The sequence below is a fragment of the Carcharodon carcharias genome, chromosome 14 (genome assembly GCF_017639515.1).
Source record: "Carcharodon carcharias isolate sCarCar2 chromosome 14, sCarCar2.pri, whole genome shotgun sequence".
NCBI lineage: Eukaryota > Metazoa > Chordata > Chondrichthyes > Lamniformes > Lamnidae > Carcharodon > Carcharodon carcharias.
In genome coordinates, this window is record NC_054480.1 from 89,128,620 (window position 1) to 89,200,708 (window position 72,089).

Consider the following 72,089-nt stretch of genomic DNA (forward strand, 5'->3'; position numbering starts at 1 on the left):
GAGACTGGAGCAAACAGCACAGATAGCCAGTCCCAAGCTAAGGAAAACCCCAAAAGCCGGGGAGTGAAACAGGGGAAAGTCCAAAGACGACCTTCTAGTCAGTGGAAGGACAGGAACCTGGAAAAGGTCCTGTTAAGTGAAATTAAGAGTGAGGGGCAGAGAGAAAGGCTCCAAGCTTCAGATTTAAAGAGACAAAAGCTGCATAAAGCAGATTTAAAGCGAGAACAGCTTGCAAGAAGCAAAAAGGACCATAGAGGCAGCTGAAGGTCTGCAACTTTTTGCTATGGGCATGTGAAGCAGTGGTGTATTGTTGATGGCTGAGTTTGTGAGAGAGAGTATGTGGAAGATAGCTTGAATGCGTGTGATGACCCAGGGAAGAGGAACATCAGAAGGAGGGTTTGAAACTCTAGAGGTGAACCCTTGCAGGAGGCGGCTGAGAGAAAGCATCGGTTTGGGAGAAGACTTCAAGGTGAGGCCCTGGAGAGTGGCGATTGGAATCTCTCATGTGAAAGACAGAATTCAGTGAGACAGGTTGGTTCATGGTGTGACAAGCGTCTGGAGGTGGGTAGGGGAGCTGAGGAGAGATCTATAGCATCTCTTTGAGTTGGCATCTGTCACTTCGTTTCAAAGTGTGGTGTGTCTGACCACAGGTCACCATAGGTTTATATGGACTGTGTACTTACTGCGAGCATTAAAGTAAATGATAGCTCTTGTAGCTTGTGTTACCTTACAAATTTGTGAAGGTATGGTTGTGGGTGAAGGAGTATTGTAATATACTTCATCTTTTCTTGTTGGATAAATAGTTATTCTTTTGTTAAAAGTTCAGTAGCTGACCCCTGTGCCTCTGTTCAGTAGCTACTCTCCCGTATATAAACAGACAAATAAAAATTAGGATCTATCAAGCTGGGTCCAACTCTGGGATCAGGCTTATCCAGTGGTAAGCTCAGCTGGGATCGTAACAATATGGCTAGTCCAGTTCAGTTTCTGGACAATGGTAACCCGCAGGATATTGATAGTGGGGGATTCAGTGATGGCAATACCATTGAACAGAGAGAGGCGATGGTTTGATTCTCTCTTGTTGGAGATGGCCATTGCCTGACACTTGTGTAGCATGAATGCTACTTGCCACTTGTCAGCCCAAGCCTGGATATTGTCCAGATCTTCCTGCATTTGGACATGGACTGCTTCAGTATCTGAGGAGTCGCAAATGGTGCTGAACATTGTGCAATCATCAGCGAACATCCCCACTTCTGACCTTATGATGTAAGGAAGGTCATTGATGAAGCAGCTGAAGATAGTTGGGTCGTGGGCACAACCCTGAGGAACTCCTGCAGTGATGTCCTGGAGCTGAGATGACTGACCTCCAACAACCACAACCATCTTCCTTTGTGCTAGGTATGACTCCAACCAGTGGAGAGCTTTCCCCCTGATTCCCATTGAATCCAGCTTCGCTAGGGCTCCTTGATGCCACACTTGGTCAAATGCTGCCTTGATGTCAAGGACAGTCACTTTCACCTCACCTTGGGAGTTCAGCTCTTTTGTCCATGTTTGAACTAAGGCTGTAATAAGGTCATGAGCTGAGTGGCCCTGGCAGAACCCAAACTGGGCATCAGTGAACAGGTTATTGCTGAGCAATTCCCACTTGATAGCACAGTTGATGACCCTTTACATCACTTTACTGATGATCAAGTAATTGGCCGGGTTGCATTTATCCTATTTTTTGTGTACAGGACGTACCTGGGCAATTTTCCGCATTGCCAGATAGATGTCAGTGTTGTAGCTACACTGGAACAGCTGGGCTAGGAGCATGGCAAGTTCTGGAGCACATATCTTCAGTACTATTGCCAGGATGTTGTCAGGGCCCATAGCCTTTGCAGTATTCAGTGTCTTCAGTCCCGTTTCTTGATATCACATGGAGTGAATCGAATTGGCTGAAGACTGACATCTGTGATGTTGGGGGCCTCCGGAGGAGGCTGAGATGGATCATCCACTTGGCACTTCTGGCTGAAGATTGTTGCAAATGCTTCAGCCCTATCTTTTGCACTGCTGTGCCGGGCTCTCCCGTCATTGGGATATTTGTGGAGCCGTCTCCTCCAATGAGTTGTTTAATTTTCCCTACCATTCATGACTGGATGTGACAGGAATGCAGAGATCTGATCCATTGGTTGTCGGATGACTTAGCTCTATCACTTGCTGCTTATGCTGATTGGCACGCAAGTAGTCCTGTGTTATGGCTTCATTAGGTTGACACCTCACTTTTAGGTATGCCTGGTGCTGCTCCTAGCATGCCCTCCTCACTCTTCATTGAACCAGGGTTGATCCCCTGGCTGCATGGTAATGGTAGGGTGGGGGGTATGCCGGGCCATGAGGTTGTGTTTGAGATTGTGAGATTGTGGTTGAGTACAATTCTGCTGCTGCTGATGGCCCACAGCACCTCATGGATACCCAGTCTTGAGTTGCTAGACAAAAACAGAATTACCTGGAAAAACTCAGCAGGTCTAGCAGCATCGGCGGGGAAGAAAAGAGTTGGTGTTTCGAGTCCTCATGACCCTTCAACAGAACTGGGTGAATCCAAGGAGACGGGTGAAATATAAGCTGGTTTAAGTGGGGGGGGTTGGGTGGGGGGAGAGAAGTGGAAGGGGGTCGTGTGGTTGTAGGGACAAGCAAGCAGTGATAGGAGCAGATAATCAAAAGATGTCATGGACAAAAGAACAAAAGAACACAGAGGTATTGAAGTTGGTGATATTATCTAAACGAATGTGCTAATTAAGAATGGATGGTAGGGCACTCAAGGTACAGCTCTAGTGGGGGTGGGAGGCATAAAAGATTTAAAAATAATGGAAATAGGTGGGAAAAGAAAAATCTATATAAATCATTGGAAAAAACAAAAGGAAGGGGGAAGAAACAGAAAAGGGGTGGGGATGGAGGAGGGTAAGATCTAAAGTTGTTGAATTCAATATTCAGTCCGGAAGGCTGTAAGTGCCTAGTCGGAAGATGAGGTGCTGTTCCTCCAGTTTGTGTTGGGCTTCACTGGAACAATGCAGCAAGCCAAGGACAGACATATGGGCAAGAGAGCAGGGTGGAGTGTTAAAATGGCAAGCGACAGGGAGGTTTGGGTCATTCTTGCAGGCAGACTGCAGGTGTTCTGCAAAGCGGTTGCCCAGTTTACATTTGGTCTCTCCAATGTAGAGGAGACTGCATTGGGAGCAACGAATGCAATAGACTAAGTTGGGGGAAATGCAAGTGAAATGCTGCTTCACTTGAAAGGAGTGTTTGGGCCGTTAGACGGTGAGGAGAGAGGAAGTGAAGGGGCAGGTGTTGCATCTTTTGCGTGGGCATGGGGAGGTGCCATAGGTGGGGGTTGAGGAGAAGGGGGTGATGGAGGAGTGGACCAGGGTGTCCCGGAGGGAACGATCCCTACGGAATGCCACCGGGGGGGTGAAGGGAAGATGTGTTTGGTGGTGGCATCATGCTGGAGTTGGCGGAAATGGCGGAGGATGATCCTTTGAATGCGGAGGCTGGTGGGGTGATAAGTGAGGACAATGGGGACCCTATCATGTTTCTGGGAGGGAGGAGAAGGCGTGAGGGCGGATGCGCGGGAGATGGGCCGGACACGGTTGAGGGCCCTGTCAACGACCGTGGGTGGAAAACCTCGGTTAAGGAAGAAGGAGGACATGTCAGAGGAACTGTTTTTGAAGGTAGCATCATCAGAACAGATGCGACCCAGGTGAAGGAACTGAGAGAATGGGATGGAGTCCTTACAGGAAGCGGGGTGTGAGGAGCTGTAGTCGAAGTAGCTGTGGGAGTCGGTAGGCTTGTATTGGATATTGGTGGACAGTCCATCACCAGAGATTGAGACAGAGAGGTCAAGGAAGGGAAGTGTCAGAGATGGACCCCATGAAAATGATGGAGGGGTGGAGATTGGAAGCAAAATTAATAAATTTTTCCAAGTCCCGATGAGAGCATGAAGCAGCACCGAAGTAATTGTCGATGTACCAGAGAAAGAGTTGTGGAAGGGGGCCGGAGTAGGACTGCAACAAGGAATGTTCCACATACCCCATAAAGAGACAGGCATAGCTGGGGCCCGTGTGGGTACCTATAGCCACACCTTTTATTTGGAGGAAGTGAGAGGAGTTGAAGGAGAAATTGTTCAGTGTGAGAACAAGTTCAGCCAGACGGAGGAGAGTAGTGGTGGATGGGGATTGTTCGGGCCTCTGTTCAAGGAAGAAGCTAAGGGCCCTCAGATCATCCTGGTGGAGGATGGAGGGCTAGAGGGATTGGACATCCATGGTGAAGGGGAAGCAGTTGGGGCCAGGGAACTGGAAATTGTTGATGTGACATAAGGTGTTAGAGGAATCACGGATGTAGGTGGGAAGGGACTGGACAAGGGGAGAGAGAAGGGAGTCATGATAATGAGAAATGATTTCCATGGGGCAGTAGCAAGCTGACACGATCGGTCTACTGGAATAGTTCTGTTTGTGGATTTTGTCGATGTTGCCAGACCTGCTGAGTTTTTCCAGGTAATTCTGTTTTTGTTTTGGATTTCTAGCATCCGCAGTTTTTTGTTTCTATCTCTTTGTTTAATTGACTGCCGCTCCTCTTCAAGAAATGCTTACCTTGAAGAAGTTTTGTTCCTCTCTGCAACAAGATTTCCATATCTCTCTTTTGCCTTGTTCACCTTCATTGCTTTCCATTTCTCTCCTGGTGTTTGACAAGTTGTTTACTAAAACCCGCTTTCACAGCCATATCTCCTTTCTCAGTGACAGTCTCCGTCTCCGACTTACCCCACGTGGATTTCAACTGAAATTCCATCCCTCTTGTTTCGAACCCACCCAGGATTACAGGTATCTCCGGGACATAAAACATCTCTCGGACTGCTGTTCCTGTCACATTCTGAGATCCACACTCAGTGCCATGCGCCACCATATGAACACACTCGACCTCTTCCTCCAGTAACACCGCTTTCTTGTTGAAGTGTCAGATGAAACGAAGAATAAAATGAAACTGGGGGCACGCGCAGCTTTGAAAAAGGGTATGGTGGTGTTACTGGAGGAAGAGGTCGAGTGTGTTCATATGGTGGCGCATGGCACTGAGTGTGGATCTCTGAATGTGACAGAAACAGCTGTCCGAGAGATGTTTTATGTCCCGGAGATACCTGTAATCCTGGGTGGGTTCGAAACAAGAGGGATGGAATTTCAGTTGAAATCCACGTGGGGTAAGTCGGAGACGGAGACTGTCACTGAGAAAGGAGATATGGCTGTGAAAGCGGGTTTTAGTAAACAACTTGTCAAACACCAGGAGAGAAATGGAAAGCAATGAAGGTGAACAAGGCAAAAGAGAGATATGGAAATCTTGTTGCAGAGAGGAACAAAACTTCTTCAAGGTAAGCATTTCTTGAAGAGGAGTGGCAGTCAATTAAACAAAGAGATAGAAACAAAAAACTGCGGATGCTAGAAATCCAAAACAAAAACAGAATTACCTGGAAAAACTCAGCAGGTCTGGCAACATCGACAAAATCCACAAACAGAACTATTCCAGTAGACCGATCGTGTCAGCTTGCTACTGCCCCATGGAAATCATTTCTCATTATCATGACTCCCTTCTCTCTCCCCTTGTCCAGTCCCTTCCCACCTACGTCCGTGATTCCTCTGACACCTTATGTCACATCAACAATTTCCAGTTCCCTGGCCCCAACCGCTTCCTCTTCACCATGGATGTCCAATCCCTCTAGCTCTCCATCCTCCACCAGGATGATCTGAGGGCCCTTAGCTTCTTCCTTGAACAGAGGCCCGAACAATCCCCATCCACCACTACTCTCCTCCGTCTGGCTGAACTTGTTCTCACACTGAACAATTTCTCCTTCAACTCCTCTCACTTCCTCCAAATAAAAGGTGTGGCTATAGGTACCCGCACGGGCCCCAGCTATGCCTGTCTCTTTATGGGGTATGTGGAACATTCCTTGTTGCAGTCCTACTCCGGCCCCCTTCCACAACTCTTTCTCCATTACATCGATGATTACTTCAGTGCTGCTTCATGCTCTCATTGGGACTTGGAAAAATTTATTAATTTTGCTTCCAATCTCCAACCCTCCATCATTTTCATGGGGTCCATTTCTGACACTTCCCTTCCTTGACCTCTCTGTCTCAATCTCTGGTGATAGACTGTCCACCAATATCCATTACAAGCCTACCGACTCCCACAGCTACTTCGACTACAGCTCCTCACACCCCGTTTCCTGTAAGGACTCCATCCCATTCTCTCAGTTCCTTCGCCTGGGTCGCATCTGTTCTGATGATGCTACCTTCAAAAACAGTTCCTCTGATATGTCCTCCTTCTTCCTTTACCAAGGTTTTCCACCCATGGTCGTTGACAGGGCCCTCAACCGTGTCCGGCCCATCTCCCGCGCATCCGCCCTCACGCCTTCTCCTCCCTCCCAGAAACATGATAGGGTCCCTCTTGTCTTCACTTATCACCCCACCAGCCTCCGCATTCAAAGGATCATCCTCCGCCATTTCCGCCAACTCCAGCATGATGCCACCACCAAACACATCTTCCCTTCACTCCCCCGGCGGCATTCCGTAGGGATCGTTCCCTCCGGGACACCCTGGTCCACTCCTCCATCACCCCCTACTCCTCAACCCCCACTAATGGCACCTCCCCATGCCCACGCAAAAGATGCAACACCTGCCCCTTCACTTCCTCTCTCCTCACCGTCCAAAGGCCCAAACACTCCTTTCAAGTGAAGCAGCATTTCACTTGCATTTCCCCCAACTTAGTCTACTGCATTCGTTGCTCCCAATGCAGTCTCCTCTACATTGGAGAGACCAAATGTAAACTGGGCAACTGCTATGCAGAACACCTGCGGTCTGTCCGCGAGAATGACCCAAAGCTACCCGTCGCTTGCCATTTTAACCCTCCACCCTGCTCTCTTGCCCACATGTCTGTACTTGGCTTGCTGCATTGTTCCAGTGAAGCCCAACGCAAACTGGAGGAACAGCACCTCATCTTCCAACTAGGCACTTACAGCCTTCCGGACTGAATATTGAATTCAACAACTTTAGATCTCGAACTCCCTCCTCCATCCCCACCCCTTTCTGTTTCTTCCCCCTTCCTTTTGTTTTTTCCAATAATTTACATAGATTTTTCTTTTCCCACCTATTTCCATTATTTTTAAATCTTTTGTGCCCCCCCCACCCCCACTAGAGCTGTACCTTGAGTGCCCTACCATCCATTCTTAATTAGCACATTCGTTTAGATAATATCACCAACTTCAACACCTCTCTGTTCTTTTGTCTGTGACATCATTATCTGCTCCCATCACTGCTTGCTTGTCTCTACAAGCACACCACCCCCCTCCACTTCTCTCCCCCCCTACCCCCCCCACCACCCCCCCACCCCCCCCCACGCCCCCGCTTCCCCACTTAAACCAGCTTATATTTCACCCCTCTCTTTGGATTCACCCAGTTCTGTTGAAGGGTCATGAGGACTCGAAACGTCAACTCTTTTCTTCTCCGCCGATGCTGCCAGACTTGCTGAGTTTTTCCAGGTAATTCTGTTTTTGTTTTGGATTTCCAGCATCCGCAGTTTTTTGTTTCTCTTTATTGAGTTGCTAGATCTGTTTGAAATCTATCCCATTTAGCACAGTGATAGTGCCACACAACACAATGGAGGTTTTCCTGAATGTGAAGATGGGACTTTGTCTCCACAAGGACTGTGCGGTGGTCACTCCTACCGATACTGTCATGGACAGATGCATCTGCGGCAGGCAGGTTGGTGAGGATGAAGTCAAGTATGTTTTTCCCTCTTGGTTCCCTCACCACCTACTGCAGACCCCAGTCTAGCAGCTATGTCCTTTAGCACTCGGCCAGCTCGGTCTGTAGTGGCGTTACTGAGCCCTTGGTTATGGACATTGAAGTCCTCCACCCAGAGTACATTCTGCGCTCTTGCCACCCTCAGTGCTTCCTTCAAAATGGAGGACCACTGATTCATCAGCTTAGGGAGGGCAGTACTTGGTAATCATCAAGGGGTTCCCTTGCCCATGTTTGACCTGATGCCATGAGACTTCATGGGGCTGAGAGAAGATGTTGACACAACTCCAGGGCAACTCTCTCCCGACTATATACCACTGTGCCACTGCATCTGCTGGTGGGAAAGGGCGTACCCAGGGATAGTGATGGTGATGTCGTGCTGTCTGGGACATTATCTGTCAGATATGATTCTGTGAGGATGACAACGTCAGGCTGTTGCTTGACTAGTCTGTGAGACAGCTCTCCCAATTTGTGCACTAGCCCACAGTCGTTAGTAAGAAGGGCTTTGCACAGTCAACAGGGCTGAGTTTGCAGCTGTCATTTCCAGTTGCTAGGTCAATGCCAGGTGGTTCGTCCAGTTTCAAGACCTTTTTAGTGGTTTGATACAACTGAGTGGCTTGCTATGCCACTTCAGTGAGTATTTCAGAGGGTAATTTACATGCTTTAGGGCTGGAGTCACATGTAGGCCAGACCAGGTAAGGGCGGCAGATTTCCTTCCCTAAAGCCATTCGTGAACCAGCTGGGTTTTTACAACAACCAGTAATGGTTTCATGGTCATTATTAGGCTTTTAATTCTAGATTTTTATTGAATTCAAATTCCCATTATTTTTAAATCTTTTATGCCCCCTCCACCCCCACTAGAGCTGTACCTTGAGTGCCCTACCTTCCATTCTTAATTAGCACATTCGTTTAGATAATATCACCAACTTCAACACCTCTTTTGCCACGGTGGGATTTGAACCCGGGTCCCAGGAGTATTACCCTGGGTTTCTGGATTACTAGTCCAGTGACAATACCATTACGCCATCACCTCTCCAGAGGGGCCATTATCCTTATCAGCTTTCAGAAATGAATACTGCTTTGAGAGTGAGATGCACTCAGGTGATTCTTGCCCTACCTGCTCGTTCCCTCTCTGCCTGCAGATCCTTAAGCTGTGGGGTGACCACATCTATAAGTTTGCTGTCCATGAAGCTCTCAGCCTCGCAGATGCGCTGTAGTGACTTCAGCTGCTGCTCAGCTCCAAAACTCAGAGCTTGAGCTGCATTAGCTGACATTTTCTGTAAACTGATAGGCTGGTAGACTAGGCAGACAAATGACAGATGGAATTTAATACAGAGAAGTGTGAGGTGATACATTATGGCAGAAGGTATAGGAAGAAGCAATATAGATGTAATGGCCCAGTTCGAAAGAGTATGCAGGGACAGAGGAACCTGGGGGTTTATGTGCATCGACCTTTGAAGGTGGCAGGATATATAGTTAGTAAAGGACGTGAGATCTTCAACTTCATAAACTGAGTACAAAAGCAGGGATGTCACCCTGAACTTGAAAAAGCTCTAATTATTCGACAACTAGAGTATTGTTTCCAGTTCTGGTCACCACACTTTAGGAAGGATATGAAGGTTTGAGAAAGGGTGTAGGGGGGAGATTCACCAGGATGGTTCCTGGGATGAGGGATTTTAGTGACAAGATTAGTTTGGAGATGCTCAGATTGTTCTCCTTGGAGCAAAGGAGATTGAGGGAAGATTTGATAGGGGTGTGCAAGATCATGACAGGTTTGGATAAAGTAGAGAAGGAAAAACTGTTCCCATTGGCTGATGATACAAGGATGAGAGGGACACAGATTTAAGGCTTTGGGCAACAGATGCAGGGGGATAAGACCATAAGACATAGGAGCAGAAATTAGGCCATTCGACCCATCGAGTCTGCTCCGCCATTCAATCATGGCTGCTAAGTTTCTCAACCCCATTCTCCCGCCTTCACCCCGTAACCTTTGATCCCCTTACCAATCAAGAACTTATCTATCTCTGTCCTAAATACTTTCAATGACCTGGCCTCCACAGCCTTCTGTGGCAATAAATTCCATAGATTCACCACTCTCTGGCTAAAGAAGTTTCTCCTCATCTCTGTTCTAAAAGGTCTTCCCTTTACTCTGAGGCTGTGCCCTCAGGTCCTAGTCTCTCCTACTAATGGAAGCATCTTCCCCACATTCACTCTATCCAGGCCTTTCAGTATTCTGTAAGTTTCAATCAGATCCCCCCTCATCCTTCTAAACTCCATTGAGTATAGACCCAGAGTCCTCAAACGTTCCTCATATGTTAAGCCTTTCATTCCTGGGATCATTCTCGTGTACCTCCTCTGGACCCTCTCCAGGGCTAGCATATCCTTCCTGAGATACAGGGCCCAAAATTGCTCACAATATTCTAAATGTGGTCTGACCAGAGCCTTATAAAGCCTCAGCAGCACATCCCTGCATTTATATTCTAGTCCTCTCGAAATAAGTGCCAACATTGCATTTGCCTTCCTAACTACCGACTCAACCTGAAAATTAACCTTAAGAGAATCCTGCACTAGGACTCCCAAGTCCCTTTGCACTCCAGATTTCTGAATTCTCTCCCCATTTAGAAAATAGTCTATGCCTCTATTCTTCCTACCAAAGTGCATGACCTTACACTTGCCCACGTTGTATTCCATCTGCCACTTCTTTGCCCATTTTCCTAACCTGTCCAAATCCTTCTGCAGCGTCCCCGCCTCCTCAATACTACCTGTCCCTCCACCTATCTTTGTATCATCTGCAAACTTAGCCAGGATGCCCTCAGTTCCTTCATCTAGATCATTAATGTATAAAGTGAAAAGTTGTGGTCCCAACACTGACCCCTGCGGAACTCCACTAGTCACTGGCCGCCATTCTAAGAAGGACCCCCTTATCCCAACTCTCTGCCTCCTGCCAGACAGCCAATCTTCTATCCATGCTAGTACCTTGCCTCTAACACCATGGGCTCTTATCTTACTGAGCAGCCTCCTGTGCGGCACCTTGTCAAAGGCCTTCTGGAAGTCCAAGTAGATAACATCCATTGGCCCTCCTTTGTCTAACCTACTCGTTACCTCCTCAAAGAATTCTAACAGATTTGTCAGGCATGGCCTTCCCTTGATGAAACCATGCTGACTTGCCCGATTTTACCATGCACTTCCAAGTATTCTGAAATCTCATCCTTAATAATGGACTCTAAAATCTTACCAACCACCGTCAGGCTAATCAGCCTGTAATTTCCCATCTTTTGCCTCTCTCTTCTTAAACAGGGGGGTTACATTAGCGATTTTCCAGTCCTCTGGGACCTTCCCTAACTCCAGTGATTCCTGAAAGATCACCACTATCGCCTCCACTATCTCTTCAGCTATCTCCTTCAGAACTCTGGGGTGTAATCCATCTGGTCCAGGTGATTTATCCACCTTCAGACCTTTTAGTTTTCTTAGCACCTTCTCCTTGGTAATGGCCACCATACTGACCTCTGCCCCCCGACTCTCTTGAACTTTGGGGATGTCACTCGTGTCTTCCACTGTGAAGACTGACGCAAAGTACCTATTCAAGGTACTTTGGCTAAAGGAGTGGTGCGGGAAAGAGGGGTTCCATTTCATGGGGCACTGGCATCAGTATTGGAACAGGAGAGATCTGTACCGTTGGGACGGTCTCCACCTGAACCGATCTGGGACCAATGTTCTCGCGAAAAGGGTGGTCAACAGGACTTTAATCTAGAAAGTTGTGGGGTGGGGGGGGTGGTTGTTGGGGAGGGAAGGGTAAAACTCCAACAAGTATGACTAATGGGAAACAAAGCAGCAGGTTAACGTGTGGGGGATTGTGGCAAAGAACATTTTTACGCTGCGAGCGGTAACGTCCTGGAACTTATCCTTGCCCATAAGGGTGGTGGAAGCAGAGATGATGAATAATTTCAAAAGGAAATTGGATGGGAGCTTGAAGGAAGTAAACCTTGAGGGCTTTGAGGACCAAGTGGGTGAGTTCTCTATGGAGAACTGACTCAATGGCATCCTTCTGGGCCATAATGACGCTATAACTCAGGTCTTGTCAGTTGTGAGACTGAAGTGCTAGATTGTGATTTTGATTAAAATTGTGGCTTTAACTTGGGCTGATGCTTTAGAGACATTGTGCTCCAGTTATTGGAGAGAGCTTGAGGAATACTGACAAAGTTCTGAGGCTCTGCCACCTTTAATGCCAACAATGGCAGGGATGTCCCTCAAGGGCCAACTCCTGATGAGTGTGTATTTATTTTAAAGTTCTATGTAATATATTTTAGATCAAAACATTTATTTGTTTTTATAAGTTTGTATATAATTAAGTTTCAATTAAATATAAAGCAATGGGGAAAACTCTTGAAATGAATTTTAAGAGAACTTGAAATGATGAAATAAGAATTGACCCTAACTTCTGTCAATCCTGACAGCAGGTCGGGGGGGGTGGGGGTGGGGTTGTGGTGGGGGGGGTCATGGGGCAGGGCGAGGTCAGATAGGGGGATCAGGAAGCGGGGTCAGAGGGGTCAGGGACCAGAGTCTACCCCCCATTGGTCAGTTTGAATTTGGCAGGTCAGCAGCGAATTTCTGGGTCATGGAGATAAAAACAAAAAACTGCAGATGCTGGAAATCCAAAACAAAAACAGAATTACCTGGAAAAACTCAGCAAGTCTGGCAGCATCGGCGGAGAAGAAAAGAGTTGATGTTTCAAGTCCTCATGACCCTTCAACAGAACTGAGTAGAAATAGGAGAGGGGTGAAATATAAGCTGGTTTAATGTGTGTGTGTGTGTGTGTGGGGGGTGGTGTGTGTGTGTGTGGAGGCGGGGGGTGGTGGTGTGTGTGTGTGTGTGGGGGGCGGTGTGTGGGGGGGGGAGGGAGTGAAGTGGAGGGGGGGGTGTGGTTGTAGGGACAAGCAAGCAGTGATAGGAGCAGATCATCAAAAGATGTCACAGACAACAACCTTTTGACATCCTGTGATATCTTTTGATGATCTGCTTCTATCACTGCTTGTTTGTCCCTACAACCACACCCTCTCCTCCACTTCTCTGCCCCCCCACCCCCCCACCACTTCTCTGCACCCCCCCCACCACTTCTCTGCACCCCCCCACCACTTCTCTGCACCCCCCCCACCCCCCCACCACTTCTCTGCACCCCCCCCACCACTTCTCTGCACCCCCCCACCCCCCCCACTTCTCTGCACCCCCCACCACCACCCCACCACTTCTCTGCACCCCCCACCACCACCCCACCACTTCTCTGCACCCCCCACCACCCCCCCACCACTTCTCTGCAGCCCCCACCACCCCCCCACCACTTCTCTGCAGCCCCCACCACCCCCCCCACCACTTCTCTGCAGCCCCCACCACACCCCCCACCACTTCTCTGCACCCCCCACCACCCCCCCACCACTTCTCTGCACCCCCCACCACCCCCCCACCACTTCTCTGCACCCCCCACCACCCCCCCACCACTTCTCTGCACCCCCCACCACCCCCCCACCCCCCCAACCACTTCTCTGCACCCCCACCACCCCCCCACCACTTCTCTGCACCCACCACTTCTCTGCACCCCCCCACCTCCCCACCACTTCTCTGCACCCCCCCCACCACTTCTCTGCACCCCCCCCCACCCTCCCACCACTTCTCTGCACCCCCCACCACTTCTCTGCACCCCCCACCAACCCCCCACCCCCCCACCACTTCTCTGCACCCCCACCACACCCCACCACTTCTCTGCACCCCCCACCCCCCACCACTTCTCTGCAACCCCCACCACCCCCCCACCACTTCTCTGCACCCCCCACCACCCCCCCCACCACTTCTCTGCACCCCCCACCACCCCCCCACCACTTCTCTGCACCCCCACCACCCCCCCACCACTTCTCTGCACCCCCCACCACTTCTCTGCACCCCCCCACCACTTCTCTGCACCCCCCCACCACTTCTCTGCACCCCCCCACCACTTCTCTGCACCCCGCACCACCCCCCCACCACTTCTCTGCACCCCCCCACCACTTCTCTGCACCCCCCCACCCCTTCTCTGCACCCCGCACCACCCCCCCACCACTTCTCTGCACCCCCCACCACCACCCCACCATTTCTCTGCACCACCCCCCACCACTTCTCTGCACCCCCCACCACTTCTCTGCACCCCCCACCACCCCCCCACCACTTCTCTGCACCCCCCACCACCCCCCCACCACTTCACTGCACCCCCCACCACCCCCCCACCACTTCTCTGCACCCCCCACCACCCCCCCACCACTTCTCTGCACCCCCCCACCACTTCTCTGAACCCCCAACACCCCCCCACCACTTCTCTGCACCCCCCACCACCCCCCCACCACTTCTCTGCACCCCCCAGCACCCCCCCACCACTTCTGTGCACCCCCCACCACCCCCCCACCCCTTCTCTGCACCCCCACCACCCCCCCACCACTTCTCTGCACCCACCACTTCTCTGCACCCCCCCCACCACTTCTCTGCACCCCACCCCACCCCCCCCACCACTTCTCTGCACCCCCCACCACCCCCCCACCACTTCTCTGCACCCCCCACCAACCCCCCACCCCCCCACCACTTCTCTGCACCCCCACCACCCCCCCACCACTTCTCTGCACCCCCCACCCCACCACTTCTCTGCACCCCCCACCCCACCACTTCTCTGCACCCCCCACCACCCCCCCATCACTTCTCTGCACCCCCCACCACCCCCCCATCACTTCTCTGCACCCCCCACCACCCCCCCATCACTTCTCTGCACCCCCCACCACCCCCCCACCACTTCTCTGCACCCCCCACCACCCCCCCACCACTTCTCTGCACCCCCCACCACCCCCCCACCCCTTCTCTGCACCCCCCCACCCCTTCTCTGCACCCCCCCACCCCTTCTCTGCACCCCCCCACCCCTTCTCTGCACCCCCCACCACCACCCCACCACTTCTCTGCACCACCCCCACCACTTCTCTGCACCACCCCCACCACTTCTCTGCACCCCCCACCACTTCTCTGCACCCCCCACCACCCCCCCACCACTTCTCTGCACCCCCCACCACTTCTCTGCACCCCCCACCACCACCCCACCACTTCTCTGCACCACCCCCACCACTTCTCTGCACCCCCCACCACCCCCCCACCACTTCTCTGCACCCCCCACCACCCCCCCACCACTTCTCTGCACCCCTCACCACCCCCCCACCACTTCTCTGCACCCCTCACCACCCCCCCACCACTTCTCTGCACCCCTCACCACCCCCCCACCACTTCTCTGCACCCCCACCACCCCCCCACCACTTCTCTGCACCCCCACCACCCCCCCACCACTTCTCTGCACCCACCACTTCTCTGCAACCCCCCCCACCCCCACCACTTCTCTGCACCCACCACTTCTCTGCACCCCCCCACCCCCCCACCACTTCTCTGCACCCCCCCCACCACTTCTCTGCACCCCCCCCAACCCCCCCACCACTTCTCTGCACCCCCCACCACCCCCCCCACCACTTCTCTGCACCCCCCACCAACCCCCCACCCCCCCACCACTTCTCTGCACCCCCACCACCCCCCCACCACTTCTCTGCACCCACCACTTCTCTGCACCCCCCACCCCCCCCACCACTTCTCTGCACCCCCCAACCCCCCCCCACCACTTCTCTGCACCCCCCAACCCACCCCACCACTTCTCTGCACCCCCCAACCCCCCCCACCACTTCTCTGCACCCCCCACCCCCCCCCACCACTTCTCTGCACCCCCCACTTCTCTGCACCCCCCACCCACCCCCACCACTTCTCTGCACCCCCCACCCCCCCCCACCACTTCTCTGCACCCCCCACCCCCCCACCACCACTTCTCTGCACCCCCCACCACCCCCCCACCACTTCTCTGCACCCCCCACCACCCCCCCACCACTTCTCTGCACCCCCCACCACTTCTCTGCACCCCCCACCACCCCCCCACTTCTCTGCACCCCCCACCACCCCCCCACCACTTCTCTGCACCCCCCACCACCCCCCCACCACTTCTCTGCACCCCCCACCACCCCCCCACCACTTCTCTGCACCCCCCACCACTTCTCTGCACCCCCCACCACCCCCCCACCACTTCTCTGCACCCCCCACCACCCCCCCACCACTTCTCTGCACCCCCCACCACTTCTCTGCACCCCCCACCACCCCCCCCGCCACTTCTCTGCACCCCCCACCACCCCCCCGCCACTTCTCTGCACCCCCCACCACCCCCCCGCCACTTCTCTGCACCCCCCACCACCCCCCCCGCCACTTCTCTGCACCCCCCACCACCCCCCCGCCACTTCTCTGCACCCCCCACCACCCCCCGCCACTTCTCTGCACCCCCCACCACCCCCCCGCCACTTCTCTGCACCCCCCACCACCCCCCCGCCACTTCTCTGCACCCCCCACCACTTCTCTGCACCCCCCACCACCCCCCCACCACTTCTCTGCACCCCCCACCACTTCTCTGCACCCCCCACCACCCCCCCACCACTTCTCTGCACCCCCCACCACTTCTCTGCACCCCCCACCACCCCCCCACCCCTTCTCTGCACCCCCCCCACCCCTTCTCTGCACCCCCCCACCCCCCCACCCCTTCTCTGCACCCCCCACCACTTCTCTGCACCCCCCACCACCACCCCACCACTTCTCTGCACCACCCACCACCCCCCCACCACTTCTCTGCACCCCCCACCACCCCCCCACCACTTCTCTGCACCCCCCACCACCCCCCCACCACTTCTCTGCACCCCCACCACCCCCCCACCACCCCCCCACCACTTCTCTGCACCCCCCACCACTTCTCTGCACCCCCCACCACTTCTCTGCACCCCCCACCACTTCTCTGCACCCCCCACCACTTCTCTGCACCCCCCACCACTTCTCTGCACCCCCCCACCACTTCTCTGCACCCCCCCACCACTTCTCTGCACCCCCCCACCACTTCTCTGCACCCCCCCACCACTTCTCTGCACCCCCCACCACTTCTCTGCACCCCCCACCACTTGTCTGCACCCCCCACCACTTCTCTGCACCCCCCACCACTTCTCTGCACCCCCCACCACTTCTCTGCACCCCCCACCACCACCCCACCACTTCTCTGCACCACCCCCACCACTTCTCTGCACACCCCACCACTTCTCTGCACACCCCACCACTTCTCTGCACACCCCACCACCACCCCACCACTTCTCTGCACCACCCCCACCACTTCTCTGCACCAACCCCCCACCCCCCCACCACTTCTCTGCACCCCCACCACCCCCCCACCCCTTCTCTGCACCCCCCCACCCATTCTCTGCACCTCCCCCACCCCCCCCACCCCTTCTCTGCACCCCCCACCACCCCCCCACCACTTCTCTGCACCCCCCACCACTTCTCTGCACCCCCCCCACCCCCCCACCACTTCTCTGCACCCCCCCCACCACTTCTCTGCACCCCCCCCACCACTTCTCTGCACCCCCCCCACCACTTCTCTGCACCCCCCCACCACTTCTCTGCACCCCCCCACCACCCCCCCACCACTTCTCTGCACCCCCCACCACCCCCCCACCACTTCTCTGCACCCCCACCACTTCTCTGCACCCCCCCACCACTTCTCTGCACACCCCCCACCCCCCACCACTTCTCTGCACCCCCCACCACCCCCCCACCACTTCTCTGCACCCCTCCCCCACCCCCCCACCACTTCTCTGCACCCCTCCCCCACCCCCCCACCACTTCTCTGCACCCCCCCACCACTTCTCTGCACCCCCCCACCACTTCTCTGCACACCCCCCACCCCCCACCACTTCTCTGCAGCCCTCCCCCACCCCCCCCCACCACTTCTCTGCACCCCTCCCCCACCCCCCCACCACTTCTCTGCACCCCTCCCCCACCCCCCCACCACTTCTCTGCACCCCTCCCCCACCCCCCCCACCACTTCTCTGCACCCCTCCCCCACCCCCCCACCACTTCTCTGCACCCCTCCCCCACCCCCCCACCACTTCTCTGCACCCCTCCCCCACCCCCCCACCACTTCTCTGCACCCCTCCCCCACCCCCCCACCACTTCTCTGCACCCCTCCCCCACCCCCCCACCACTTCTCTGCACCCCTCCCCCACCCCCCCCACCACTTCTCTGCACCCCTCCCCCACCTCCCCACCACTTCTCTGCACCCCTCCCCCACCTCCCCACCACTTCTCTGCACCCCTCCCCCACCCCCCCACCACTTCTCTGCACCCCTCCCCCACCCCCCCCACCACTTCTCTGCGCTCCCCTACCCCCACAACTTCTCTGCCCCACCCACACCCACCTTACCCCAGCTTATATTTTACCCTTCTCCTATTTCTACTTAGTTCTGTCGAAGGGTCATGAGGACTCGAAACGTCAACTCTTTTCTTCTCCGCCGATGCAGCCAGACCTGCTGAGTTTTTCCAGGTAATTCTGTTTTTGTTCCGGGTCATGGAGTCGTCTGGATCCGGGTCGGGTTGGACTGTGCCACTGCTGGAGAGGGGGTTGTCTGATGGTTTAAATCCCTGGGAGGAGGTGTCGGGTACTGAACCCCACTCCGCTCCCGGGCTCTGGGATACCAACGACGATCAGGATGAGGAGTCTGGAAGCTACAGCCTCCCGGTGAGGCGCTGGGGGAGAGAATGATTAACAACCAGCACCGCCCCTCCGGCCCAGTGGGCGCGGGGCGGGGCGGGGCGGGGCTAGGAAACCCCGGAATAGAGTCTGCACCCTCCCACCGGAAAACCTACTCCCGGAATCATGCCTCTTCCCAGGGCTATCCTCTTCCACCTCCCTGTTTTCCTCTGGTATCTCTTTGCACTTTACCAGGATTTGCTGCTGACATCAGGAGGGCGGCTGCTCGGAGCCTCGACATACGGAGGGCGCTGGAAATATCTGACCTTCATCAACATGGTAAAGGCCCAGAGCCTGGGGCTCCTGTTAGAGCCGGGAGGGAGGGGGAACATTCACTCACTCATATTCTGTATCTAACCCCGTGCTGTACCTGTCCTGGGGGTTTTTGATGAGGACAGTGAAGAGGGATCATAACCCCACATCTAACACCATGTTGTACCTGTCCTGGGAGTGTTTGATGAAGACAGTGTAGACGAAGCTTTACCCCATATCTAATCCTCTGCTGTCCCCTTCCTGACAGTGTTTAATGGATACAGTGTTGAGCAAGCTTTACCCCATATCTAACCCCGCGCCGTACCTGGCCTGGGAGTGTTTGATGGGGGTAGTGTGGAACGAAGTTTACTCTGTATCTAACCCTGTGCTGTACATGCCCTGGGAGTGTTTGATGGAAACAGTATAGTGGGAGCTTTACTCTGTATATAACCACTTGCTACACCTGTCCTGGGAGTGTTTGATTGGGACAGTGTCGGGGGAGCTTTACTCTGTATATAACCACTTGCTACACCTGTCCTGGGAGTGTTTGATGGAAACAGTGTAGTGGGAGCTTTACTCTGTATATAACCACTTGCTACACCTATCCTGGGAGTATTTGATTGGGACAGTGTCGGGGGAGCTTTGCTCTGTATCTAACCCCATGTTGTACCTATCATGGGAATGTTTGATGGGAGCAGTGAGGAGGGAGCTTTACTCTCTATCGAACCCCATGCTGTACATGCCCTGGGAGTGTTTGATGGAGACAGTGTAGTGGGAGCTTTACTCTTTATCGAACACCATGCTGTACCTGTCCTGTTTGATGGGCCTAGTGTGGAATGAAGTTTACGCTGTATTTAACCCCGTGTTTTACCTGTCCCCGGGATGTTTGATGAAAACAGTGGAGAGGGATCTTTACCCCATATCTAAAAGGGAGCTGTACCTGTCCTGGGAGTGTTTGATGGGGGCAGTGTGGAATGAAGTTTACTCTGTATCTAATCCCGTGCTGTACGTGCCCTGGGAGTGTTTGATGGGGGCAGTTTCGAGGGAACTTTACTCTGTATTTAACCCAGTGCAGTTTGATGGAGACAGTGTAGTGGGAGCTTTACTCTGTATATAACCACGTGCTGCCTCCTTCCTGACAGTGTTTAATGGAGACAGTGTTGAGCAAGCTTTACCCCATATCTAACTCTGTGCTGTACCTGTCCTGGGAGTGTTTGGTAGGGGTAGTGTGGAACGAAGTTTACTCTGTACCTAATCCCTTGCTGTACATGCCCTGGGAGTGTTTGATGGGGGCAGTTTCGAGGGAACTTTATTCTGTATTTAACCCAGTGCTGCACATGTCCTGGGAGTGTTTGATGGAGACAGTTTATTTAAAAGCTTTACCCCATATCTAACCCCGTGCTGTACCTGTCCTGGGAGCGTTTGATGAGGACAGTGTAGAGTCAGCTTTAGTCTGTATCTAACCCTGTGCTGTACCTGTCCTGGGGGTGTTTGATGAGGACAGTGTAGAGTCAGCTTTAGTCTGTATGTAACCCCGTGCTGTACCTGTCCTGGGGTGTTTGATGAGGACAGTGTAGAGGGATCTTAACCCCATATCTAACACCATGCTTTATCTGTCCTGGGAGTGTTTGATGAAGACAGTGTAGATGAAGCTTTACCCCATATCTAATCCCCTGCTGTCCCCTTCCTGACAGTGTTTGATGGAGACAGTGTTGAGCAAGCTTTAGCCCATATCTAACCCTGTGCTGTACCTGTCCTGGGAGTGTTTGATGGGGGTAGTGTGGAACAAAGTTTACTTTGTATCGAACCCAGTGCTGTACCTGTCCTGGGAGTGTTTGATAGGGACAGTGTAGAGGAAGTTTTAATCTGTATCTATCCCCGTGTTGTACATGTCCTTGGAATGCCTAATGGAGACAGTGTGGAGGAAGCTTTACCCCATATCTAACCCCGTGCACCTGTCCTGGGTGTGTTTTATAGTGACAATGTGGAGTCAGCTTGACTCTGTACCTAACCCTGTGCTGTACCTGTCCTGGGAGTGCTTGATGGGGACAGTGTAGAGGGAGCTTTACTCTCTATTGAACCTCATGCTGTGCCTGTCCTGGGAGTGTTTAATGGGCGTAGTGTGGAACAAAGTTTACTCTGTATCTAACCCCGTGTTTTACCTGTCCCCGGAATGTTTGATGGGGACAGTGTAGAGCACGCTTTATTCTGTATCTAACCCCTGCGCTATTCCTCTCCTGTGAGTGTTTGGTGGGAAGCGTGTAGAGGGAGCTTAATTTGTATCTAACCGTTTTCTGTACCTGTCCTGGGAATGTTTGATGGGGGCACTGAGGAGGGAGCTTTACTCTCTATCGAACCCCGTGCTGTACCTGCCGTGGTGGTGTTTGATGGGGGCAGTGTGGAATGAAGTTTACTCTGTATCTAATCCCGTGCTGTAAATTTCCTGGGAGTGTCTGATGGAGATAGTATATTTATAAGCTTTAACCCATATCTAACCCCGTGCTGTACATGCCCTGGGAGTGTTTGATGGGGGCAGTTTCGAGGGAACTTTACTCTGTATCTAACCCCGTGCTGTACCTGTCCTGGCAGTGTTTGATGAGGACAGTGTAGAGTCAGCTTTAGTCTGTATCTAACCCCATGCTGTACCTGTCCTGCGGGTGTTTGATGAGGACAATGGAGAGGGATCTTAACCCCATATCTAACACCATGCTGTACCTAGCGTGGGAGTGTTTGATAAAGACAGTGTAAGCAAAGCTTTAGCCCATATCTAATCCCCTGCTGTCCCCTTCCTGACAGTGTTTGATGGAGACAGTGTTGAGCAAGCTTTAGCCCATATCTAACCCCGTGCTGTACCTGTCCTGGGAGTGTTTGGTGGGGGTAGTGTGGAACAAAGTTTACTCTGTATGTAACCCCGTGCTGTACCTGTCCTGGGGGTGTTTGATGAGGTCAGTGGAGATGGATCTTAACCCCATTTCTATCACCATGCTATACCTGTCCTGGGAGTGTTTGATGAAGACAGTGTAGACGAAGCTTTACCCCATATCTAATCCCCTGCTGCCCCCTTCCTGACAGTGTTTGATGAAGACAGTGTTGAGAAAGCTTTACCCCATATCTAAACCCATGCTGTACCTGTCCTGGGAGTGTTTGATAGGGACAGTGTAGAAGAAGCTTTACTCTATCTAACCCAGTGCTGTACCTGTCCTGAGAGTGTTTGATGGGGACATTGTAAAGGAAGCTTTACTGTGCATCTAACCCCGTGCTGTACCTGTCCTGGGATTGTTTGTTGCTGATGGTGCAGAGGAAGCTTTACTCTGTATCTAACTCTGTGCTGTACCTGTCCTGGGAGTGTTTGATATGGACGGTGTAGAGGAAGCTTTACTCTATATCTAACCCCGGGAAGGACATGTTTGATGGGGACAGAGTAGAGCAAGCTTTATTCTGTATCACCATGCTGTTCCTGCCCTGGGAGTATTTGATGGGGAGGGTATTGACGGAGATTTACTTTCTATCTAACCCTTTGCTGTACCTGTCCTGGGAGTGTTTGATGGAGACAGTGTATTGGAAGCTTTACCCCATATCTAATCCCCTGCTGTACCTGCCCTGGGAGTGTTTGATGGAGACAGTGTATTGGAAGCTTTACCCCTTATCTAATCCCCTGCTGTACCTGTCCTGGGAGTGTTTGATGGTGACTGTGTATTGGAAGCTTGACTCTGTATCTAACTTAGTGCTGTACCTGTCCTGGTAACGCTTGATGGGGACAGTGTAGGGGGAAGCTTTGCTCTGTATCTAACCCCATGCTGTACCTGTCCTGGGAGTGTTTGATGGGGACAGTGTAGAGGGAGCTTTACTCTCTATCGAACCCCATGCTGTACCTGTCCTGGGAGTGTTTGATGGGCCTAGTGTGGAACGAAGTTTACTTCGGGGCAGTGTGGAGGGAACTTTACTCTGTATCTAAACCAGTGTTTTACCTGTCCCCGGAATGTTTGACGGGGACAGTGTATAGCAAGCTTTATTCTGTATCTAACCCCGCGCTATTCCTCCCCTGGGAGTGTTTTAGAAGGAACTTTACTTTGTATCTAACCGTTTGCTGTACCTGTCATGAAATTTTGATGGGGGCAGTGAGGAGGGAGCTTTGCTCTGTATCTAATCCTGTGCTATACATGTCCTTGGAGTATTTGATGGGGGCAGTTTCGAGGGAACTTTACTCTGTATCTATCCCCTTGCTATACCTCTCTTGGGAGTGTTTGATGAGCACAGTGGAGAGGGATCTTTACCCCACATCTAACCCCGTGCTGCACCTGTGCTGGGAGTGTTTGATGGAGACAGTGTAGAGCAAGCTTTACCCCATATCTAACCCTGTGCTGCACCTGTCCTGGGAGTGTTTGATGGGGACAGTGTATTGGAAGCTTTACCCCATATCTAATCCCCTGCTGTACCTGCCCTGGGAGTGTTTGATGGGGACAGTGTATTGGAAGCTTTACCCCTTATCTAATCCCCTGCTGTACCTGTCCTGGGAGTGTTTGATATGGACGGTGTAGAGGAAGCTTTACTCTATATCTAACCCCGGGAAGGACCTGTCCTTGGAATGTTTGATGGGGACAGTGTAGAGCAAGCTTTATTCTGTATCTAACACCATGTTGTACCTGTCCTGGGATTGTTTGATGAAGACAGTGTAGACGAGCTTTACCCCGTATCTAATCCCCTGCTGTCCCCTTCCTGACAGTGTTTGATGGAGACAGTGTTGAGCAAGCTTTAGCCCATATCTAACCCAGTGCTGTACATGCCCTGTGAGTGTTTGATGGGGGCAGTTTCGAGGGAACTTTACTCTGTATCTATCCCCTTGCTATACCTCTCCTGGGAGTGTTTGATGAGCACAGTGGAGAGGGATCTTTACCCCACATCTAACCCCGTGCTGCACCTGTGCTGGGAGCGTTTGATGGAGACAGTGTAGAGCAAGCTTTACCCCATATCTAACCCCGTGCTGCACCTGTCCTGGGAGTGTTTGATGGGGACAGTGTATTGGAAGCTTTACCCCATATCTAATCCCCTGCTGTACCTGCCCTGGGAGTATTTGATGGGGACAGTGTATTGGAAGCTTTACCCCTTATCTAATCCCCTGCTGTACCTGTCCTGGGAGTGTTTGATATGGACGGTGTAGAGGAAGCTTTACTCTATATCTAACCCCGGGAAGGACCTGTCCTTGGAATGTTTGATGGGGACAGTGTAGAGCAAGCTTTATTCTGTATCTAACACCATGCTGTTCCTGCCCTGGGAGTGTTTGATGGGGAGCGTATTGACGGAGATTTATTTTGTATCTAACCCTTTCTGTACCTGTCCTGGGAGTGTTTGGTGGAGACAGTGTAGACGAAGCTTTGCCGTATATCTAACCCCGTGCTGCACCTGTCCTGGGAGTGTTTGATGGAGACAGTGTAGAGCAAGCTTTACACTGTATCTAACCCCATGCGGTACATGCCCTGCGAGTGTTTGATGGGGGCAGTTTTGAGAGAAATTTACTCTGTGTTTAACCCTGTGCTGTACCTGTCCTGGGAGTGTTTGATGGAGACAGTGTAGTGGGAGCTTTATTCTGTATCGAACCCAGCGCTGTACTTGTCCTGGGAGTGTTTGATAGGGATGGTGTAGAGGAAGCTTTACTCTGAATCTATCCCTGTGGTGTACTTGTCCTGGGACTGTTTGATGGGGACAGTGTAGAGGAAGCTTTCCCCATATCTAATCCCCTGCTGTACCTGTCCTGGGAGTGCTTGACGGGCACAGTGTAGAGTCAGCTTTAGTCTGTATCTATCCCCGTGCAGTACCTGTCCTGGGAGTTTTTGATGGAGACGGTGCAGAGGAAGCTCTGCTCTATCTAATCCCGTTCTGTAACTGTCCTTGGATTGTTTGATGGAGACTGTGTAGACGAAGCTTTACCTCATATCTAATCCCGTGCTGTACCTGTCTTGGGAGTGTTTGATGGGGACAGTGTCTAGGAAGCTTGACTCCATGTATCACCCAGTGCTGTACCTGTCCTGGGAGTGTTTGATAGGGACGGTGTAGATGAAGCTTTCCTCTGTATCTAACCCCATGTTATACCTGTCCTGGGATCGTTTGATGGGGGCAGTGTCGAGTCAGCTTTATTCTGTGTCTAACCCTTTGCTGTACTTGTCCTGGGCGTGTTTGATGGGCACCATGCAGAGGGAGCTTTACCCCATATATAACCCCGTGCTGTACCTGTCCTGAGATTGTTTGATCGGGACTGTTTAGAGGAAACTTTACTGTGTTTCTACCTGCGTGCTGGACCTGTTCTGCGGGTGTTTGATGGAGACAGTGTAGAGCAAGCTTTACCCCATATCTAACCCTGTATTGTACCTGTCCTGTGAGTGTTTGATGGGGACAGTGTAGAGTCAGCTTTACTCTGTATCTAACCCTGTGCTGTACCTGTCCTGGGAGTGTTTGGTGGAGACGGAACATTGCCCCATATCTAATCCCCCGTTGTATCCTTCCTGAGAGTGTTTGATGGAGACAGTGTAGAGCAAGCTTTACTCTGTTTCAAACCGGGTGTTGTACCTGTCCTGGGAGTGTTTGATGGGGACAGTGTAGAGGGAGCTTTACTGTGTATCTAACACCATGCTGGACGTGTTCTTTGAGTGTGCCGGTGCCCTCCCTGGTCCCCGCACTTGTCTGGTCTTTTATCTCTCTGGCAGCACTGTCTGCCTCTGCCTAAGCAGACTATTGTTAGTTCAACCAGTACAGTACAGGAAGCTGGTGAAGCTGATTGATGTTATTCTCTCTTTAGGTTCTGCAGACCAGCTTTTTTGGAGTGTCTGTCCTCACAGACCTGGTGTGCCTCCTCCCTCAGCCTGGTAAACGTGTGCAGCGACGCTCCCTGAGGATCAGTGCTCTGCAAGACTGGCTTTTTGCAGGCCTTGCCTTTCCCATAGGCTTTGTAAGTGTTCACTGTCAACAAGAATAACACGGTCTGAGGTCGTGGCTCCCAAGGTCAGGTTGGGCTGGGCCCCGCCCCCGGGGTCGAGGTTCAGTCAAATCCTGGTCCCTGGTTGGAGTTGATGAGCTGACCCTTTGTCTTTCTTTTCCAGTTTGTTGTTGTGAGTTTCTGGCTTCTTTATGCCTTTGACCGAGAGCTTGTTTACCCAAAGATTCTCGACCAGATCATCCCTACGTGGATGAATCACGCGATGGTGAGTAGTGTGTGTGTCTGGAGCCTTCTATGTTGGCCTCAGTGCCGCTTCCCCTCCTGGTTTCTTGAAGTCTTTCTATAATTGTTGAAAGTGTTGGGAATTTCTGTGCCTGACCCAACCTATGCCTGGCCTACCTGCCCCCCACCTGGTCAGTCCGCACCCTGCGTTACCCCCAGCCCACACTTCAGAACTGCGCTCCGGCGCCCTGCCCCCCGCCCCGCTCCGGCCCCCCGGCCCTGGCCCCCCGCCCCGGCACCCCATCGTGACCCATTCACACTCTGGTTTTACCCTTCTTTACAGCACTCAGTGGTTTTGGTGCTGCTCACGTTGGAACTGATCCTGGTCCCACATCACTGCCCTAGTCGCAAGGGAGGCATGGCGCTACTCATCACCTTCTGCAGCTCCTATTTACTCTGGTGAGTTACCCTTAGTTGCCAAGTTCAAGCAGGTGCCAACAGGAAAAGGGCAAGGTCCACACTGTCAGTGTTGATCCAGCCAATGGTTATGGGGCAGTGGCTTGGGGGCAGTGAGATACTGTACAATTGACCGCAGTGGCTCAGGTACGGGGACTGGATTCAGGAGGTGTGTTCTGAGGAAATGGTTGTTTTCTCTGTCTCTGCCATGTCTTTATCCCATACCGCTTCCACTGCTCGCTCTGCCCTTTCCCATTATGGTCAAGGGAGAGATGTGGGAACAGAAACAGGTCACGTCTTTATAGTCCTTAAGGTGTTTGAAAATGTTGCAGGTCTGAAGGATTTTTGCTGGTTTCTTGATAATGGTTGGATGTTTCTGGCTTTTACTCTAACTCAGGCTTGCCCAGCCTTTTCACATTGGGGGACACATTTCAATTTTTTTCTCGCTCAAGGGGCTGGTGACCGATTTTGGAAGATAAGATTTGGCAAACATTAAACATGAATTTCAAATAAAAACTGGTATGAAAAAATCAAACTTGCTGAGCAAAAAGTAGCGTCAAATCAGTGGGCAGCCATTGCCGGCCTTAATGGTGTCTTTTAACACCGTATCACCCGCCACATTATTTATGCATTCCCAAGAAACATGCTGTTTCAATGGCGGACAGGTTCTCATTTGCTCGCCACACCATCATCACGCTGGACACCATACTTAAAGTGCAGCTGCGCGCACACCTCTGTGTTTCCAGACCAAGACTGCTGCAAAGAAGACATGGTCCTGAAAGGCAAAAAGACTGCAGCCCCTCAATTTAATGACGTGACCCTTGAGCACCTTTTGGACACAATGGAAGTCCATCGCGATATGCCCTCTCCCGCTGCTCTGGCCACAGGATGGGCAGTAACATCACTAATCCAGCATGGGAGGCAGTGGCAGCAGTGGTCAGCGCCAACGACCCAGTACAGCCGACAGCCACCCAGTGCCAAAAGAATATGATCTCCGTTCTGCTAGGATAAGTCACGCTTCTCATTACCCTTAACTCTTATACTGACAAACCCATCACACATCCACAGGGCCCTCACTCACTGCCTATTCAAGAGACATCACCATTCACTCTCTCACACTTACTGTCATTGTCCTCATCCTGTTCATGGGGCCACTCACCACCCATGCAGGCCAGGCACATTTATCATCTGGTCTAGCAGGTGCATCCTTACATTTTCTCCACCTCTATCCATGCAGGACAAGCTGGCACACAACAAGAGGGAGAGGTCGCAGACTGGTGGAGGAACGCCTGAACTCAAGGCCCTCACAGACTTTGAAAACAGAGCCATCCAGCTGGCTGGCGATGACTGGGACCATTCCTGTGCTGACGGTGGGGTTGGCGCTGCTCTACTAAGTGAAAATCCAACAGTGCAACAACCATCAGACAACCATGCTGTGAGTGATGTGTCCTGTTTCACAGGCCAATGTCATGCACTAATTATCTCTCCTTGCTTCCGCAGGCACATCTGGGAAACAGCTGATGGAGCCCACAACCCAGGGCCTCCAATCAAGCCCCGAAGAAACCTCTGAAGAGGAATCTGAAGGCACCTTCATTGAAGCCCTGTCACAGCGCTCACCCACACCCTCCACCAGCACAGAGACACACACCTCGGTGGGACTTAGCTTTAGAGTAGCCTCGGGGTCGCAATCTGGTGAGTACCTCGCACTGTCCGATCCACAACAGGCGGAGGCAGGGACCTCCCAGTCCCCAGCACTCGGAGGACTGCTGGAGGCCAGAACATTGCTGAGTCCGAGTCAGATGACGAGTCTCTGGACTCGGTCATGTCACAGTTGCTGGAGCTGCAAAGACAAGCTCGGGAACATCAGGAAGGGATGTCCGCTGCACTCCTCAGATTGCAAGGCAATATGGAGGAGTCTGTCCGTCTTCAGGCTGAGGTGATAGCGCCGGCATTGCAATGCACCGAGGTCAACACTGGCAGGATGACTGCCGCCATGGAGACCTTGGTCCAGGACTTCAATCCTGCACTGCTGCATGGGCTGAACTCCATCGCTGACGCTGTGGTTGGCCTCCAACAGTATCTTTGTGAGAGGGGTGCTAGGCAGCTTGATCTCACTCCAGCTACCCCTTCTCCTCAAGGAGTCAGCCAGAGGCCCTCAGGCACCCATAGGGAGGAGGATCAGCAGGTGCACGCTCCGGGGCCATCCATCCAGGTGACTCTGAGTGTGTCTGGACCACCCAACTCCCCTCTTCCTGTGACCTCAGCAGCTCCAGCTCCACAGGCCGAGGAGGGTGCCACTGCCACACAGCAGGACCCCGAATGCAGGCCGGGGCCCTCCAAGTCTTGGCCCTCCAGAGGACGCCCACCAAAGTCACCACAGACAGGGTGTCACAGTCAGCAGGCTGCTTCCACCTCCACTGTGGATGTCCGGGAAGCACCAAGACGCAGCGGCAGGGTTAGGAAGGTTAAAAAGATGCAGTTGCATGGCCTGGGCACGGAATTTAATCATTTGTACAATACTGCTCACTATTGTCAATAAACTCCCTGCCTATGGCTCCTTGTTCTGATGAGCAGTGTTTGTGTCACTCAGATGTGAAACCTTTCTGCACAAGATAAAGGCAGATGTCTCAGTCCAGGGCCTCTTCCCTGTGCTCTCTACAGCCTTCAGACCACAGTGATGGTCCAGCCTTACACTCCCTGGAAACATTACTCATGCCTGCACCTCGGCGGTGCTGGTCATTGCTGCCAGAATGTAGTGGGCAGGTGCCACAGAATTCTCTCATTCTCTCTGTGTGCTCTCAGCACCTTTAAGATGGGGCTGGCCCCCATCACACCAGCATCTGGGACCAGTGCTCCTAAAGGAGTCAGGTGCTAAAGGCTGAAAAAGGATCAGATGCATTTAAAGTTTCACAGCTGCGTTCGTATGATATGACCCTGATCACAGAGCTGGGCCTCCAAAAGGCATTCTAGTGACAAGTCACTGAACTCTTCCTGGCTTTCAGGGCCGTGTCTTTCCTGGAGCAGTCCTGGGCTGCAAGCATGGAGAACTGTGTGGAAAGCTGCAGTTTAAATATGGCAGCTGGAGCAAGGAAATGGTGTGGTAATGGTGTGGTGGGCAATTCAGAGGCTGCCCGCCAGTGAGACGATTGCCCTCGGCCAGACAGGAATCAGATATTCTCAGAGGCTGTGAGGATCTATGGAGTGTCCTCTCTGCATGCAGCATCATCCTCCACAAATCTAGCAATTATGAGGGCCTCCCAAGTGTGCCTGACTTGTCTGGCCAGTACGATGGGCTGATCACCATCATTGTTGCCTTCGGCCTCCTCAGTCTCATTCCTGTGTACGTCCTCATCGGAGGAGACGTGCAGCTCCTCCATCTACTCCTCAGCCAGTTCCTCCACCCATTGCAGCGCCAGGTTGTGAAGGGCGCAGCAGGTGATGATGATGCATGACATCATCTGCGGACTGTATTGCAGGGCTCCACCAGACTGGTCAAGACACCAGAACCTCATTTTCAGCATCCTGATGGTCTGCTCCGCCACGGTGCGAGTTGCAGCGTGAGCCTGGTTATACCTTCGCTCTGCTGCAGTCTGAGGCCCTGCACAGGTGTCATCAGCCACATCCTCTGTGGGGAGCCCTTGTCCCCGAGGAACCATCCCTGCAGCCCTTGTGGACCCTGAAAAACGTTAGGGATCTGTGACTGACTGAGAATGGAGGAGTCGTGTACACTCATTGGGAACTGAGCGCAGAGCTGCAGGTTGCGTTTGTGGTGGTTGCACACCAGTTGCACATTTAGTGAGCGGAAGCCCTTGCGGCTGACATAATTGACCGCTTGTTGCGACAGAGACCTGAGCGCCGTGTGAGATGGCCATGTGCAAATCCAATTGCTCTTGCATCCTGGCTCTCCTGGTTCTGGGTGAAATGCACAAAGTTGTGTGCCCTCATGAAGATGGCTGACCTCATGCATTTGTGGTGGAGGCTTGTGAAATCTCACAGAGGTCACCTGTGGAGCCCTGAAAGGAGTCACTGGCGTAAAAAAAAAATGATCACCACGGTCACTTTCACAGCTACGGGCAGTGGATGCCCTCCACGTCCCCACTGCATCAAATCCTGCAACAGTTGGCAGATGTGACCGACCAGTTCCCTTGACATGCGCAGTGTTCGGTGACCATGGTTCTCGGTCATCTGTGGCCCCTCTCCCTCCGCGCCCGTGCTCTCTGCCCGCGTCCCTGCCTCCCTCCCGCCCCCTTCCTTAGATGAGGCTGTCCCTGGTCAGGATCAATGGAGACTGTTGGAGTCAAGCCTGAACACGACAAGCTTACCACATGGCTTTATGTAGTGTGCTGAGAGATTGTTCTATCATGTAATTGTCCATTACTGATGATGTATTTGATATTAATGCTTTTAGACTACATATCCCCCACATCTCTAACTCTGTTCAATATGATATATACGTGATCCTGCATCTCCCCACCAAAGTCTTTGCCTCCATCTCTGGCCCACTGTGGTGGTTTCACCAGTTTTACTGGCTTTGTTTTCAGCTCTCAGAGTATGTTTCATCAGAATATCTAGTTCTCCATGTTCTCTCTTGAACTCAGATTAGTATGTGAATCATCAGAGATTGCCAACTCTCTGGTCAGGTCGTCTTCCTGTTCCTCTGGGCAACTGGTCTGTTCCATTGGTCTTTTTCTTGTAGATGCAGGTCTGCTTCTGTTTCTTTTCACTGTTCCATTTTCAGTCTCTACAAGATAAGATTATAGATGTAGTGTTTTTTCTAAAACCTGGCCTTCGCGATCCTGGTCACAAATCTATACTGATTCCCCTGATAAGGCATGTATTCTACAGTGCTGAGTATAGTTGCTGGTTTGATTTGCACGATACTCATCCTCCTTCACCCTTACACTCTCCATATCTGTTGCTTTGAGGCATGGCATAATTGTGTGTGGAAGAACAGGAAGTTGAGTCCACAATTGCCTACCCATTAAAAGTTTGGATGGAGTCAGATCATTCTGGAGCGGTTTAGAATGGTGGCTCAACAGTACCAAGTTAATATTGTAATTTTTCTTCAACAAAGTCTTTACTGTCCTTGCTCCTCTTTTGGCCTCCCCATTAGCTTGCAGGTATCTGTGTGAACTAGTCGTGTGGTCAAATCCATAGCCTTCTGTGAGCTGCTTAAAACATTTGTTGGCAAATGGCGGCTATGGAAATCAGGAATGCCGTGTATGGCAAAACTGCTTTCAAGATGGAACCATGACGATGTTTAACCTCAATCCATCTGGAATAATAGTCAACAACAATGAGTAATGTTTTTCCTTTGATCTTGAAAAGACCCCTTCCAAGACGTTCCTACAGTCTGGATGGGAATGAGGATACCATCACTTATTCCCTTTGTTCCTGGTGACAGAATGCACAAGTGATAAAGGTTGAAATCATTTCCTCCTAATGATTTTGACATCCCTGGCCCACCATACAGAATTTCACGCTCTGGCATGACGCCTTGTAATATCTAGGTACCCTGGTGTAACCTCTGAAGGATCTCGCATCTGAGGACACTAAGCATGACCAATCTCTCATCATAAATCAGCAAGTCATCCCCAACACTGAAGTATTGCTTCAGGATGAGATTATCTGGAACATAGACTGGCCATCCTTAGATGCAGCATTCCCAATTTGAGCATGTTCTTCAGCTTTTGGTGCCTTTTGAATCTTGTTTATCCTCTGTTGTTGCCGGTAGAAATTTTATGGCCAATGAAGAAAAGGACTTGCCATCTTTGAAATTGCTGTCCTGTTCAGGCTTTTTGACAGGATTGTGTGACAGTGCATCTGTTGCTGTTTGTTTTTCTCGTTAGTGAGGTTTGTCCACCTGTTTCTTGCTTGATGCAAGCTGTCCTTCCATGTGATGAGCTTGTGGTCCCTTCACCTGCATGTCTTGGGGAATCTGCCTGGTTTTCTCAAGGTTTTCACGTGGATCGATTGGACTCTGGTGCTCTCACCTCACAGCACTTGTTTCAGTCTTCTCAATAAGTATTTTGAAATTCTGCCCTGAATTCTTTCCATTTTTTTCTTGGCTTCCGAATTTGTCTACATTATGATGAGTTGTTGATCTGTGCAAGCTTTTCAGCTTAACAGCGAACACGCTGGATTTTGGATCACATAAAGGTTTCTGTGATTTCCCTTTGTACTGAAGTTTAGCAGTCAAATGTCTGTTGATTGGGCCATCAGCAGCAGCAGCAGAACTGTACTCAAACACAGTCTGTAACCTTATGGCCTGGCATATCTCCCATTCTACCATAACCATCAAGCCAGCGGATCAACCCTGGTTCAATAAAGAGTGCAGGAGGGCATGCCAGGAGCAGCACCAGGCATACCTAAAAATGAGGTGTCAACCTGGTGAGCCCCGACACAGGACTACTTGCGTGCCAAACAGCATAAGCAGCAAGTGATGGACAAAGCTCAGCAATTCCACTACCAACGGATCAGATCTAAGCTCTGCAGTTCTGCCACACCCAGTCTTGGTGGTGGACAATTAAACAACTCACTAGAGGGGAAGGCTCCACAAAAATCCCCATCCTCAATGATGGAGGAGCCCAGCACAGCAGTGCAAAAGATAAGGCTGAAGAATTTGCAACAATCTTCAGCCAGAAGTGCTGAGTGGATGATCCATCTCGGCCTCCTCCAGAGGCCCCCAGCATCACAGATGCCAGTCTTCAGCCAATTCGATTCACTCCATGTGATAGCAAGAAACGGCTGAAGGCGCTGGATGCTGCAAAGACTATGGGCCCTGACAATATTGTGGCAATAGTACTGAAGGCATGTGCTCCAGAACTTGCTGCACCCCATGCCAAGCTGTTCCAGTACAGCTACAACACTGTCATCTACCCAGCTATGTGGAAAATTGCCCAGGTATGTTCTGTGCACAAAAAGCAGGACGAATCCAACCCAGCCAATTACCACCCCATTAGTCTACTCTCGCTCAACAGTGCTGTCAAGCAGCACTTTCTTAGCAATAACCTGCTCACTGATGCCCAATTTGGTTTCCACCAGGGCCACTCAGCTCCTGACCACATTACAGCCTTGGTTCAAACATGGACAAAAGAGCTGAACTACCGAGGTGAGGGGAGAGTGACTGGCCTTAACATCAAGTTCACATTTGACCGAGTGTGGCATCAAGGAGCCCACAGCAAAACTGGAGTCAATGGGAATCAGGGGGAAAAGTCTCCCCTGGTTGGAGTCATACCCAACACAAAGTAAGATGGTTGTGGCTGTTGGAGGTCAGTTATCTCAGTTCCATGACATCACTGCAGGAGTTCGTCAGGGCAGTGTCCTAGGCCCATCTTCAGCTGCTTCAGCAATGACCTTCATTCCATCATAAAGTCAGAAGTGGGGATGTTCGCTGATGATTGAACTATGTTCAACAACATTTGCAACTCCTCAGATACTGAAGCAGCCCATGTCCAAATGCAGCAAGACCTGGACAACATCCAGGCTTGGGCTAACAAGTGGCAAGTAACATCCATGCCACACAAGTGTCAGGCAATGACCATCTCCAACAGGAGAGAAACCAGCCTTCGCTCCTTGATGTTCAATGGCATTGCCATCACTGAATCCCCCACTATCAACACCCTGGGGGTTACTATTGACCAGAAACTGAACTGGACTAGCTGTATAAATACTGTGACTACAAGAGCAGATCAAAGGCTAGGAATCCTGTGGCGAGTAACTCACCTGCTGACTCCCCAAAGCCTGTCCACAATCTACAAGGCACAAGTCAGGAGTGCGATGGAATACTTCTTGCTTGCCCGGATGAGTGCAGCTCCCACAGACACCGTCCAGGGCAAAGCAGTCCGCTTGATTGGCACCACATCCACAAACATTCACTCCCTCCACCACCGATGCACAGTAGCAGCAGTGTGTACCATCTACAAGATGCACTGCAGGAATTTACCAAGGCTTCTTAGATGGCACCTTCCAAACCCACGACCATTACCACCTAGAAGGACAAGGGTACAGATAGATGGAACACCACCACCTGGAAGTTCCCCTCCAATTTACTCACCATCCTGACTTGGAACTATATCACCATTCCTTCACTGTGGCTTGGTCAAAATCCTGGAACTCCCTTCCTAACAGCACTGTGGGTGTACTTACACCACATGGACTGCAGGGGTTCAAGAAGGCAGCTCACCACCACCTTCTCAAAGGCAAATAGGGATGGGTAATAAATGTTGGTCCAGCCAGCCAAGCCCACATCCTGTGAATAAATAAAAAAAAATGTCTCCTGGACCATCAAGTCATATGATTGATGGCTAGAGGAAGCCTTGCTTTAGCCACTGTCCTGTGTCTGAAAGAACTGAAATTCCTGCTCCGGTGTCTAATTTGAAGTTTGTTCAATGTTTGTTGACAATAATGTCCATGTTCCCATTGGATCCTGTAATTTCTCCCAAGAATGGCACTTCATTGTCTTTTGCATTTTCCTTGAATTCTGTGTTTTCATTGGTTTATCTTTAAATGTCAGTATTAGGAGCTTTTTGCTGCAGCATACAGATTTAAACTGTCCTCCCCTCTTTCAAGAATGGCACTCTGCATTTTTGGCGAGACTCTGCACCAGTGCAGCTTTTCCCGCACCGCAAGAACACTGAGCAATGGCGGCTGCTGTGCTTTTTTCGCACATTCCCTGTTTTGGATTAGGTGCACTGCTACTTGTGTGCCCTACAATCTGCACCATGTCAGTTGTATTTCTCCACAAAATCTCCTTGTTGTCTCAAACAAATAAACAATTTTGCTTTCTCGTTTCTGCCTACCTTGTTAACTGCCTTTGGCGTTGTTAAACCCTCTCTGGACTGTAGAAATTCTGATAAAGTCTCCTCTAACACTCTTAGAACAATAAAATGCTGAGTTAATTTGTCTTTCATGACTCCATGTTCACAATTCTTTGCTAGTTGATATAAATCATTAATGAAAGAATCTACGCTTTCTACCAGTCTTTGGGCACACCTATTAAACTTCACTGTTCTGTGACTGTGTTTCTTCTAAGGCTGAAATATGTACCAAAAGCTTTTACAACATCTTCGTATATCACCGTTTCTTTGTTTATGCTTTGTTTGATCATTACGTCATCTGCACTACTGCCAATGGCGCAGAGAAGGGTACTGACCTGTTCGTTGCTAAGCTTCTCTGCTAATCATGAAGCGGTTCTATATCTGGTAAACCAACAATGTCAGTTTTGCCACTTCTTGGCTTGATCTGGGCTTTCCACACGTTAAAGCATTCTGGTAAGGGTAAGATTTTCTCCATGGCTTTTCTTCACTCTAGCCTTTGGTTGAGTTCTTTTGATGTTTTTCTAATGCTGTCCATCTGTTGCAGTCATTTCTCTCACTGCCTCTTCCAGTTACTGGGCTCTTTACTCTTTTTTCTGTTATCTTTTCTGCTGTCACCATCTGTTACCATCGTTGTGGGTCTTAGCTTAGATTGTCCCTGGTCAGGATCAACAGAGTCTGCTGGAGGCAAAATATTGGTAAACTTTAGCTTTCATTAAATATTCTTCTAACTATGTACAGTACAAGGCTAAGTATGAAGCTTCACACAGAACTATCTCTCTGTTATGGCACAGCGGTTGGTAAATGCTGTGCTGCTCAAATCCCAGAGGGAAACTTTAAACAGCTGCCACAACTGTTAGCAATTTGTCCTTTATTTCAAGATGCATGCCTTGAATTCAGTAGTAATGAGCACGTGATGACCGAGAGGTTTTGTTTACACAATTAAATTAAACATTTATTAATAGAAGACAACATTTTAAGCACATACCTAGGTCTATGAATTACTGCTATAATAACTCCAAAATCTCCTAATTAATCTCGCTCCCAGTTACACCTCCATTAAGTAAAACAACATAGTAACAGTAAACCAACATAGATTTCAACAGACCCAGGCAAAGCATGTAATACCCTGGACAGTGATAATCAAAGTGAGTTCTCTTAGCTTCAGTTCCTGTAGACATCAGCTCGATACATGGAGGTTGGTGGCTTTTCACGCTTGTTAGATCTTATGTCTTCTCCTTACACATAACCTCATCTCCTTTTTATACAGGTTTCTCTCCTTTTAATGTAAGTTCCATTGTCCCATTGTCTTTGCAACGGTACTTTTCCTATTAAATTAATTTTCCATCGTACCCATATTATGAGTAATAGTTGAGAAAAATAAGAACTCTATTTGGTTTAGTCTCTTGTCTAGATGTAATACATTACCATTTCTTTGAAATTCATGAGTCTGATTTATCTAAAATCTTCCTCATACCTCTCATTCTAAAACTTCAGCCATGTTTACATATTTAGCATTTCAAACCTAGCTTCTCTTTTGATAACTGAAAAGCTCCAGACTAGCTGTCTGCAATTCAATTAAAGCGCGCACACTGACACACACACACACACACTGACACACACACACACACACACTGACACACACACACTGACACACACACACACACACACTCTCTCACATACATACACTCTCTCACACACACACCCCCTCTCAACACACGCACACTCTCTCACACATGCACACTGACACACACACACACACTCTCTCACACACATACACTCTCACACACACACGCACACTCTCTCACACACGCACACTCTCTCACACACGCACACTCTCACACACGCACACTCTCTCACACGCACACTCTCTCACACACGCACTCTCACACACACACACACACAGACACACACACAGACACACACACTCTGACACACACACACACACTCTGACACACACACACACACTCTGACACACACACACACACAGACACACACACACACACACACACACACACACCCTGACATACAGAGAAACTAATCCAAACCCCACTATTAGCCTACCGTTGCAATAAATCACAATATTATGGATTTTTTTATTTTCATGACACACTCAGCATACTATGTTGGCATGTGACCATACATCACTGATGTAGACTGTATGTTTACATATTTAAGATTTATCTTGTGCCCCTAACATGAGGTTATACACAGTGAGGACAGTAAAAGCGATAATACTCTCCACATAAACCCTGCTATCTTTTTTTTCCAGGGTGCTGTGGATTCGCCACAGGTCAGCAATCTGGGTCTACCCCATTCTGGAGGCACTCAGTCCGGTTGGCGTGGGGATCTTTCTTACAGTAGCTGTTCTTGTAACCATTGCCCTTTATGTTGTGGGTGAGAAACTGCATCATTGGCGATGGGGTAAGTCAAACTGACCTGAGCTGGACCTTAACAAAAACAAAAATACCTGGAAAAACTCAGCAGGTCTGGCAGCATCTGTGGATAGGAGCACAGTTAACGTTTCGAGTCTGAATCCCTTCAACAGAATTGAGTAAAAAACTTAGTAACTTTTACTTAGTTTTGTTGAAGGGCCATTCGGACTCAAAACATTAACTATGCTCCTATCCGCAGATGCTGTCAGGCCTGCTGAGTTTTTCCAGGTATTTTAGTTTTTGTTTTGGATTTCCAGCATCCGCAGTTTTTTTGCTTTTATCTGAGCTTTACCTTATCCTAGCTCAATCCCAGGACAAGCTCCATTCACGCAGACTGACCTCGTCCTGTCTCAGTCCCAGGACCAGCTCCATTCACGCTGACTGACCTCGTCCAGTCTCAGTCCCAGGACCAGCTCCATTCTCACAGACTGACCTCGTCCTGTTTCAGTCCCAGGACCAGCTCCATTCTCACAGACTGACCTCGTCCTGTCTCAGTCCCAGGACCAGCTCCATTCTCACAGACTGACCTCGTCCTGTCTCAGTCCCAGGACCAGCTCCATTCTCACAGACTGACCTCGTCCTGTCTCAGTCCCAGGACCAGCTCCATTCTCACAGTTATATGTGGGCCTTATATTGACTCTATGTCACATTCATTTGAAAATGTAGCTGTTTGCTTTAAACAGCTGAAGTCTACCCAGTTGGTGCCCATGTCTCGGCTCAATCTCTGCACTGGTAATCTAGTAGCTTTCTATGGGAATTCTCTAGTGGATCTCTGCACAGGTATTGGTGTGCCAGTGGAACTCTACGCTGATATTGGCGCACCAGTGGGTCTCTACACTGGTATTGGTGCACCAGCGAATCTCTATGCTGGTATTGTTGTGCCAGTGGATCTCTATCCTGATATTGGTGCGCCAGTGGATCTCAATGCTGGTATTGGTGTACCAGTGGGTCTCTACACAGTATTAGTATGCCAGCAGATGTCTACACTGGTATTGGTGCGCCAGTGGATCTCTACGTTGGTATTGATGCACCAGTGGCTCTCTAGAAGCCAATCTTCAGCTCGATCTTTATTATGTGATAGAGCATGTATATGGGGGTTTGGGGGACCAACCGGGGGGTGTATTGTGTGGGAAGGCGGTGGGATTGTGCGTGGCCCCGGGGATCTCTAGTACTGATGATTACACTAAATGAACAGTAGATCTTATCCCAATCCTCATTTCCACTGCCTCTCTAACACATCCACTAATCACACAAGATGAAACCCACAATTGTCCTACATTGTCTCTATGCATGTTATAATTCATAATGTGCAATGAAATTTTCCAAATCATGTATTACTCTGGGGAAGTAGAGGGGCTCATCAAACTGTTTAATTTTATTATTATTGAAAACCTGGGATTTGGACCAGGACAGGTGCAGCACGGGATTAGATACAGTCCCCTGTCCCCATCAAACACTCCCAGGGCAGATACAGCATGGGGTTTAGATACAGAATAAAGCTCCCTCTACATTGTCCCCAACAAGCGCTCACAGGACAGGTGCAGCCCGATGTTAGATACAGAATAAAGCTCCCTCTACACTGTCCCCATTTCCAGAAGGCATTTGATAAGGTGCCACATCAAAAATTATTACGGAAAATAAAATTGCATGTTGTAGAGGTGAATAGAAGATTGGCTGGTTGGCAGAAAGCAGAGAGTCTGTATAAATGTCTTTTTCGGATTGGCAGGATGTGACAGTACAGGGGTCTGTACTGGGCCCTCAACTTTTTACGATTTACATCAATGACTTAGATGAGGGGAGTGAAGACATGGTAGCTAAATTTGCAGATGACACAAAGATAGGTAGGAAAGTATGTTGTCAAAAAGACAGGAGGTTGCAGATGGATATAGACAAGTTGAGTGAGTGGGCAAAGACCTAGCAAATGGAGTTTAATGTGAAGTTGTTCACTTTGGCAGGAAGAACAAAAAAGCAGAGTATTACTTAAGTGGAGAATGGCTGCATAATTCTGAGGCACAGAGGGATCTCAGTGTTCTAGTATGTGAGTCACAAAAAGTTAGTATGCAGGTTCAGTAATTAAGAAGGCTAATGGAATGCTATTCTTTATTACGAGAGGGATTGAACACAAAAGTAAGGATGTTATGCTTCAGTTACACAGGGCATTGGTGAGACTGCACCTCGAATACTGTGTGCAGTTTTGGTCTCCTTATTTAAGGAAGGATGTAAATGCATTGGAGGCGGTTCAAAGGAGGTTAACTAGATTGATACCTGGAATGAGTGGGTTGTCTTATGAGGAAAGGTTGGACAGACTGGGCTTGTTTCCACTAGAGTTTAGAAGAGTGAGGGGTGATTTGATTGAAGTATACAGGATCCTGAACGGCCATGACAAGGTGGATGTGTGAAGAATGTTTCCTCTTGTGGGTGAGTCCAGAACTAGTGGGCACTGGTTTAAAATTAGGGGGTGCCCTTTTAGGACAGAGATGAGGAGAATTTTTTTCTGAGGGTTGTATGACTTTGGAACTCTTTGCTTCAGAAGGTGGTGGTGGTGGAGACATTGAATATTTTTAAGGCAGAGGTAGATAGATTATTTTTAGGCAAGGGAATCAAAGATTATCGGGGGTTAGATGGGAATGTAGAAATTGAAACAAGATCAGCAGCCATGATCTTATTGAATGGCAGAGCAGTCTCGAGGGACCAAATGGTCTGCTTCTGTTCCTATTTCTTTTGTTCTCTCCCCATCGAACACTCCCAGGACAGGTACAGCATGGGGTTAGATACAGAGTGAAGCTCCCTCTACACTGTCCCAATTAAGCACTCACAGGACAGGTACAGCAGCTTTATATGTACAGGCACCCAGAGTGGTAAAAATTAGATCCCTGCAGAGATACATTAGTAATAGGGAATGCTGCTAAGCACTAACTGATAGTAGGTGAGGGTGTGATCTTCTGGGAGGCTTGTTGGGAACTGAAGCTCAGCTGCTGCTGAGTATAACCCACTCTTGAGTAGTTCTATGATTGAGGTATTGTATAGATGAAGGTGTGCAGGCAGAGGTTTGCAGTTATTCAAGTATTTTCGGCAGATTGTGTGTGCGCAGTCATGGTTCCACTGGTGGAATTCCCAGAGGAAGTGAGCAGAAATGGAAATGAAGGAGGGCATCAGGGACACAGAAGGAGGGCTAGACCCAGGTCAGGGGTATCTGAATGACTGAGCCCCCAGTGGCTATGCGTGAATGTGGCTTTATCATTTGTGGCTTCCTGCTCTGCCTGTTCCCTATTCTCTTCTACTGGTTCTTGCTGCTTATTGTGCTAAATGTGCTTTTGTGCTGAGGTTATCTTAGTGATGCAGGTTGCCTGAGAGTCAGCAGTACACTGGAGCCTGGTGTTGAGCTCGTCAGGATCACAAACAGCAACTCCAGCCAAGGTAAGGACCTCTTTTCCTGACGCCTGCCCCTTCCTGTCGACAACCAGGCACCTGGCCCTCCCCCCAGGCACCTGGCTCACTCTCTTTCTCTCTCTCTCCCCGTGCACCCAATCTCCCCACCCTGATGCCTGGCCCTCCCCACCACCCCCCGGCGCACGCCCCTTCTCGCCCTTACCCCTCCCCCCTCCAGCGCCAGCCCCATCCCCTAGTCCCCCAACGCCCACTACCCTTTCTCCTTTCCCTAACTGGGTTTCAGCCTCTGTTCCTGATTGGCATGCTACCTGGACTCAGCATTGTGTTTATTGTGGCTCCATTTGTGCCCAGCTACCTGCTCACCACCCCCACACCCACCGAGGTCAGAGCTTATGTTCTCCAAGTCTGTGCAAAGTCTGTTTTTAACCCAGCAGCCTGATCTTTGCCCCAATGGCCTGGGGCCCCGGCAGGGTCGGGGGAGCAAATGCTGAACCCCGGGGCGGGAAGTGCGGAGGCTGGGAGAGGGGGGTGGAGGGGTGAGGATGGAGACCTGGGGCAGAGGCCTGGGCACCAGGGTGGGGAGGGTGGAGGCGGAGAGGGGAGAGACCTGCGGGGGTGGGGTGCAGAGACCCGAGATCCAGGGATAGAGCAGAGACTGGGGCAGAGAGCAGAGCTGTCACAGAATCTGAATCTCACCATGCAGAAGAGGCCTTCGGCCCATCAAGTCTGCACTGACACGTAAGAAACACCTGACACACCTACCTCATCCCATTTACCAGCACTTGGTCCATAGCTTTGAATGTTATAAAAACAAAAAACTGAGGATGCTGGAAATCCAAAACAAAAACAGAAATACCTGGAAAAACTCAGCAGGTCTGGCAGCATTGGCAGAGAAGAACAAAGTTGACGTTTCGAGTCCTCATGACCCTTGAATATTATGACATGCTGAGTGCTCATCCAGGTACTTTTTAAAGGATGTGAGGCAACCCGCCTCCACCACCCTCCCAGGCAGTGTATTCCAGACCATTACCACCCTCTGGGTAAAAAGGTTTTTCCTCACATCCCCTCTAAACCTCCTGCCCCTCACCTTGAACTTATGTTCCCTTGTGACTGACCCTTCAACTAAGGGGAACAGCTGCTCCTTATCCACCCTGTCCATGCCCCTCATAATCTCGTACACCTCGATCAGGTCGCCCCTCAGTCTTCTCTGCTCCAATGAAAACAACCCAAGTCTATCCAACCTCTCTTCATAACTTAAATGTTTCATCCCAGGCAACATCCTGGTGAATCTCCTCTGCACCCCCTCCAGTGCAATCACTTCCTTCCTATAATGTGGCGACCAGAATTGCATTCAGTCTCCAGCTGTGGCCTCATCAAGGTTCTATACAGCTCCAACATGACATCCCTACTTTTGTAACCTGTGCCTCAATTAATAAAGGCAAGTGTCCCATATGCCTTTTTCAGCACCCCTCTAACATGCCCCTCCGCCTTCAGAGATCTATGGACGCACACGCCAAGGCCCCTCTGTTCCTCAGAGCTTCCTAGTGTCATGCCGTTCGTTGAATACTTCCTTGTCAACTTATTCCTTCCAAAGTGTATCACCTCTCACTTTTCTGGGTTAAATTCCATCTGCCACTTATCTGCCCATTTGACCATCCCATCTATATCTTCCTGTAGCCCAAGGCACTCAACCTCACTGTTAACCACCCGGCCAATCTTTGTCATCAACAAACTTACTAATCCTATCCCCCACGTAGCCATCTATGTCGTTTATGTAAATGGCGAATAATAGGGGACCCAGCACAGATCCCTGTGGTACGCCCTGGACACTGGCTTCCAGTCACTAAAGCATCCTTCTGTCATCACCCTCTGTCTCCTACAACTAAGCCAATTTTGAAACCACCTTATCAAATTACCCTGTATCCTGTGTGCATTTGCCTTCTTTATAAGTCTCCCATGTGGGACCTTGTCAAAGGCTTTGCTGAAATCCATTGAAACCACATCAACTGCACTACCCTCATCTGCACACCCGGTCACCTCCTCAAAAAATTCAAACAAATTTATTAGGCATGACCTCCCTCTGACAAAGCCATGCTGACCATCCCTGATCAAACCTTGCCTCTCCAAGTGGAGATAGATTCTCTCCTTCAGAATTTTCTCCAATAGTTTCCCTACCACTGATGTGAGACTCACTGGCCTGTCGTTCCCTGGCTTACCTCTACAACCCTTCTTAAATAACGGAACCACATTAGCTGTTCTCCAGACCTCTGGTACCTCCCCTGTGGCCGAGAGAAATTAAAAATTTGGGTCAGAGCCCCTGCGATCTCCTCCCTTGCCTCCCTCAGCAGTCTGGGACACAAATCATCCGGACCCGGAGATTTGTCCACTTTTAAGCCTGCCAGCATCTCCAATACCTTGTCACTCCCGATATCAATTTGCTTAAGAACCTCGCAGTCTCTCTCCCTGAGTTCGATACCTTCATCCTCATTCTCTTGGGTGAAGACGGATGTGAAGTATTCATTCAACACTCTACCGATGTCCTCTGGCTCCACCCATAGATTGCCCCCTTGGTCCCTAATGGGCCCTACTCTTTCCCTGGTTATCCTCTTCCCATTGATATACTTATAGAATATCTTGGGATTTTCCCTATTTTTACCAGCCAGAGCTTTCTCATATCCTCTTTGCTCTCCTAATTTTTTTCTTAAGCTTCACCCTGCACCTTCTGTGCTCCACTAATGCTTCTGCTGATTTGCTTCCCTTGTACCTGCTAAAAGCCTCTTTTCCTTCTCATCCTATCTTGAATATCTCTGGTCATCCATGCTTCTCTGGGCTTGTTACTCCTTCCTATCACCCTAGAGGGAACATGTTGAGCTTGTACTCTCCCCATTTCCTCCTGATATGTCTTTCTGCCCTGACTCTTCATCTCCAACCATTACACCAATCATCTCCCAGTCCGTCAGCAAACTTCCCCCCCTTCCCAGAACCTTTCCACAGAAGCTTCTAGATCTTCAAAAGGAGGGTTTTGAATATTTAGCGGGCAAGTTGGACCAGATGATAGACCTGATGGGCAATATCACCCAGCATCTGAGCGCACTTGCCCAAGTCCAAGCTCAGCCAGCTGAGCCTGCGATTTGCTCTCTGCCTCCGACCACTGCTAATCCCAAAGCTAACCCGGCCACCTCTGTAGAAAGCAAGTCTGCTGGCATGTCTTCTGGTGAGCCTGATGTGAACACTGATACTCAAAAAGAGATCAGCAATGCAAAACACACTCGCCTCCCCTTAAAAACTCAGCTGCCCAGTCTCAAAAGGACAGGGAAAGGTATGTCGCCAGTGAGTTCAGGAGTACATGCAGCATCAAGTGTGGAACTGAGGCAGGCACAGCAGGAGGCCTCCAGGCTTGATTCCCAACCTCTGATGAATTAACTTGCTTCTCTAAGACTCCAAGTAGGGAGCTGCAAATTGGCCTGGACACAGCCTTTATTAGGATTCAAGATTGAAGTGGCTAAAGCTCAATTCAACTCTTAACTTTTGAAAGTAAATTGGCCCTCCCTAAAGCTGACAGCCTGAGGTAGAAGTTAATGCAGCTGTGTGTGTAGGGTGGGAGCAGGGTGAAACCCTGAGATAGCCCTGGAAAGATCCTGTTCCCCCAGGGTGCTGCCCGCACTGTCTGAGGATCTGTGGACCCATTATCCCCCTCCCCAGATCTCAGCTCTCCTTTCAGATATTTGGACTAAAATTCCAGAGAATCCAGGGTGTGTCCCCCACTGGCCTTGTGCCATATTCACCCCAGAATGATGAGTTGATCAGTGTTTGACGTGGGCAGTACACAATGGGCGATTGGGAAGTACTCCAGCAGGAAGTGTTTAGCCAAGTTCTTGGTCCCAGTTTTTACAAGATGGATTTACTGATTGTGTCAGGTCAGTACCTGCCATAGAAGACAGTTTCTACTTTTTAAAAAATTTCTGTAAAGTATCCAAATAAAATTATACAAAATATGTATAGCTTTATTTCAGCATTTAATGTACTGGCTGACTACTTTGGTGTAGATTTCTGTCACTGTGTCTGGGCTGGGGAGAGAGTCTCTGTGTCACAGGATCAGATCTTTCGATGCTAACCGTAGTGAATGATGAGATGTCTTCCAGTTGTGCTTCAGGGTGCATCAGAAGTCCTGACCTTTGTAGAAATGCTGTAATTCCACAGGAAGCTTAAACTTGCAATGGGCTGATTTGTGCTGACTGGAACCTCCATAAATGTCTTTTATTCTGATCTCAGTGTCAGTGACTTGGGCTAGATACATACTGCTAACCTGATACCCTATAATTGTTACACTGTTTAATCGCCAAGTTACACCAGAGATTAACAGTGTAACTCAACCCGCCACCTCCCACAAACTGCTCACACTTTGGCCGGACCGCCCGCTCCCTTGCCCGACCGCCCACTGCCGTCAATCCCATCCACTCGCTCGCTCACCTACTGAAAACCTTTGACGTCTTTAAACACCTGAATACAGCAGCTTATGCGTTAACAAGGTGTGGGTGGGGGGTATCCTCCCTTCTGCCCCTCTTTGCTATTCCTCCACAAGGATTAGCTGCTCTGAAGCATCACTGCTGCACCTAAGATTGGAAGATCTGGCTGGAAGAACACAAAGTGTGGGGTGCCGTGATCTTGGCAGTAACCTTGTCAGTGAGCAGTGATCGCTCCAGCATTACTGCTGACTGGGAGATCTGGGCCATTGTGTGTGTGAGGGTTGGATGTTGGGGTCTCTGTGTCACTGTGTGGGGGTGTGGGCTCTCACGGTATGGGTGGCGGCTTTCTCATGAGGGTGGTGGGGGTCACTGTGGGTGGGAGTCTCTGTTTAACTGTGCGGGAGGTGGGGTCTGTATGTCACTGGGGTGGGGTGCCGCTATCTGGCACCGAGGGTGCCTCTGTCACTGGGTGTTTTCTATAACTCTCGGGTGGGGGGGTCTCTGTGTCACTGTGTATGGGGGTTGGTGGTCTCTTAGTGTATATGGAGGGGGTGGAGGTTTGTGTCACTGAGGGGGAAGGGGGGATCTGATTCACTGGGGTTGGGGGGGGTGGGTGCAGTGTGTATGGGAGGCCTCTAGGTCATTTTGGGTGGGCTGCCTCTGGGGGTTGGGGCTACCTGTGTTATTGGCATGGGGGGGTGGGAGTGTCATCAATGGGGTCTCCCTGCCTCTGGGGGTGCTCTAACTCTGGGGAGCGGAGGTCTCTCTCAGTGGGGTTTCGGGTTCTCTGTGTCACTGACGGGGTGGGGTCGCTGGGGCGGGGGTCTCTGTGGAGAGGTCTCTTACTTTTGGGGGAGGGGGATTTCTGTGTCACTGGGGCAGGGGTCTCGTGTCACTGGGCAGGGGGTCTCTTGTGGCACTCTGTTAGGGTGAGGGTCTCATTGTCACTGAAGGGTTGGAGGTCTCTGTGTCACTGTCATTGGGCTGGGGGGTCTCTGTGTTGGGATGGAGGTCTCTGTCACTTGGTGGGGGTCTCTCACAGTGGGCGGGGTCTCTGTCACTGGGGTGGGGGTGTCTCTGTTACTGTGTTAGGGTGGGGTCTCTGTGTCACTGGGTGGGAGAGTCTGTGTCACTGTGTTGGGGCGGGCGGGGGTCTCTGTCTCACGGGTGGGAGTCTCTTTATCACTGATTGGTTGGGGGTCTCTGTCACTGTTTTATTGTGCAGGTTTCTGCCTTCCTTTCCAGTTTGCTCATAGTCAATTTAAAGACGTTTTCCTTCATTTACACATTTATCTGTGCTTGGCAGACATTTTTGGACATTTACTACTAAGCTTTAAAATGTTTCTGTCTGCCCCAAGACTAACCTCACATAGTTTATTTTCTTACCCCACAACAACCCCTCCCTGTACACACGTACAAGTCAAGTCATTTCCTGACAGCAGGCTGTCAGCCACAGTTGTGGCCTGTTTCCCCACACACTGATATATTCCGAAATGTCACTCATCATATTTCTGAAGCTGTCCAAATGAGTGGTGAGATCCATTGAATCAGAGTGCACCATGCCCTCCCCTCCCCCGCTTGCCCCGCCCGCCCCGCCAAAAGTGTAACCTAGTTGCACAGAAGCATTTGTATGTCCCGCTTTGTCATCATCCTTTGGTTTGGCCAATGATCAGGCCCTGCAGACCATAGAATGTTTACTTTGTATCTAACCGGGTGCTGTACCAGTCCTGGGAGTGTTTGATGGGTACAGTGTTAGGGAGCTTTACTCTGTATCTAGCCCTGTGCTGTACCAATCCTGGGAATGGTTGATGGGTACAGTGTGGGGGAGCTTTACTCTGTATCTAACCAGGTGCTTTACCTGTCCTGGGAGTGTTTGACGGGGACTGTGTAGAGGGAACTTTACTCTGTATCTAGCCCTGTGCTGTACCAGTCCTGGGAGTGTTTGATGGGTACAGTGTGGGGGAGCTTTACTCTGTATCTAACCAGGTGCTTTACCTGTCCTGGGAGTGTTTGACGGGGACTGTGTAGAGGGAGATTTACTCTGTATCTAACCCTGTGCTGGGAGTGTTTGATGGGGACAGTGCAGAGGGAGGTTTTTGTCTGTATCTGAAACTTTGCTGTAGCTCTTCTGCCAGTGTTTGCTTGGGACAGTGTAGAGGGAGCTTTGCTCTGTATCTAACGCCTTGCTGTACCTGCCCTGGGAGTGTTTGATGGGGACAGTGAAGATGGAGCTTTACCCTGTATCTAACCCCGTGCTGTACCTGTCCTGGGAGTGTTTGATGAGGACAGTGTGGCGGGAGGTTTACCCTGTATCTGTCCATGTAGTGCCAACTTGGCCCGCAGTTAGGTTCCAGAGTGCTTTAATTCATCCTCGGGTTTCTGTTATTTTAAATGAAAACTCTCTCTTCCCCCCACCCCACCCCCAATTTTCCATCCGACCCCACCCCCAAAGCAAAGCACGTGATTAGATTCCAGCCTAATTATTGACTCTATTTTCTGTTGCTATGACTGTTTTTGTTCTGTTTCATTGCAGGCACTGTGGAATCCATGAAGGTGAAGTGATCAGCTGACAATTGGGACTAAATAACATGAAGACAGTGGCCGTAGAATTGTTGTTGAGATCTTGCTGTTAGCCTCATGATCAATTTGTATAAGGGTTAATGACAGTAGCTCTGGTCACTGTGAAATATCCCTTCTTTCTGATTAATCTCCAAGATGTTTAATTATGTTTTAGAGCTCCCTGTAACAATGAGATGGATCAAGAGTTGCCTGTTCTCATTAAAATCCCCATCAGCCACTTGTAGATAGTGGGCATGTCGGTACTAAGATGGTGACACCAGATCATTGATTTCCCCGCCCGGAGCTCGGTGTAGTGATCTAAATTCTTACACCCAGCAGTTGCCTCTTTAGTGAGCAGTTAATGATGGGCTAAAGAGCAAGATAGACTATGTGAACATCACACTCCTGAATGGCGAATGAATGATTCCCTGTTAGTACTTTCTGACTCATCCAAATCCCAAATTCATTCATAACCAAACTCATCCAGAACCTGGTTACTGAAAAAGGGAGAGGCAGGTGATTTACTGATATACCCTCATACTTAGCCCTGACCTGGGGGAGGGGCATACAATCATAAGCAATAGGAGCAAGAATAGGCCATTTGGCCCCTCAGACTCGTTCTGTCATTCAATAAGATTGTGGCTGATCTGATTGTGGCTTTAACTTCATTTTCCTGGTTGCCCCTGTAACCCTTGACCTCCTTGTAGATCAACAAATGTAACTCAGCCTTGAATATATTCCATGACCCAGCCTCCACTGCTCTCTGGGGAAGAGAATCTCAAGGATGAATGACCCTCTGAGTGAAGAAGTTCCTCCTCATCTCCGTCTTAAGTCTAAAGTTTTTCCACTACTTTTTTCCTGGTGATAATGACTGTTTTAAATTCCTCCCTTTTGTCCTTGATTTTCAGTTATTCTTGGGATGCTTTTTTGTCTTGTACTGTGAAGACAGACACAAAATACTTGTATAACGTCTCTGCCATTTCCTTTTTGACCTTGCACAGACTTGTGACCACATTGAGTTTATCCTTTCTGATTGTAATTTTGTGAGAAACTGTGACCCAGGCTTTGTGATTAAACAGTGATTAGTTAGCCATTGCATTCTAGAATTCTCTTATTGAGATGGGAACTGATCAGTATGTGTGGTTGGCCCCACTTCAATCTGCACACATTTGGTGAGTTAGGCTCAGGATAGTTGGATATCGGAGACTCTCGTTAAGTTTACAGTAGTGTGAATCTGGTGTCTGATTATTTTCCCATTCCAATCTCAACAGGATTAAAATCTGGATGCCAGTTAAATAGATTGGAGAGGGTGGCTGGACAGACTGTGCAATCGGCGTTACTGTTGATTTTAGTCAACTGTGGGGAGTTGTGCTTTGGGAGCTGGTTGGAACCTTAGTTTTCCGGGTATTTAGTGAAAGGTCCATTTTCTCATATGCGTTGAAGCCAGCATTCCCAGCAACAGGGCATTAATCACTCAAAACCAGCTCCACTGGGTCAGGCATGTCGTTCGTATGCTTGACGCCAGATTCCTGGCTTGTGGCAGGAGAACCCCAGGAGGACAGTGGAAACACTTCAGGGATGTCCTCAAAGCATTCCTGAAGAGGCCTACTCAAGGGAAACCCTGGCTTGTGACCAACCAAAATGGAGAAGATTCATTCAGGAGGCACTGAACAAACACACTGAGAGACTAAAACAGAACTTGAACTGTCGAAGGGTCATGAGGACTCAACGTCAAGTCTTTTCTTCTCCGCCGATGCTGCCAGACCTGCTGAGTTTTTCCAGGTAATTCTGTTTTTGTTTTGGATTTCCAGCATCCGCAGTTTTTTTGTTTTTAACATTGAGAGACTTATCGGCAACATACAGAGCAGTTGCCCAAGCACCTTTGCAGATCGCACGTTGGACTTATCAGCCATATCAGATGGAGGTGGAGATATTGAGAAAGACTGCAATAAGCTGCAGGAGGACATTAATAAACTTGCAGAATGGGAAAATAATGGGCAAATGAAGTTCAACACATGAATGTGAGATATTACATCTTGACAAAAAAATTAGGTTGCATGTTACTTAGAAAATAATAGTGTAACGTAAAGAAGTGAAGTGATTGTGAAAACAAATACACAATTCATTAAAAGTAGCAACACCAGTTAACAGGACAATTAAAGATAAGCAAACTACTCACCAGGGTTTATTCCAGAGGGATAAAATTGAGAAGACATAGTAGCCTTGTATCAAATCTTGTTCAGACCACATACTGTGTGCAGTTCTAGTCACTATATTAAAAGAAAGGTCATTGAGAGTGAAGGCATAAAGAAAGTTTGACAAAGATATACCCCTACATTTCTGGGATTATCTATCAGGAATCCATGAACAGGGTGCATGTTTCTCATTTGAAAAAAGAAGTCTGAAGGATGGCCTATTTAAAATTCTGAAAGGTTTTGAATGAGTGGGTACAGGGTGGAGAAGAGCAGAATGAGAGGCCATCAATGTAAGATAGGCATCAAGAAATTCAGTAGGGAATTCAGAAGAAACTTCTTTATTCAGAGAGTGCTGAGAATGCGGAATTCACTATCACGGAGTGGTTGAATTGAATAGATACATTTAAAGGGGAAATAGGTAAACAAAGGAAGAAGGGAAGAGAGTTGGAGTGCATTGTTGCACGTAGTGGAGTTACTGCGAGTTTGGTGAAAAGGGAGGAGGAGGTGGAGGTGCTCTTTTTCTTTCTCTATCTTTCTCAGCCTCCAGGAGTTGTAAAGCTGCATGTGAGGGCTGAGCTTTGAAAGCATCCAAGACTGACATCACAGGAGGAACCTAAGTTCATCAATTGGTGAGAAACTGCTGTGAAGGGAGGGTCTTCAAGTAGCTGAAAATTAGAAAAACACATTCTTAAAAGAAGGAACTGCTGAGATTTCAGTAAGAAACACAGGCAGCAGGGAAGTAAAGTTAAGTCAAGGTCTGGTAAAATAAAGTCATATAAGTAAACCAAAGTAAAATAAAGTTGACATAAGGGAAGTAAATTGAACCAATGGCAGAAAAGCATGGCTGTGTCTTGTAATATGTCGATGCTGCCAGTGTCCTAGATGATCACATGTGCAGGAAGTGCTGTCAGCTGCAGAAATTTGAGCTCTGGGTTTTGGAGCTCGAGTGACAGCTGAAGTCACTGTGGTGCATCCATGAGGCTGAGAGCTACGTGGATAGCACATTCAGAGAGCTGGTCACACCACAGGTTAGGAGCCTGGAGGCCAAAAGGGAATGGCAGTCCAAGAGAATAGGCAGGTAGTGCAGGAGTCCCCTGAGTCGATCCTGCTTGCTAATCAGTTTTCCATTTTGGATGCTGGTGAGATCAATGGTTCCTCAGGGGATTGCAGCCAGAGCCAAGTCTGTGGCAGCATGGGTGCCACAGAGGGGAGGAAGAAGAGTGGAAGATCAATAGTGATAGGGGATTTGATAGTCAGGGATCAGACGAGTGTTCCTGTGGCTGTAGATGTGACTCCAGGATGGTATGTTGCTTCCCTGATGCCAGGGTCAAGGATGTCATATAATGATTGCAGGACATTCTTCTGGGGGAGGGTGAACAGCCAGAGGCCGTGGTCCACGTTGGTACCAATAACTTTGGTAGGAAAGGCCCTGAAAGCAGACTTCAAAGAGCTGGGAAAGAGATTGAAAAGCAGGACCTCTAAAGCAGTAATCTCGGGATTACTCTCAGTCCCATATGCTACTGAGCATAGGAGAATTCAACTATTAAACACATAGCTGGGAAACTGATGTAGGAGGGACGGCATCAGATTTCTGAGGCATTGGGAATGGTTGTGGGGACGATGGGACCTGTATAAGCTGGATGGTCTACGACTGCACAGGACTGGAACGAATACCCTCGCAGGCAGATTTGCTAGTTCTGTTCTGAGGGGTGGGGTGGGGGGGTGGTTTATACTAGATTGGTGGAGGGATGGGAACCTGAGGGCAAATTAAGAGCAGGGAACAGGAGATGGAGAATTAGTGAGTGACTCTGAAAGACAGAAGAAGCACAGGTTAAAAAGTGTGTAGCACAGGAATTTGGCAGTGTTAAAAGGTATGTATTTAAATACAAGGAGTATAATAAAGCTGATGAGCTGAAGGCACAGATAGATACACGGTAGCATGATACCATCATTATAACTGAAAGTTGGCTTAAAGAGGGGCAAAAATAGGCCAAACTCAACATCGCTGGATACAGTTTTCAGACAGGATAGAGTGGGGGTTAAAACAGCTGAGGGTGTAGCATTATTTGTCAAAGAATCAATTATAGATGTGAGGAGGGATGATATACTCAATGAAGCATCAAATGGGGCCATATGGGTTGAGCTCAGAAATAAAGAAGCAGCCAAACTGCTAGGAGTATACTATAGACCCCCAAATAGTGGAAGGGAGTTAGAAAAGCAAATATGTAGGCTAATTTCTGAATGCAAAAACAATAGGGCAGTAATCGTTGGGGACTTCACCTATCCTAATATCAACTGGATACAAACAGTGTGAAGGACACAGAGGGCACTAAATTCTTGAACTGCATTCAAAACTCAGCCAGCACATAAGCCCAGTGAGAGGGGGTGCAATTCTAGATTTGGCCTTAGGAAATGAAACTGGACAAGTGGATGAAATAGTAGTGGGGACCATTTTGGAGATAGTGACCATAATACAATTAGATTTGGCATCATTATGGAAAAGGACAAAGATAGAATAGGAATAAGAGTTCTAAACTGGGGAAAGAAAAATTTTACAAAGATGAGAGGTGAACTGGCGGAAGTAGACTGGGTACAGCTACAAGAAGGAAAACAGTGTCAAATCAGTGGGAGGTATTCAAAAGCGAGATTCTACAGACACAGTGTTGACATTTCCCCACAAAGAAAAAGGGTGGCACTGCAAAATCTAGAGCCCCCTGGTTATCCAGAAGCATACAGGCCAAGATAAAGCCAAAAAGGAAAGCTTATAACATCACAAAAAGCTTAATACTGTAGGAAGCCTAGAGGAGTATAGAAAGTACAGGCGTGAAGTTAAAAAAGAAATTAAGAAAGCAAAGAAAGGATATGAAAATATATTGGCAGTAAAATCAAAGGAAACCCAAAGATGATTTAGCAGTACATTAAGAGCAAGAGGATAACAAAGGAAAGGGCAGGGTCTAACCACGATGTAAATGGTAACTAGTGTGTTGATGCTGAAGATCTGGGCAGGGTTCTCAATGAGCACAAAGGAGAGGGACGATGCAGACATTCTAGTTAATGAGGAGGAGTGTGAAATATTTGATACAATAAGCCAAAGAATTATAGACTGGTCAGTCTGACTTCAATGGTGGGCAAATTATTGCAATCAATAGTGAGAGACAGGATAAACTGTCACTTAGGCACAGATTGATCAAGGATAGTCAGTATGGTTTTGTTAGGGGTAGATCGTGTCTTACCAACTTAATAGAATTTTTTGAGCAAGTAACAAGGAGGACTGATGAGGGTAGTGTATTGGATGTTCTCTACGTGGATTTCAGTAAGGCTTTTGACAAGATCCCACATGGCAGACTGGCCAGAAAAGTCCATGGGATACAGGGGAAGGTGGCAGGTTGGATAAAAAGTTGGCTCAGCGACAGGAAACAAAGGGTAGTGGTCAGTGGATATTTTTGCGAGTGGAAAGTGGTTTTCAGTGGCGTTCCATAGGGCTCAGTGTTGGTGCCCTTGCTGTTTCCATAAATGATTTAAACTTGCATGCGGGAGGCACGATTGGGAAATTTGTAGATGACACAAAAATTGGATATGTAGTTGACAGTGAAAACGATAGCTGTTGACTCCAGAATGATATCAATGGTTTGGTTGAGTGGGTGGAAAAGTGGAAGATAGAATTCAGTCCAGAGAAGTGTGAGGGAATGCATTTTGGGAGGGCAAACAAAGCAAGGGAAAACACAATATATAGGAGGATATTGGGAGGAGCAGAGGAATCAAGAGACTTTGCAGTGCATGTCCAGATGTCCCTGAAGGTGTCAGGACAAGTGGTCAAGAAAGCATATGGAATGCTTTCCTTTATTGTATGAGGTTTTGAATACAAAAGCAGGGATGTAATGCTGGAACTATATAAAACACGGGTTAGGCCACAGCTGGAATGTTGTGTACAGTTCTAGTCACCACGTTACGGGAAGGACATAATTGCTCTGGAGAGAGTACAGAGGAGATTTACAAGAATGTTGCCAGGGTTTGAAAATTGCAGTTATGAGGAAGGATTGGATAGGCTAGGGTTGTTTTCCTTAGAACAGAGGAGGTTGAGGGGTGACCTAATTGAAGTGTACAAGATTATGAGGGGCTTAGATAGGGTAGACAGGAAAGACTTGTTTCCCCAACTGAGAGGGTCAGTTACCAGGGGGCATAGATTTAAGGTGCTTGGTAGAAGGATTAGAGGGGAAAATCTTTCTCACCCAGAGGGTGGTGGGCATCTGGATATCACTGCCTAAGTTGGTGGCTGAGGCTGAAACGCTCAGCTCATTTAAAAGGAACCTGGATCTGCATCTGAAATGTTGTAATCTGCAAGGCTATGACCAGGGACTGGAAAATGGGATGAAAATGAGCAGCTGATTTATTTTTTTCTCTTGTTATGGCTGGAGCAGCCACAATGGGCTGAATGACCTCTTTGTGCACCCTAACCTTTCAATGGTTCTAGGGTTATGTTAACGGAGTTAGATTAGAAGGATAGGAGGAGATTGGAGCATGGACAGGTAAGACTGAATGACCTGCTTCTGTTCTATATATTACAAAACTACCCTGAAAATCCTTTAAAAAATTCAATACCTTTCCGAGCTAGTGTGCTTATCCCAATTTATATGCAAAGAATACATTAAAGGCACACTGTAAGAGGCCTGACTCTCAGTAACAGGCTGATTCCCTCAGTATCAAGCCTGACCCTCTGTTATATTTTTAGGCTTTCAGTAACAACAATAACTTGCATTTATGTGGCCCCTTTAATGGAGTTAATTTTCCCAAGAAACTTCAGAGGAGCAATTGTCAACCAAAAATGGACCCCTTGTCATTGAAGGAGATACTAGAGTTGGAGAGGGGGTGAGATTTTTGGAGAAATTTCAGATTTGAAAACAAGGATAAGAATTTTAAAATCGAAGTGTTGCTGTATTGGAAGCCATTGTAATAAGTGAGCCCAGGGATGATGGGTGAAAGAGATTTAGTGCAAGTTAGGAGGCAAGCAGCGGAGTTTTGGATGAGCTGAAGTTTCTGGAGGTTAAAATGGGGGGAAAGGGTTGGAATAGTCAAGTCCACAGGGAACAAAGTGTGGATGAATATTTCAGCACCAGATGACGGAGATGTGACAAGAATTGAATGATATGGGGATGGAAATAGGTGGCCTGAATTACTTTTTTTCATTCATGAGATGTGGGCTTCACTGGCAAGGCTGGCAATTATTGCCCATACCAGATTACCCGTGAGTGGTGAGCTGCCTTCTTCAACTGCTGCAGTCCATGTGGCGTAGGTACACCTAGAGTGCTGTTCGGGAGCACGTTCCAGGATTTTGACCCAGCAACAGTGAAGGAGCAATGATATATTTCCAAGTCAGGTGGTGGTGTTCCCATGCCTCCACTGCCCTTGTCCCTCTAGATGGTAGTGACCATGTATTTGGAAGGTGCTGTCTAAGGAACTTTGATGAGTTCCTGCAGTGCATCTTGTAGATGTTACACACTGCTGCTTCTGTAGGTGGATTCATCCGAGATTTTCACTGAATGCAGCAGTGGGCAGGACAAAGGGCCTATTACACGTCGGCTGCAATGGCAGCTTTTTGTGCTGTATTGTTCCATTCCCATTCTCATTAATAATGCATTCCATGGAAACACACCAGGTTACTGGTGGGTTGGCCTCTGATTTGCCTGCCCCCACCATTAGGCCTTCTGTAGTCCAGTTGCCATATTTAAAGGGTGCCCCTGCACAGAGCTAGCACTCTTTAAAGGATCAGAAGCTGATGTAAAATCACGGCTGCCAAAGGGAGGAAACATGCTGCCCTCAAATTTAGCGATGCCTCCCTTAAGCACCTATTGGACGCTATGGAGGCCCAACATGAAGTCCTCTACCCTGACTCTGGGTGAAGACCAACAAACAAGATGACAAATCCAGCCTGGGAGACAGTGGCAGCAGTGATCAGCACCAATGCCCTGCAAAAGAGGACAGCCACCTAGTGTCAAGAAAGGATGAATGATCTCCATTCTGCCAGGCTAAGTCGCTCATCTCATCACTCTTAACTCACACACTCACAAACCAGCCACACATCCACAGGGCCCTCACTCAAGGGACATCACCATTCACTTTCACATACACCTTCATCTGCCCTGCAGATTGTGCCCTCATCCCGCCCATGGCACCACACATGTCAGACATTCTTATCATCTGGCCTGTGGGAGAATGGGCGTTACTTTTAAAAATATTTTTGGGGAATATTGTGTGTTAGGAAATAGAGATAGTTTAACTAAGTTAAATGTGTATTTCAGTGTGTTAGGAATGAGGTATATATTTAATGTTTAAGTTTTATTTGTATTTCTGTATTTGTGCGTTAAGAAGAGAAGTTGAGTTTTAGTTTCACCTTAAAAGGTGAAGCCTGGGATCTAGTTTCATTTTTAAATTTAGACAGCAGGTCTAAAGCCTTACATTTCTAATGAGTTTTATGACTCTAGAAGAGAATTTAAAGCAAACACAAGAGAGAGAGGGAGACCGACCCCCCACCGCCCCACTCCAACACACACACACACACATGCACAAACACACACAAAACTAAAATAAAGCAGTTTGCGTTCAGTTGGAAGCAACTGCCAGAGAGAGCTGGACAGCAGAAGGACAGATAGTAAGTCCCAAAATTAAGTTGAAGCCAGGATTCCAGGGAGACTTGATACTGGGAGAGGGAACTATAGAGAGAGTAGATATCTCCAAAGAACCGAAAGGTCCTAAGGTCAAGGAGTGAGACAGAATGGAAGAGTCCCAAGAAGACCTTCTAGTCAAAGGAAGAATGGGGGTACGGAAAAGGTCCTGTTCTGTGGGAGAGGCAGTAAGGAGCAGAGAGGAAGGCTCCAAGCTTAAAGGGAGAAAGCTGCAGGATGCAGATTTAAAGTGATATCGGCGTGCAAGAAGCCAGAGGTTCAAGGAGACAACTGAAGTTCTGCAACTCTTTACTATGAGCATGCGAAACAGTGGTGTACTGTTGACGGCTGAGTCGGTGAGAGAGACTGCATGGAAGACAGCTTGAATGCACGTGATGATCCTGGGAGACAAACATAGGAGGTGGACTCTTGCTAAAGGCATCTGAATGAAAGCATGGTTTGGGAGAAGATTCCAAAGCAAGTTCATGGAGAGCAGAGATTGGAAACCCTCGTGTGAAGGACAGAATTCAGTGAGACTGGTTGGTTCACTGTGTGACAAGCGTCTGCGGGGAGTTGATGAGAGATCCATAGCATCTGTTTGGGGTGGCATCTGTCACTTGGTTTCAGTGTGTGATGTGTCTGACCACAGGTTGCCTATTTGTTTACATGGACTATGTACTTACTGTGAACATTAGAGCATAAGATGGCTTTTGTAACGTGTGTTCTCCCTATAAATCTGTATATATCTGTAAAGGTATAGTTATGGGTGAAAGAGTATTGTAATATGGTTAATCTTCTCTTGTTTAATAAATATTTTATTCTTTTGTTAAAAATTCATCAGCTGATTCCTGTTCAGTAGCCACTCTCCAGGTATCTAAACAAAAATAAAAGTTAGGTTCTATCAAGCTGGGTTCCACCCTGGAATAAAGCTTGTTAACATCAGCTGGGATCATAATATGTGTTATCCTGTAAAGAAGGCTGGGTATCTACATACGTGTGTGATTTACTTAAGCTGAGCAAGAGATTGATAAGAATCAGGTTGTCTGGGGGGTTCAAACATGAAAAGGATAGAGGTGTTAAGTTTGAGGTACAGGTAAATAGGTTAGATCTAACATTTGCAATTTTAGATAAGCTGAGAGTTTGTTTGAATATCAATGGGAGTCAAAGATAACAAGAAACATGTTTCCTTCTTGCAGGAGGTCCATAGGTAAATAGTAGTGGGAATATTATATTTTATTGACCCAAAAGCAAAGACAAGATGGAAACATGAAAGATTTTATATTTGGAATGATTTGAGTTTCTAGGAGGTGTGAGGACAATGGAACTGGAGATGAAAGGGGTGGTGGGAAAGGATATTTTAGAGTTAGAGCTTAGCTAGAGATTGCTGGAGCTGAGCTGGAAGCTGTTAGCTCTGGGCTGGGAGGAAGTGCAGTTTGAATCAACCGTCCAGTCAAGCCAGAAAATTCTTAGCCTTCAATAAGCTGTTATATTCTGAAGTGGATTCCACTGAAAAGTGGATGAGGGTAGAGGTCATGTGGTATGCCTTTATTGGAGCTACATTATTTCGTTCTGTGTAATATTACTGGATTTCTGATATAGTTAACATCTATACGCGAGTGTTGCTTGGCGGTGTTTACTTGTGGGTTTGTTCAAGTGGAGAGTTTTTTGGGGGCAATGTTTTGCAAGACTAACCCTTTATTGTGTAACTGTAATCTTGTATATGTAAGTTTTCTTTTATTCTTGGTAATATAACTTCTACTTTTAATTTTAAAAATCCCAAAAGTTTTACAGGACCTCTTACTGCTGAGATCGGTACACCTTCTTCTCGTTTTCAAAATACAAAAAAAGTTATGGCCCGTAAGCCAAGTTTCCCTCTGGGATTTGATTTGCGCAGCAATTAACACCGGCTGTGGTCATAACAAATTTGGGGGCTCCTTGCAGGATTGTTAAAATTCCTTGATTGGGTTGAGGTTTGTGAATCCAAAGGATGCAATATGAGAAGAATGTTGAACTCAGGAGTTTTGTGTTGAGGAGTTTGAAACTGGTTAGAGTGCAAAATGGCTTTGGCACTTGCTATGGTTTTTCTGGGAGTGGAAATGTAACTGTGGAGTATTTGAAATCTCTGACTAAAGCTCAGGTGAAAGAATTAGCAGATGAAGTGCAGGTAGAAATAAAAGCAGAATTTTGTAAGGCTAATATGGTGAAAGTACTTACCCAGCATTGAAAGTTGGAGGAGGGGATTCCTGAAACAGCTGGAGGTAGTAAGACTTTAGTTACAAATGAAGAAGCTTGAACTTGAACAGGAAATGGAATTGAATTGGAAGAAAGAGAAGCAGAAAGAGAAATGAAAAAAAACTCAAGTTAGAAAGAAAAAAGAAGGAAAAAGAAAAAGATTAAAGGAAATAGAAATAAAAACAGCTTCAATGGGGATAGAGGAGCAGGAAAAGGAAAATAAAAGATTACAAGAGATAGAAATGCAAGGTCTTGAACTTGAACTCCAGAGAGAGTGATTAGCAATTGAGGAGAGAGGGAAAGGGGTGGAGAGCTTCAGAGAGAGAAAGAAGACAGACATCATGAATTGTCTAAAATGAAACTTTGAAGGAAGAAAAGAGAGATAGTGATTCAGATGGTGACTTTGATGAATTTTTGAGGAATTTGATTTAACTAAAAATCCTCAGTTGGTGCCTAAATTGAAAAGATAGCTATGAAATTGAATTGGCCAAGAGGTGCTTGGGACTATCATGTTACAGAGTGTTTTGTCAGGTATAGCAATGAATGTGTATGCAAGCATATCGGAGGAACAATCTGCAGATTACGAGACAGTAAAGAAGACAATATTAAATCCTTATGAGCTTATCCCTGAAGCTTATCAGTTGAAGCTTAGAACTTTACGGAAGAAACCTCATCAGACTTTTGTAGTTTTTGCACCAGAAAAAGAAATTATCTGGGATCAATGGTTCAGGGCATTAAAATTAGACAAGACTTTTGAAAATGTAGGAGAGGTTATGATTATGGAAGAATTTAGAAATAGCATTCTGGTAAACATTAAGACATATTTAGATGAAAGACAAAGCGAAAAGATCAGGGAAGCTGCTGTTTTAGAAAACCTAGTGATGGTAAAAATATTCATAACAAGGATCAAGCTGAAGGACGCCGATATTTTAAAGATAGAAGGGTGGAAAGTAGAGTTGAAGGGAGGAACTGATATATTACCATTGTAATAAGGCTGGACGTATGAGGTCAAGTTATTGGAGGTTAAATGGGAAACGGATTGCAGTAATTGGAACTCAGAAAAGCTCTGGAAGTGATTGTACTCTGGGCTCTGAGATCCAGAGGCAAGATAAACCAACGGTTTTTGTACAGGTGTAGCAAGAAGAATCAGTGGTGGCTAGAGGAGTGGGAAAGTCTTCACAACTTACCCGAGAGGGTTCTGAAGGGCAGGTTGCGGAGATATTTAAAGATTTTATATGCAAAGGGAAAATGTATCCATGTGTACAGGGAAGAGCAGGAAAGGATGTCAAAATTTTAAGGGATACTGGGGCTAGCCAGTCCTTAATGTTATGGAATAGTGCCATCTGTTGTCCAGAAGGGTTATTGCAGGACAAAATATTAATTAAAGGAATCCATGGTGAAATCAAACCTATTTCATTGTGTAAGGTAAATTTTAAAAGTGATTTGAAATCAGGAGAAGTGATTGTTGGGGTAGTAGAGAAATTGCCCATTCCAGGGGTCAGTCTATTCTGGGGAATGATAAAAGGCTGGATTGCAGGTATTGACTATGGGCAGAATTTTCCCCAATTTGCACATTTGTGGTAGAGGGCATGTAAGATGATGTGCTGCCCGCCAACGGCGATGGCAGGTTTTCACATTGCATCGTCCCATCATCACTGTCCATGCACACCCTCACAAACCCAGCACATATCCACAGGGTCCTCACTCACTGCCAGTTCAAGGGACATCACCATTCACTCTCTCACACTCACTATCATTGTCCTCATCCCATCCATAGGACCACTCGCCACCCACACAGGCCAGGCGTACTTACCATCTGGCCCAGCAGATATCCTGCTTACACTCTCTCCATTTCTATTCATGCAGGACAAGCTGACACACAACAAGAGGGAGAGGTCGCAGACCGGTGGTGGAATGCACGAAATCAAGGTCCTCACAAACTTTGAAAACAGAGCCATCCAGCTGGCCGGCGATGACTGGGACCATTCCTGTGCTGACGGTGAGGTCGGTGCTGCTCTACCATGAGGATCCAGCAGTGCAACATCCATCAGACAACCATGCTGTGCGTGATGTGTCCTCTTTCACAGGCCACTGACATGCACTAATTATCTCCCCTTGCTTTCACAGTCACATCTGTCAAACAGCCAACAGAGTCCATGGCCCAGAGCCTCCAATCAAGCCCTGAGGAAACCTCTGAAGAGGAATCTGAAGGCACCCTTCCTTAAGTCCAGTCACAGCTCTCACCCACACCCTCCACCAGCACAGAGACACACACCTCGGTGGGACCTAGCTTTAGAGTAGCCTCAGGATCACAATCTGGTGAGCGCATCGCACTGTCTGACCCACAGCAGGCAGAGGCAGGGACTTCGCAGGTCCCCGGCACTCGGAGGACTGCTGGAGGCCTGAACGTTGCTGAGTCCGAGTCAGATGATGAGCCTCTGGACTTGGTCATGTCACAGTTGCTGGAGCTGCAAAGACCAGCTTGGGAACACGAGGAAGGAATGTCTGCTGCACTCCTCAGATTGCAAGGCACAATGGAGGATTCTGTCTGCCTTCAGGCTGAGGTGTTGGTGCCGGCGAGATGGCCCTGATCATGGAGCACAAGTGAGTTGCCCTCGGCCAGACAGGAGTCAGACATTCTCAGAGGCTGTGTGAGGATCTATGGAGTGTCCTCACTGCATGTTGTCATCATTCTCCTGCAATCGAGCGACTATTAGGGCCTCCACTGCGTCTTCATGACAGGAACATTCTGAGAGAGGGTATTAGCACTGCCATAAGCCAGATTGGAGTCAAACATTCACAAATGCGATGTGAGGAAGTATGGGGTCACCTCACTGCATGTCGACATCATTCTCCACAAATCTAGCAGCTGTGAGGCCTCCTGAGCGAGCCTGCCTCATCTGGCCAGTGCGAGAGCCTCATCGCCTCTGAGGACCTCCTCAGCCTCATCCCTGTCGGCATCCTCCTCATCAGAGGAGATGTTCAGCACCCCCATCTCCTCCTCAGCCAGCCCCTCTCCCTTTTGCAGCACCAGGTTGTAAAGGGTGCAGCAGACGACGATGATGTATGACACCCTCTGCAGACTGTTTTGCAGGTCTCCACCAGCCCGGTCCAGGCACCGGAATCTCACCTTCAGCATCCCGAAGGTCTGCTCCACCAAGGTGAGAGTTGCAGCATGAGCCTCATTATGGGTCACTCTGCTGCAGTCTGAGGCTGCCTCTTGAAACCGTGCACGTACCTGCGGGATGCATTTCTGGTGGTTGCACACAAGCTGCACATTCAGCGAATGGAAGCCCTTGTGGTTGAGGAAGTCCACTGTGTGTTGCAATGGAGGTCTGAACGCCACATGAGTGCAGTTAATCGCACCCTGTACCTGTGGGAATCCCAAGATCAGGGCGAATCCAATGGCCCTTGCATCCTGGCTGTCCCGGTCCTGGGCGAAATGCACAAAGTTGTGTGCCCTCGCAAAGATGGCATCCGTGACCTCATGGATGTATTTGTGGGTAGCGGATTGTGAAATCCCACAGAGGTCACCTGTGGAGCCCTGAAAGGAGCCACTGGCATAGAAATTGAGCACCACGGTCACTTTCACAGCCACTGGCAGTGGATGCCCTCCATGTCCCTGTGGTGCCAAATCCTGCAGTAACTGGCAGATGTGACCGACCATTTTCCTAGACATTTGCAGTGTTCTTGGTCATCTGCAGGAATGAAAGGCGGCGTCTATAGACCTTGGGTGTCCCTGGCCTGCGATGATTCCGTGTGGCTCTTGGGCGGTGTGTGTGAGAGCCCCAGCCGCCCCTTTTTCCTAAGGTTGCTGCTCCTGCCTCTGCTCAGCCAGGAACCTCAGTCACTCTCTCCTTCATCTTCTTCGTGCTCTATAGGCCATCAGGCATACAGCTAGTTCATAAGGCTCCATGATCCTGATGTACTCCTCCTGCAGGATGAAAGAGGCAGACACATGGTTAGCATGGGTATGCTAAAAACCTGTGTGACAAGCCTCTTAACGCTTCCTGGAGAGTGCTAGCTATCACATGGATGCTACATGGCTGCCCTGTGGGGCCGAGGGTGGGGTGGGGGTGGGTGAGTGCGCAAGAACCTGGTGGGATGGCCTGATAATGCTTTGCTGATGTATTACAATGAGGTTCCCGACAACTGATGGTGGGAATCGTGGCCTGCCATCGGTGGGCTGAATGGATAATCCAACTTGCCTTCCCACTGTCATGAAACTGATGGCGCTATTTTGACCGCTCACGCCACCTATTACGCCTGCTGCTAATGGGCATGGAAAATTCCACCCTATGCCAACTGTAGTAGAGCAGCCTGTTGAGGCACAATTAATAGAGGTTTTACAGAAAGAGCAAACTGGATTGTTTACAGATTGTGTGGTGATGAAGTCATAAATACACAGGTTTCAACAGGAAGAGGAGGGATCTAAAAGACAGGGAAGATACTGAATCTCAGTTGGCTCGATGAACCTTTGAAAAGCTTAGTTACTCAGGAGGAGAAGGTTGAAGAGGATGAGGTTGAGGTGTTTAGTTCCTTGAAGTTAGTGGAGTTCCAGCAGCAGGATCCAGACTTAAAGCCGTTTTACCTGACAGCTTATTCTGTAACTGAAGCAGAAGACATTCCAGAGTTTTATTACCTTAAAAACAATGTGTTAATGAGGAAATGGAGACCATCTCATGCCCTGGCAGATGAACAGTGGGGGATAGTGTGCTAAGTAGTGATACCATATGGGTACTGGAGTGAAATTTTGAGTGTTTCATGAAATTCCAATGGCTGAATATTTGGGACTTAGGAAAAGTCAAGCTAAGAAAGAAAAACATTTCTATTGGCCTGGACTACAAAGATGTAATCAGATTCTGTCAAACATATCACACAGTTGATAGGAAAAGCTCAGGCAGTGACTAAACCTGCACCTTTAATCCCAATTCCAGCATTTAAGGAACCTTTTAACAGGGTCCTAATTGATTGTGTAGGACTCCTCTCTAAGACTAAAAGTGGAAATCAGTAATTATTGACAATCATGGATGTGTTCATGAGGTTTCCAGAATACTTTTAAGGAAAATTACAGCAAAGATGATTGTAGAGGTGTTAACTCAATTCTTTACAAGGTATGGATGACCAACAGAAATACAGTTAGATCAGCGTTCAAATTTCAAGTTTAAGGAAATATGAACAGCCTTGAAATAAAGCAATTTAGGTTGTCAGCCAATCACCTTTAATCACAAGGTGTGTTAGAAAGGTGGCATCAAACTTTAAAGATACAATTAAAGTATACAGTCAGGACTATCCACATGATTGGGATCGAGGGATTCCATTCTTGGTTTTTGCCATTAGGAACACCTCTAATGAGTCAACAGGGTTCAGCCCTTTTGAGTTAATTTATGGTCATGAATTAAGGGGACCACTCAAACGATTCAGGAGAAATTAGTTCTGAAACGACTCTCCTGGATTATGTGACGAAATTCAGAGAGACATTAAGTAAGCTGCGTGAACTGGCTAAAAAACTTTTATAGATATCTCAACAAGTGATGAAGGCAAACGCAGGCAAAAGGGCAAAGGCTCATAGTTTTGTGGCTGGGGAAAAGTGTTAGTATTGTTGCCAGTATCAGGTGAACCATTGAAAGCAAGTTTAGTGGACCTTGCCAGATTGAAAAGAGATTGATTGAGGTAAACTATGTAGCAAATACCCCAGATAGAAGGAAGAGTCAACGAGTGTACCATGTAAATATGCTCAAAAAATACTTTGACAAGGAGAATAAACAGGAGGAGCTACTTTTTAAAAATTCATTCATGGGATCTGGGCTTCACTGGCTGGGCCAGCATTTAATGCCCATCCCTAGTTGCCCTTGAGAGGGTGGTGGTAAGCCGCCTTCTTGAACAGCTGCAGTCCATGTGGTGTAGGTACACCCGCAGTGCTGTTAGGGAGGGAGTTCCAGGATTTTGACCCAGTGACAGTGAAGGAATGGTGATACATTTCCAAGCAAGGATGGTGAGTGACTTGGAGGGGAACTTCCAGGTGGTGGTGTTCCCATCTATCTGCTGCCCTTGTCCTTCTGGATGGTTGTGATCATGAGTTTGGAAGGTGTTGCCTAAGGAGCCTTGATGAGTTCCTGCAGTGCATCTTGTAGATGGTACGCACTGCTGCTACTGTGCATCGGTGGTGGAGGGAGTGAATGTTTGTTGGTATGGGGCCAATCAAGTGGGCTGCTTTATCCTGGATGGTATCAAGCTTCTTGAGTTTTGAGTGTTGTGGGAGCTTCACTCATCCAGGCATGTGCAGAATATTCCATCACACACCTGACTTGTGCCTTGTAGATTGTGGACAGGCTTTGGGGAGTCAGGAGGTGAATTACTTGTCACACAATTCCTAGCCTCTGACCTGCTCTTGTAGCCACAGTATTTATATGGCGAGTCCAGTTCTGTTTCTGATCAACGGTAACCCCAGGATGTTGATAGTAGGGATTCAGTGATGGTAATGCCATTGAATGTCAAGGGGTGATGGTTAGATTCTCTCTTGTTGGAGATGGTCATTGCCTGACACTTGTGTGGTGCAAATGTTACTTGCCACTTGTTAGCCCAAGCCTGGATATTGTTCAGGTCTTGCTGCATTTGGACAAGGACTGCTTCAGTATCTGAGAAGTCGCGAATGGTGCTGAATATTGTGCAAACATCAGCGAACATCCCCACTTCTGACCTCTTGATGGAAGAAAGGTCATTGATGAAGCAACTGAAGATGGTTGGGCCGAGGACACTATGCTGAGTAACTCCTGCAATGATGTCCTGGAGCTGAGATGACTGACCTCCAACAACCACAACCATCTTCCTTTGTGCTAGGTATGAATCCAACCAGCGGAGAATTTCCTCCCGATTCCAGCTTTGCTAGGGCTCCTTGATGCCACACTGGGTCAAGGGCAGTCACTCTCACCTCACCTCAGGAGTTCAGCTCTTTTGTCCATGTTTGAACTAAGGCTGTAATGAGCTGAAAGAGCCTGGCGGGACCCAAACTGAGCATCAGTGTGAACAGGTTATTGCTAAGCAAGTGCCACTTGATATCACTGTTAACAACACCCTCCATCATTTTAGACTGACGGGATTTGTCCTGCTTTTTATGTACAGGACGTACCTGGACAATTTTCCACATAGCCGGGTAGATGCCAGTGTTGTAGCTGTACTGGAACAGCTTGGCCAGGGGCGCGGCAAGTTCTGGAGCACAAGTCTTCAGTACTATTGCTGGAATATTGTCAGGCCCCAGAGCCTTTGCAGCATCCGGTGCCTTCAGCCATTTCTTGATATCACATGGAGTGAATCGAATTGGCTGAAAACTGGCATCTGTGATGCTGAGGACCTCAGGAGGTGGCCAAGGTGGATCATCCAATCGGCACTTCCAGCTGAAGATTGTAGCAAATGCTTCAGCCTTGTCTTTTGCACTGATGTGCTGGGCTCCCCCTTCATTGAGGATGGGGATAGTTGTGGATCCTCCTCCTCCAGTGAGTTGTTTAATTGTCCACCACCATTCATGACTGGATGTGGCAGGACTGCAGAGCTTAGATCTGATCCATTGGTTGTGAGATTGCTTAGCTCTGTCTATCAATTGCCGCTAATGCTGTTTGGTATGCAAATAGTGCTAACTTCACCAGGTTGACACCTCATTTTTAGGTGTGCCTGGTGCTGCTCCTGGCATGTCCTCTTGCACTCTTCATTGAGTAAATCCCCTGGCTTGGTGGTAATGGTAGAGTGGGGGATATGCCAGGCCATGAGGCTACAGATTGTGGTTGATTACAATTCTGCTGCTGTTGATGGCCCACAATGCCTCGTGAATGCCAAGCTTTGAGTTGCCATAACTGGCCAATATCATATCCCATTTAGCACAGTGGTAGTGCCACAAAACACAATGGAAGGTATCCTCGGTGTGAAGATGGGACTTGGTCTCCACAAGGACTGTGCGGTGGTCACAGCTACCATTACTTTCATGGGCAGATGCACCTGCGGCAGGCAGGTTGGTGAGGATGAGGTTAAGTAAGTTTTTCCCTCTTATTGGTTCCCTCACCATCTGCCGCAGACCCAGTTTAGCAGCTATGTCCTTCAGGACTCGACCAGCTCGGAATGTCATGGTACTACCGAGCCGTTCTTGGTGATGGACATTGAAGTCCCCCATCCAGGGTACATTCTGCGCCCTTGCCACCCTCAGTGCTTCCTCCAAGTGATGTTCAACATGGAGGATACTGATTCATCAGCTGAGGGAGGGCAGTATGTGGTAATCAGCAGGAGGTTTCCTTGCCCATGTTTGACCTGATGCCATGAGACTTCATAGGGTCTGGAGCGATATTAAGGACTCCCAGGGCAACTCCCTCCAACTGTATACCACTGTGTCATCACCTCTGCTGGGTCTGTCCAGCCGGTGGGACAGGACATACCCAGGGATGATGATGGGAGTTGTCTGTGACATTATCTGTGAGAAATGATTCCGAGAGTATGACAGTGTCAGGCTGTTGCTTGACTAATCTATGGGATAGCGCTCTTAGGTCGTTTCTGCTGCCAAGGTCAATGCCGGGTCGTCCGTCTAGTTTCATTCCTTTAAGCTTTCACAACTGAGAGGCTTGCTATGCCATTTCAGAGTGAACCACATTGCTCTAAGCCTGGCCACATGTTGGCCAGACCAGGTAAGGATAGCAGATTTCCTTCCCTGAACCAGGTGGGGTTTTTTTTCAGACAACCGACAATAGTTTTAATTCCAGATTTATTGGCTCCCTCACCACCTGCTGCCATGGTGCGATTTGAACCCATGTCCCTAGAACATTAACCTTGGCCTCTGGATTACTAGTCCAGTGATAATACCATTGCACCACCTGTCTGTCCCTGAGTGATGATCCAGATATTTGTTCGGAAACTCATCTCAGGGTCAAATATGACACTAAGGTTGTGAATAGAGCAGTTCAGCCTCAGGCTATTGCCAGGGCGAGAGATGAGAGCTATTGAAAGGCAGTCCCTGATCATTAAATAATATTAAACAAGGGAAATCAAAAATTAAGACTTGAAAGTTCAAGAGGAGTGTTATGTCTGGTGCTGCAGTTTAGCAAGGGGGAATTGATGGTCCTTTGGGACAGGGTAGGAGAGTAGTGGGTAATGAATGGATTTTAGGGTTGAGAGCAGTGCTGGTGAGCAAGAGCTGAGTGTCATCAGCGTACATGTAGAACCTGACGTTATGTTTTTAGATGATATCACTGAGAGACTGAGAAATAGAAATAATAATCAGATGATGTCCGTTTTTTTACTCAGCTCACTGTGGGCACCCCCTGAGAACTATACATTCCCAGAATCATTGGATCCTGACACAAGCCCATTTTTGCCTCTTCACGTGGGGGCTCTGACCCACACCCTCCATCCATTGCTTAAAGCTAAGCTTTTCCCTGTTCTAATACCATACTGTACTGTGAGATGGTTCTAGCTGATGAGTTTGCTCCTGGTTCACCCTTGCTACTGTTGTCTATTCCCAGCTCCTGGTTCCCTGTCAGACTTGCTGTCTGTGCGTGATATGAGTGTGGGAAATCCTACTCTTTCCCACAGGACCATCAATTCCTCCTTGCTAAACTGCAGCACCAGACATAACACTCCTCTTGAACTTTCAAGTCCTAACTTTTGATTTCCGTTGTTTAATATTATTTAATGATCAGGGACTGCCTTTCAATAGCTCTCACTTTGCTTTGCAATATCCCAGGAACAACACTGGCTCCAAAACATTCTGCAGATCAAGAAACCCTTTCTTTCAAATGGAGCCTTTGATGGTTTATTCATCAATTTTGCAGTCTCCATAGAAAGGTTATGGTGCAGAAAGAGGCTATTCAGCCCATTGTGTCTACACCAGCCAATAATAGAGCAAAAAAGAAACTAGCCGGTCATTTTTAATCCCACTTTCCAGCACTTGGTCCATAGCTTTGCAGGTAACAGCTCTTCAGATGCAGACCCAGGTTCCTTTTACATAAGCTGAGCATTTCAGCCTCAACCACCAACTAAGACAATGAATTCCAGACACCCACCACCCTCTGGGTGAAAAGGATTTTCCTTGTGTCCCCTATAATCCTTCTACCAATCACCTTAAACCTGTGCACCCTGGTACCAGATCCCTCAACTAGGGGAAAACAGGTCTTTCCTGTCTACCCTATCTAGGCCCCTCATAATTTTGGTCATCCCTCAGCCTCCTCTGTTCTAAAGAAAACAACCCTAGCCTATCCAATCTCTCCTCATAGCTGCAATTTTCAAGCCCTGGCAACATTTTCTTGTAAATCTCCTCTTTACTCTCTCCAGAGCATTAAGTCCTTCCTGTAATGTGATGACTAGAACTGTACACAAAATTCCTGCTGTGGCCTAACCAGTGTTTTACCAGTTCCATCATTACATCCCTGCTTTTGCATTCAATAACTCCAATAAAATAAAGCATTCCATATGCTTTCTTTACCACCTGATCCACCTGTCCTACTACCTTCAGGGACCTGTGGCCATGCACTCCACGGTCTCTCACTTCCTCAATCCCTCCCAATATCCTCCCATCTATTGTGTATTCTCTAGATTTAGTTGCTCTCCCCAAATGCATTACCTCACACTTTTCCGGATTGAATTCATTTACCACTTTTCCACCCACTCAACCAAACTATTGACATAATTCTAGAGACAGCAGCTATCCTGATCACTATCAACTTTTCTGATTAATTTTTGTGTCATCTGCAAATTTCCCAATCATGCCACCCACACTTAAATCCAGATCATTAATATAAACAACAAACAACAAGGGCACCAACGCTGAGCGCTGTGGAACCCCACTGGAAACCACTTTCCCCTCGCAAAAATATCCATTGGCTATTACCCGCTGAGCTAACTTTGGATCCAACCTGCCACCTTGCCTAAGGGATCTCACTTTTCTGATCAGTCTGCCATGTGGGACCTTGTCAAATGCTTTACTAAAATCCATGTAGACGACATCCACTACACTATCCTTATCACTCCTCCTTGTTACTTCCTCAAAAAATTCTTTTAATTTAGTAAGACATGATCTTCCCCTAACAAAACCATGCTGACTATCCCTGATCAATCCGTGCCTTCCTAAGTGACAGTTTATCCTGTCTCTCTGAATTGATTCCAATAATTTGACCACCACCAAAGTCAGACTAACCAGCCTATAACTTTCTGGGCTATCCCTCACACTTTTTTAAATAATGGTACAATGTTCGCAGACATAAGAGCATAAGAAATAGGAGCAGGAGTAGGCCATTTGGCCCCTCTAGCCTGCCCCACCACTCAATAAGATCATGGTTGATCTGCCCCAGGCCTCAACTCCTCTTTTGTGCCAGCTCTTCATAGCCCTCAACTCCCCGATATTTCAAAAATCTATCTACCTCCTCTTTAAATACTTTCAGTGATCAAGCCTCCACAATGCGCTGGAGTAGAGAATTCCAGACATTCACTACCCTCTGAGAGAAGAAATTCCTTTGCATCTCAGTTTTAAATGAGGGTATGTTGTGATGAGGACATAAGGAATCTGCAAGGAGATTTAGACAGGTTGAGTGAGTGAGCAAAAACTTGGCAGATGGAGTTCAATGTAATAAAGTGTGAGGTAATGCAACAAAAACAGAAAACACTGGAAAAACTCAGCAAGTTTAATGGCATCTGTGGACAGAAAAAGAGAGTCAATGTTTCAAGTCATGCAGTTGGTAGGAAAAATCAAAAGGTAGACTATTATTTAAATGGAGAGAGACTCCAAAAAAGTGAGGCACAGATGGTTCTGGGTGTTCTTGTGCATGAAACATAAAAAGTTAGCATGCAGATGCAACAAGTAATTAAAAAGGCAAATGGAATTTTGGCCTGTATTGCTAGGGGGTTGGAGTTTAAAAATAGGGAACATACCCTCCCCTTATTCTTTAACTATGTCCCCTAGTTTGAGATCCTCCCACTAGTGGAAGCGTCTTCTCAACATCTATCTTGTCAAGCCCCCTCAGAATCTTGTACGTTTCAATGAGATCACCGCTCATTCTCCTGAACTCTAATGAATAAAGGTCTAACCTGTTTAGTCGTTCTTGATAAGTCAACCCTTTCATCCCGAGAATCAGCCTCATGAATCTCTTTTGAACTGCCTCCATTTCCAGTATATCCTTTCTTAAATATGGGGACCAAAACTGCACTCCAGTTGTAACAAGACTTCCCTATGGGATTCAATCCATCCGGCCCTGGTGATTTATCCACCTTCAAGGATATCAGTATATCCTTTATTACTATGTTAATTGTACCTAGTATTTCACATTCCTCTTCATTAACTAGAATGTCTGCATCATCCCTCTTAGTGAAGACAGCGACAAAGTACTCCTTGAGAACCCTGTCCACATCTTCAGCATCAATGCCAAGTTACTATGTACATCTCTGATAGGCCCTACCCTTTCCTTAGTTATCCTCTTGCTCTTATACTAGTAAAACATCTTTGGGTTTTCTTTGATTTTACCAGCCAATATTTTTTTGTATCCTTACTTTACTTTCCTAATTTCCTTTTTTACTTCACCCCTGTATTTTCTATACTCCTCTAGGCTTTCCACAGTATTAAGCTTTTTATGACTGTCATAAGCTCTCTTTTTCTGCTTTATCTTACCCTGTATGCTTCTGGCTAACCAGGGGGCTCTAGATTTGGCATTACTATCTCTCTTCTCTGTGGGGACATGTCTACACTGTGCCTGTAGTATCTCACTTTTGAATACCTCCCACTGATTTGACACTCTTTTCCCTTCTAGAACCGTATCCAGCCCACTTTCACCAGCTCACCTCTCAGCTTTGTAACATTTATCTTCCCCCAATTTAGAAATTTTACTCCTATTCTATCTTTGTCCTTTTTCATAATGATGCTAAATCTAACTGTATGCTGGAACTCTTCTCTCAGTTTATAGAGGGTTTGTGTTCTCTCCTGAAATAATTCATTCTATCAGCTTTGTGAAGCATGAACATTCCTGTTGTGTCTGTTAACCATTTTCTTTATTAT

The 72,089-nt window shown here is 48.4% G+C and overlaps 1 protein-coding gene across 1 annotated transcript; it reads left to right on the forward strand.

The window, feature by feature from the left end:
• Positions 1-18,503: 18,503 nt before the first annotated feature.
• Positions 18,504-49,074, forward strand: LOC121287479 (androgen-induced gene 1 protein-like). The gene is made up of 6 exons (XM_041205404.1): positions 18,504-18,740; positions 25,504-25,653; positions 25,805-25,906; positions 26,207-26,322; positions 37,408-37,559; positions 47,960-49,074. Exons 1-6 carry the CDS (start codon positions 18,588-18,590, stop codon positions 47,986-47,988), a joined length of 702 nt encoding a protein of 233 aa, XP_041061338.1. The 5' UTR covers positions 18,504-18,587; the 3' UTR covers positions 47,989-49,074.
• Positions 49,075-72,089: the final 23,015 nt, after the last annotated feature.

Excerpts from the sequence above, each read along its gene's own strand:
- LOC121287479 (XM_041205404.1), top strand. The coding sequence starts at position 18,588 with ATGCCTCTTCCCAGGGCTATCCTCTTCCACCTCCCTGTTTTCCTCTGG. Across the intron at positions 18,741-25,503 it reads ATCTGACCTTCATCAACATG|GTTCTGCAGACCAGCTTTTT; the intron begins GTAAAGGCCCAG and ends TTCTCTCTTTAG. Across the intron at positions 25,907-26,206 it reads CGTGGATGAATCACGCGATG|CACTCAGTGGTTTTGGTGCT; the intron begins GTGAGTAGTGTG and ends CCTTCTTTACAG.